At 39.5% G+C, this 70,809-nt stretch overlaps 1 protein-coding gene across 1 annotated transcript; it reads right to left on the reverse strand.

The window, feature by feature from the left end:
- Positions 1-12,729: 12,729 nt before the first annotated feature.
- LOC142099982 (cytochrome P450 4B1-like) lies at positions 12,730-48,393 on the reverse strand. Its single transcript, XM_075183990.1, has 13 exons — positions 48,322-48,393; positions 46,045-46,197; positions 33,733-33,877; positions 32,944-32,988; positions 31,675-31,802; positions 29,951-30,075; positions 26,664-26,815; positions 25,369-25,475; positions 22,184-22,374; positions 20,079-20,212; positions 18,064-18,128; positions 16,472-16,554; positions 12,730-13,010 (listed from the first exon to the last, which is right to left on the reverse strand). Exons 1-13 carry the CDS (start codon positions 48,391-48,393, stop codon positions 12,833-12,835), a joined length of 1,578 nt encoding a protein of 525 aa, XP_075040091.1. The 3' UTR covers positions 12,730-12,832.
- Positions 48,394-70,809: the final 22,416 nt, after the last annotated feature.

A 70,809-nucleotide genomic window follows, 5' to 3' on the forward strand; every position in this document is an offset into this window, starting at 1 on the left:
AGCAGCCAATTAACCTACCAGTATGTTTTTGGATATTCTTGATTTCTTTGATAGTTCAAAGTGGTGTCATATGTAATATTTATATAATACATGGAACACAGCACTGCTCCAAAACGGAGGACAGGGAGTGAAACAACAATGGTAATGATTAATATCGGTATCATGTGTATGTGCTCTCTTGCTTCAACCCAAAGCTGCCCCCCCCCCATGCCCATGGCAGCTGCCAGGATATGGAGATTATATTAAATAAAAATATATTATATATATATATATATATATATATATATATATATATATATATATATTATTTTTCCCCCACTCTTTCCTCAATATTTGCTTTGAGACATAGAGCCCAATATCCTTGTCAATTTTACCAACAACTGGGAAAAAAAGAAAGTAGCCTAGTTTTCATATTACAGTGGATATAAAAGGTCTACACACCCTTATTGAATCTGCAGGTGTCGGTAATGTTCAGTCTGAAATCAAGATTAATCATGGGAAGCACGGTGGCTCAGTGGTTAGCACTTCTGCCTCTCAGCACTGGGGTCATGAGTTAGATTCCCGACCATGGCCTTATCTGTGTGGAGTTTGTATGTTCTCCCCGTGCTTGCGTTGGTTTCCTCCCACACTCCAAAAACATACTAGTAGGTTAATTGGCTGCTATCAAATTGACCCTAACCTCCAATGGGTCAGGGACTGATGTGTGTGTGAGTTCTCTGTACAGCTCTGCGGAATTGGTGGCGCTATATAAATTGATGATGCCAGGCCTTTTTCCAACTTTAATGTGACCTTGCAAACAACAAAATTGTGAAAGACAGACAGACACTCTTGTAGGTTTTAGATTTTCACTTCTTTTCCTACAATACTCCAATGGCATTAGTGTGAACACCCTATCATAATATGGCCATAGCTATGTTCAGAGTTAACCAATCAAATTCAAAATTTTGTTCCCTGGTAATTAGCATATGCCTGCCAGCAGTGAAAGGGATTGTGGTTAACCTGAAATAAAGATCAGCTAATCCTGTAGTACTTCCTTGCAGTTTTCTTGGTTGCATGCTATCAGGATAGCCATGGTCTGCAAGGAACTTTCAAACCCTACCTATGTGCAGAATTCCTTACTTGTTAACCCCATCTGGTCTGTCCATAGTGCCTTGTATTAAATTACAAATAAAATGAACTAAGTTAAAAAAGTATACAGTAATTGATGCATTAAATATAAATTGTAAGCTTGTATTACCCAGTATTGTTTTATTACTCTTAGTTTCCAATTGTAAATCACTACGGAGTATGTTGGCACTATATAAATACAGTATATATGCTGGTGTTGTATAAATTGATGATAGTTTGTATCAAATTCATAAAACAGATGACACAAGTAGCATAGGAAATGTATTATTCATAGTTACAAATAAGCAAGTGTCCAGCATTAATTATTACATTTTAATTACCCATCTGTAATTAATGCATAAAAGAAACATGCAAAATTAAATTCTAGTAGTTGTTTTTATATATATATATATATAATATTCCAGAAAACATTACCCAAATACACAAAAGCATTTTGCCTGTTTTAAGAATGATTTACAAGTTAAAATAACTGTTTAGGGTAATGTAAATGGAAACGACATCTCAATTGGTAAGGATAAATTTAGGTAACCATAAACAAAATTGTTATCTGCAATTTGCAGAAAAGTATATATTTTATGTTAGACATTTACAAGATATGTTACTTATATTTATATACATATATGGTATATGTCAGTTAGCAGAAACAAAAATAAATACTTTGGCTGGAGACAGGAACACATAATATCGCTCTTTATTCGTGAGCAGCACAAATGAGACTAGGTGCTGGGAAAGGTATGTCAGATGGCATGACTTGGGTAGGTAGTGGCCTTGAACCAGTGTCTCCCCATATTCTGCCAGACCTGAAACATGTCTGAAAAAGAGTAGCCAACCGTATGGAAGTCATAGTGCAGGTAAGTGGAACGCCAAATGCAGAAGTCCTTAGGAAAGAGTAGTGGATGGTCAAACAAGCCAAGGACCAACCCCAGGAGCCAGACAGAATGGTCAGATAGCAGGCCGTAGATTAGGGCAGGTAACAGACCAACAAATTCAGGAAGAAAAGCTAAGGTCATGGACCAGCGAGAGAAGCGAAGTCAGATCCAAGCCAGAGTGAATACATGACATTGTAACGCCAGAAGGTGCCAACCACAACTGAAACATCTATAACAAAATTGTCATATAATCACCTTATTGTAATAACACTTTAGTCCTATATTTACTACTCCAGAGGATGCTACCATCGACCATTCACAAATTATTCAACATGCACACGAAAAAGGAAAAGAAGATTGTAAACATATAGATGTGCTCTGCAGCTTGACAATGTTTTAACATGTAAGTTTTATGTCAACTCTGTAAAACTAATGATTTCTGTAAATCTCTAAAAATAAATAGCGAAGAAATAGAATAAATAAAATGTTGACTTGAAATAGGAATAGAACAATCTGATTAACATTGTGATGTGTGGGTGTTTTGTTTCTTGTACTTATTAAGTGATTACATAACTACTATATTTGTTCGTAATCTTAGGTGACAATTCCAACTGTAAATATTGTTGGAATGTATCTTGTATAGATCACATTACATTCTCAGGGGTGTCTCAAGCATATAAGTATAGATTAAACAGTGTTCTCTAATCTGACCTTCTGTTAACTCCTTTATCACATAGCAATCTTATTGCAAAAACCGATATCTGCTTTTAGGAATACTTCATCAGTTGTATAGTTCTTAATTATCCTTTCTCCAGATTATATTTCTATATTATTATTCTTTATATCTCCAAATATAATATTTCTGATCATTGTTATGGGCCACGGCTGTTTGATAAGCTTCTAGAACCAGACTGGTAGAGATCTTCACCTATAGCAGCCGCCGTTCCCGTAGAACTAGTACGTTCAGAGGTACTCGGATGCCTCTAGGACTTGGCTCTATAGTAGTAGAAGCTTATCAGAACAAACGGTAACGCCAGGTAGATGCTAACCAGAGTACTGAAGGTGAGCTGTACAGTCGGGAGACAGGCCAAAGATCTGGGCAGGTAGCGAAGACGGGTTAGGTCAAAGGGCACAGGAGTTCAAGCAGAATCTGTAATCAAGCCAAAGGGTCACAACAGGGAATCAGTCCTTGAAGCAAGGGATACCCAGGAACTGGAGAGCAGGTCAGCAATTTGTATTTAGGCACAGGAACACTATAATCGACAGGGAGGCTAAGCCCTCCCTGCCTTAAATAATCAGACTGTCCAATCAGGGGCCTTGTAGTTTATAAACCCCAGAAGGCCGCTTAATTAACTAACCTAAAACAATAAATATATACAGGAACGGCGCTAGACACTGGAAGGTAAGTAAATCGAGATAATTGTGAAAATAATTTCTCTTATTAGTAGAGATGGGCGGGTCCGGTTCTCCGAGAACCGAACCCACCCGAACTTTGGGTATCCGAGTACCGAGCTGAGCAGCTCGGTACTCTCCCGCCAATTCCGAATCCAAATCGAGGCCGAACGTCATTGTGACGTCGTCGGATCTCGGGACTCGGTTCTCGCGATACTTCAACTTTATAAATACACGCCTCCACAGCAATCCATCGCCATTTGACAGAGGGAGAGAGCAGGGTGTAGTCATAGGCTAATTAGAGCAGGGACAGAGAAAGAATACAATATTGTTCTTGCAATTGCTCTAACCAAAATCGCTAGTGCAGAGAGGAGGATAGAGGTTTATTATTTTTTCTTCATATTTGGCACTCCCCAGCGCTTTTGGGTTGTCCCCCATAATTGTGCATTAATATTTCTGGCTGTCAAAAGTCATATCTGTCAGCAGTATCTACTCAATAAATGTTAGCACTCCTCAGTGTTTTTGGGGTGTCCTCTCTAATTGTGCATTAATATTTCTGGCTGTCAAAAGTCATATCTGTCAGCAGTATCTACTCAATAATTTTAAGCACTCCTCAGTGTTTTTGGGGTGTCCTCTCTAATTGTGCATTAATATTTCTGGCTGTCAAAAGTCATATCTGTCAGCAGTATCTACTCAATAATTTTAAGCACTCCTCAGTGTTTTTGGGGTGTCCTCTCTAATTGTGCATTAATATTTCTGGCTGTCAAAAGTCATATCTGTCAGCAGTATCTACTCAATAAATTTTAGCACTCCTCTGTGTTTTTGGGGTGTCCTCCCTAATTGTGCATTAATATTTCTGGCTGTCAAAAGTCATATCTGTCAGCAGTATCTACTCAATAATTTTAAGCACTCCTCAGTGTTTTTGGGGTGTCCTCTCTAATTGTGCATTAATATTTCTGGCTGTCAAAAGTCATATCTGTCAGCAGTATCTACTCAATAAATTTTAGCACTCCTCTGTGTTTTTGGGGTGTCCTCCCTAATTGTGCATTAATATTTCTGGCTGTCAAAAGTCATATCTGTCAGCAGTATCTACTCAATAAATGTTAGCACTCCTCAGTGTTTTTGGGGTGTCCTCTCTAATTGTGCATTAATATTTCTGGCTGTCAAAAGTCATATCTGTCAGCAGTATCTACTCAATAATTTTAAGCACTCCTCAGTGTTTTTGGGGTGTCCTCTCTAATTGTGCATTAATATTTCTGGCTGTCAAAAGTCATATCTGTCAGCAGTATCTACTCAATAAATTTTAGCACTCCTCTGTGTTTTTGGGGTGTCCTCCCTAATTGTGCATTAATATTTCTGGCTGTCAAAAGTCATATCTGTCAGCAGTATCTACTCAATAAATGTTAGCACTCCTCAGTGTTTTTGGGGTGTCCTCTCTAATTGTGCATTAATATTTCTGGCTGTCAAAAGTCATATCTGTCAGCAGTATCTACTCAATAATTTTAAGCACTCCTCAGTGTTTTTGGGGTGTCCTCTCTAATTGTGCATTAATATTTCTGGCTGTCAAAAGTCATATCTGTCAGCAGTATCTACTCAATAATTTTAAGCACTCCTCAGTGTTTTTGGGGTGTCCTCTCTAATTGTGCATTAATATTTCTGGCTGTCAAAAGTCATATCTGTCAGCAGTATCTACTCAATAAATTTTAGCACTCCTCTGTGTTTTTGGGGTGTCCTCCCTAATTGTGCATTAATATTTCTGGCTGTCAAAAGTCATATCTGTCAGCAGTATCTACTCAATAATTTTAAGCACTCCTCAGTGTTTTTGGGGTGTCCTCTCTAATTGTGCATTAATATTTCTGGCTGTCAAAAGTCATATCTGTCAGCAGTATCTACTCAATAAATTTTAGCACTCCTCTGTGTTTTTGGGGTGTCCTCCCTAATTGTGCATTAATATTTCTGGCTGTCAAAAGTCATATCTGTCAGCAGTATCTACTCAATAAATGTTAGCACTCCTCAGTGTTTTTGGGGTGTCCTCTCTAATTGTGCATTAATATTTCTGGCTGTCAAAAGTCATATCTGTCAGCAGTATCTACTCAATAATTTTAAGCACTCCTCAGTGTTTTTGGGGTGTCCTCTCTAATTGTGCATTAATATTTCTGGCTGTCAAAAGTCATATCTGTCAGCAGTATCTACTCAATAAATTTTAGCACTCCTCTGTGTTTTTGGGGTGTCCTCCCTAATTGTGCATTAATATTTCTGGCTGTCAAAAGTCATATCTGTCAGCAGTATCTACTCAATAATTTTAAGCACTCCTCAGTGTTTTTGGGGTGTCCTCTCTAATTGTGCATTAATATTTCTGGCTGTCAAAAGTCATATCTGTCAGCAGTATCTACTCAATAAATTTTAGCACTCCTCTGTGTTTTTGGGGTGTCCTCCCTAATTGTGCATTAATATTTCTGGCTGTCAAAAGTCATATCTGTCAGCAGTATCTACGCAATGGATTCAAAGCAGTCCACATATGATCTAAATGAGCAACCAGGTTCTGTCACCAGTCCTGATGTTAGTGTTCCCAGTACGTCATCTGGCCAAGGCGATGTCAAACAACAGAGTGTTTTCAAATTAGTGCAAAAAACAAAAACCAAAAAAAAATTTACTGTATTGAAGCGAAAACGAAGTGTAACTGAGCAAAAGTTAAGTGACGATAAAAAAAAAATTGCAAGCATGCCATTCTACACACGCAGTGGCAAAGAGAGAATGAGGCCTTCACCTTTGGCTATTAGTGGCAGATCCCAAAAAGTTACCCAGCCTACAATTGGTGCACAACTACTGTTACGCGTCAAAGCTGAGCTGCAAGATACCAGTGAGGCATTACAGGAGAATATTTGCTCTGATTCACAAATGACAACAATCCCTGTGGAGAGTCCATCCAACAGTGGGATGTCTAATCGTGAGCATTCTGCTGATGTGTGCCTTAATAGCCCGAGTGTAGCCGGTGATACCCAAATTGAGGATGCCACTTTGGAATTAGAAGAGGATGAGGGGGAGATTTGTGTAGGCGACGAGGGCGCTAATGAGGATGTTGATGAGGATGAGGTTGTTTGTGTAAGTCCTGCACCAGTGGCAGCAGTTCTGGCACGTGACAAGAAAAAGGCCATTGTCATGCCTGGGCATAAAACAAAAAAATCCACTTCTTATGTGTGGAATTATTTCTACCCAAATCCAGACAACAATTGTATAGCCATTTGTAGTGTATGTGAAGCCACAGTCAGTCGAGGGAGGGACCTTAACCATCTTGGAACCTCGTCTATGTTACGCCATTTAACGAGAGTTCATGGCAAAGTGTTGGGAAAAGCTGAAAGTTCTTCCCAAAAGAATACAAGCACTCCCTCATCAGCTAAGACCCTCCGCTCACCGACATACCGACGGCCACAAAATACACCCACCACACCATCCTCATCAATATCCTCAGTAGCGCTCGGAGTTAGCCCGGCATCCCACTTAAGGCTGGATGACTCCGGCACTATTATTGATTCCTCTGAAGAAAGCGTTAGTCCTGCTGCTGCTGTTGCTGCTGCTGGGGGTGAATCGTCATCCCAGAGGCAGGTGAATAAAATGAGCAGTCCTACATTTCAGCAATTAACTGTGAAACAATCCTTTGCGAGGGGAAGCAAATATGACAGCAGTCACCCAGTCGCCAAGCGAATCACAGACGCCATGGCTGCAATGTTAGTGTTAGATCTGCGTCCAATCTCCACCATAAACGCAGCTGGTTTTTCACAGTTAATTGAGGTTTTGTGTCCGCGTTACAGAATTCCATCGCGACACCATTTCTCCCGTAAAGCTATTCCACAACTATACCAAAAAGTGTGTAAAAATGTAGAGATTGCGCTGAAAAATGCCATTCTGCCCACTGTTCACTTAACCACAGATATGTGGACAAGTGGAAGTGGCCAAACCAAAGACTATATGACTGTGACAGCCCACTGGGTTGGTCATTCACCTTCACCAGCAGGAACAGCAGCAGCATGTACACCACTACGTAACATTTGTCACAGGCAGGCCACTCTTTGTATCACCGGCTTCACTAACAGGCATACGGCTGACAATTTGTTACGCAAACTGAGAGATGTGATTGATGCATGGCTTATACCACTCGGACTCTCCCCAGGGTATGTCATTTCAGATAACGCCAACAATATAGTGCGAGCATTACAGCTGGGTGATTTCCAACATATTCCCTGTTTTGCTCACACCATCAACTTGGTGGTGCAGAGCTTCCTACGAAACAACCGTGAGGTGCAGGAGATGCTTTCGGTGGCCCGTAAAATTTCAGGCCATTTCAGGCATTCAGCCACAGCATGTAGGAGATTACAGCAGCTCCAAGAGCAGTTTAACTTGCCCTGCCACCAACTTAAGCAAGAGGTGGTAACTCGGTGGAATTCCACCCTGTACATGCTTCAGAGGATGGAGGAACAGCGCAAAGCCATCCAAGCATATTGCACAAGTCATGACATTGGGAAAGGAGGGGGGATGTATTTCACTCTTGCACAGTGGGGAATCCTTTCAGTGCTGTGCAAGGTGCTGAAACCATTTGAAGTTGTGACATGTGAGGTCAGTGCAGACTCTGCTAGTTTGAGCCAAGTCATTCCTTTAATTAGACTATTGGAAAAGCAGCTTGAGAAAATGAAGGAGGAGCTGAAAGCAAGCAATTCAGCAAAGTATGTTGGCCTTGTCGATCAAGTACTTAATTCGCTTCACAATGATCCTCGAGTTATTAAGATCTTGAACTCGGATCAGTACGTTTTGGCCACTGTGCTTGATCCAAGGTTTAAAACCTACATTGAGTCTTTACTTGTAAATGAGCGAGATGTGAACTTTTGCAAGGAGCTATTGCTCAGCAAGTTGGCCGCTGAACTGGGCCTCGGCTTGACGACGTGTCCTCCTTCACTTTCTCAAGCTGTTGCTCGTAAAAAATTAAATTTCCAAAAAAGAAGCAGGGAAGACACAGGGGGCAGACGAGAACAATTTAACATCTGGGCTGGTTTGAAGGATTTTTCAAAAAAAAGTGTCACTTTGCCCATAAGTCCATCCAATATGAGTATAAACATGCAAAGGATGGTGGAGGATTACTTTCAAGAGGTAGTTGATATGGAAATGTCAGACAGTCCCTTTCCTTACTGGGAAGAAAAGCAAGCTATTTGGAAACCCATGTACAAACTTGCTTTGCAATACCTAAGCTGCCCACCCTCCAGTGTGTACTCTGAACGAGTGTTCAGCACAGCAGGGAACTTAGTCAGTGATCGCCGTAGAAGGTTACTTCCCAAAAATGTGGAGAAAATGATGTTTATAAAAATGAACTACATCTTCCACGAGGAAGGCCTTCACCATCCAAGACATGCAAGCACTGACTGTTCTCTAATGGCGGATTCAAGCGGCGATGAATTGATAGTCTGTGATGATGACGATAACACTGATGAGGGTGAGGATGAAGCTGAAGATGATGCCGATAACATCTTTTTAAAACTTTCTATGTAAGTGTAGGGTGCAATCTACCCCCAAAGAGGAAAGGGACTTGTGGCATTTCCATATCACATACCATCTTGAAAGGCTGCTGTTAGGGCAATTTATCCTTAAGGGTAGGGTGTCATAGACAGAGTGACCCTAAACTGGCTTTGTCCATTTTTCATAATATTGTACAGTCTATAATGGCTGAATTTTTTAGTATTTTATACAAGTGGAGGGGGGCCTAGAGAGACAGAAACCAAACTGGCTTTCTCCATGTCAATTAATATTGTACAGTCTATAATGGCTGAATTTTTTAGTATTTTATACAAGTGGAGGGGGGCCTAGAGAGACAGAAACCAAACTGTCTTTCTCCATGTCAATTAATATTGTACAGTCTATAATGGCTGAATTTTTTAGTATTTTATACAAGTGGAGGGGGGCCTAGAGAGACAGAAACCAAACTGGCTTTCTCCATGTCAATTAATATTGTACAGTCTATAATGGCTGAATTTTTTAGTATTTTATACAAGTGGAGGGGGGCCTAGAGAGACAGAAACCAAACTGGCTTTCTCCATGTCAATTAATATTGTACAGTCTATAATGGCTGAATTTTTTAGTATTTTATACAAGTGGAGGGGGGCCTAGAGAGACAGAAACCAAACTGGCTTTCTCCATGTCAATTAATATTGTACAGTCTATAATGGCTGAATTTTTTAGTATTTTATACAAGTGGAGGGGGGCCTAGAGAGACAGAAACCAAACTGGCTTTCTCCATGTCAATTAATATTGTACAGTCTATAATGGCTGAATTTTTGGGTATTTTATACAAGTGGAGGGGGGCCTTGAGAGACAGAAACCAAACTGGCTTTCTCCATGTCAATTAATATTGTACAGTCTATAATGGCTGAATTTTTTGGTATTTTATACAAGTGGAGGGGGGCCTTGAGAGACAGAAACCAAACTGGCTTTTTCCATTTCTTTACATATTTAACTATAAGTGTAGGGTGTAATATACATTCAAAGACGATGGCTGCATTGCCAATATGCATAGATGGAGAGGAAGACAATCTGTTTTGTGTGTAGAATAGGCCTACCAACGAAGAATTAAACTGTTTTTTGGGATGATTTATTACCTCAACAATTAGATTACTTGTCTCTAAAACAGTTGGAGCACTAAATTGGGTTAATTTAGGCCCAAAAACATGGATTTTCCCAAAAAATAGCAAAACAAAACCAAACAAAACCAAAACCAAAACCAAAACACGCAATGGAGGTTTTGCAAAACCAAAACCAAAACCAAAACACGACGGTAATCCAGATCCAAAACCGAATCCAAAACCAAAACACGGGGGTCAGTGACCATCTCTACTTATTAGGGAAAAAGAGTCAAAAAATATGGTATGTCCTCTTTCTGTGATTTTCCCCATACAAATAGTCATAAATCAAATGGAAAGATGATCTATTCCTCTTACAAAATGTTCCGGCTTTAGCCTGTACCGTTCACGATAGTGACTTATTCCTTAGGTAGCAGTATGTATCATAGATTCGGGGTTCATGAAAGAAAAAGGATAAGACATCATAGTGCACACTATATATATCTATATTTTGTGGTAATCTGAATATAGGTGTCTTAATTAAGCATTCAGCACCAAAACTGATGTGTTATCCCCCACCTTAGTGGAGAGAACCCCCCTCAAGGATGTACACTTACAAACTGGTAGATGTCAAATGCCAACAGTGAACATTTCCTTGACCAAAATCTCTCCACAGACACAACTTTTATGACCTAAATGCAGCAACAATATGAGTGTCACCAGATTTAGGGCGTCTCCCCGAGTTTGCGTGGGTTTCCTCCAGGTGCTCCGGTTTCCTCCCACACTCCAAAAGCATACTGGTAGATTAATGGACTTCTGACACAATGCATCCTAGTATATGTATTCATATCAGTGTTTCGTGCTTCCAGTAAAGTTTATTTTGTATAATAAGTGTGTTTATTTCAAAATATGGGAGACGAGTCACAGCATATACTAAATAGTAAAGCCTTATTTATTAAATAGCAATGGTTCCCCAAGTGTAAACCTGACATTGTTTTCTCAATCATAAATTTCCCTTATTGTAATATCAAATTACGCAAATAGTTATTTTTGCTATTTAACAGCTGATTTCCTGGTATCCGGTAATAAAATTAAATAAAAAAAAAACATGAGAAAAGTCATGTTTTCCCAAATCGTATGTTTAAGAACTACAAGTATCAACATGTCCTGTCAACCTGATTGATGTACTTGTAGTTCCAAAATAAATAAAATAGAAGTGCAACAAATTACCAAACCATATGTATGATCACAAAAACTTCACTAGGTGGAGCTCAGGACACATGCAAACATCTGTCCTATCATCATCAGATGCTGCAATCCTATTGTAACACACTTCCAAATTATTGTAGTTCAGCTTCCCATAGGCCTTTGGAAATACATGTGATTTGCACATTTCCTCATGTCCCGAACTTCAGCTTCCGTGACTTTGGGTGTTTATGAGGTTACACACGATTCCAGTTATTGACCTGCTGAATCCCCCCCACAACAGTGCTCTCGAAACCCCCACACACTTCAGGTTTGCCACCACCTATTGAATAAGGGCAATAGGACCCAGATATACTGTCCCACACTGGCACACAAGGCTTCTGACTACCCACAGATTAGCAAGGCCTACACCAGTAATCAAAGGGTTAACTCTTCAACACTTTTTTTTAACCGACTTCGTATCTGACCCAGGGTCCACTCCTGCCCTAGGATTCTCCTCAATCCTATCACAAGAAGGATATAAATTTTCATTTTGATTTCTCGATGGTCACTGTCAATCTCTTGTTTGCAGACTGTGCAGTTTTTTGGTTTGATTGCTGACCATTGTTCATAATGTTCACTGTTTGTCTCAGGCATTAAACTTGTAGAAATTTCTGTGATCATTACTGGTTCAGGAAGCTCATTATTTTTCCTGCAGGAACAACAATCAAGTGTCAGTAATTTCTTAATCAGCCATAAAACAATTTTCACTACCACATATACGATCAATGGGATTGCCAAACCCTTTTGTTACTGAGCACTCCTTCCCCTTCTGTTTCTCACACCTAGTCTAGCCCAAGCTCTTTTCTCAGTTTCTATTGCTTACTTTTGCATAGCTTGGAGTATGGTTTGGTCATACTTGGGGTCTGGGGCTACCACGTAGGCAACTTTCCCTTCTTGGATTGACGTTACAGCAGCTTCTCGAGCAGCTTGGTCTACCATTTTATTTCCCTCTGCCTCTGCAGTTGTTTCCTTGGTGTGTGCTTTCACCTTAATCACTGACAGTTTGGCAGGCATCTGAAAGGCAGTAAACAATTCTCTTATGTGGACAATGGTTAGATACACAAGGGTAAGTGCATAGGCAAACAGAGGGGGGGGGGTTCCTAGTGCCTGGAAACCCCCTCCAAGCCTGGGACACTGTATAATTGAGGTGGCTGGACCCTGCTCCCGCTTCACACGGCTCTACTTGAAAAGGGAGAGACAGTAGTGCACGCAGCATTGCCCGTGTATATTATGGGGATAGGAAGAGTTGGAGAGTAGCCAAGTACTGTCTAATATTATAGTCACGCCCCAATGCATGCTGGTCACGCCCCCTGGCGGCGTGGTGTGGAAACCCCCCTCTACAAATCCTGAAGTGCTTCATCATATTGCATATTTGTCCACCTAGAATGCAAAGGTTACAAAGTACAGCTTTGGAGCCAAGCTGCATTATGTGTATTGCATAAATATTACATATGGAGCAGCTTTAAACAAGGAAAGACATCAAGCTTCAGATAATTAGTCAATTCCTATTTATTTATTTATTTCTCTTCAAAAAGTTTACAGTGTAATATGTATACAAATTTAAAATACCAACACACAAACGACAGTGTTCTATTTTCATGCTTTTTGTTGTATTTTCTTCAGATTCACGTGAACGCCATTCAAGGAACGTAGGACTAGCTGAGGAATTTTTAATGGTTCTTTGCCTAGGACTGGACTCAGTTCAAATCTCTGTAATGTCAGAGCGACGCCAACTTTCATCTCATTCATAGCAAAGTTCTGTCCAATGCAGTTTCTGGGAAGTGGGATACAAAGGTTACACTTTATTGTATCTAATTATTTACACATTTCACCAAGTAAACAGCACTTGTCACAGACACTTAATGGAGGCAGCCATTTTGAGAGCTGAACCTATATACCACCTCATGGCATTTGGTAATGATATCATGATATTGCTTCAGTAATGTCACTGGTGTGACACAATCTGATTTCTTTTCATAAATGCCCTCGATTATATGCAGTAACCCATAAAGACCAATGAGATATTTGCTTTAATTTTTTTAATTTTCATTAGGCCAAACAAAGCTCATTTCTGGTTGGTCGCTATTATGGCCTTATGCACATTGGTACCATTACTAAATAAGCCGAGACAACGTGCAAAGTTCTCTTTGATGGTGGTGTGAGCTTAGACTTTATGTAAATGCACCTACTTTTCCGCCAAAGTGTAAGCAGTAGGAGTCAGGTGGCGGGAGGGTATTTCTTAATTAATTTGTAATAGTCCTCCCATTATTGAATTAAGAAATAATAATGGCCCCATTTACTAAATAAATAGATAAATAAATACATAAATAAAAGATGCAGTTCTAATTTTCTCTCAACCACATGATTAAGTTAAGTCAAAAGTAAAACTAAATTAAGCAGTATTTTTGGAGAAAAATTGAAAAAATCTGTTTCTAATGTGATAGGAGGTTAAACTTTGATGCGGCACTTACAGTTTTGCGCAGTGCGCTTCTTGAAATTTTAATTTTTATCTCTGCACACCTGGGAGTACTTCTAGTTTGCAGAGGAGAAATCCGAGACTGTAGAGTAGGTGTGCGCATTGAGGGCGTGGTGTAGATTCAGACACAAGTTCAACTGAATGGTGCAAAAAGCACTTTTAGCCAAGGATCCGTCGCAGTTTGCTCTCAGACTGAGACAGATCTCCCTCTTGCATCTCTCTGCGCTTACAGAGGTGTAATGGGGAAGGTAGCGAGTGAGCCTAGCAATATAAAGGTGTGTTCACGCACACGTTACATGCTATGTTGAGTTGAAAGCAGCCGCAGATAGGTCTCTAGGAGAAGTATTTTTTGTGGGTGCTTTCTGCTGGTGCAACAGACCTTGCTGTGTTGAAAAGAATTTAAAAAAATGATTAAGTAAAAAAAAGGGTGTACACCCCCTCCCAAACAGCATAACCAACCCTAGTGCTCTTTGGGGGGTGGAGAGCAACAATTTTTTTTTGCATTAATTTATTTATTCAGTAATCTGCTTTACAGGGCTGCTCTGACTGATGCACTTAAGTGTATCATGCACACCGGCCCATAAGGCAGATAAAGAGGTGTGGAAACCAATACAATAAACAATGACACTCAATTTAGAGTTATATACAAATATAAGTAATAGTTCATTCAAACCAAAACACTTCTTCAATATAAGAAGGCAACCTTCCTTCAAAACTTCAGTTGGTAATGCCGATAAACATAAAATCTGGGAAACAAAAAAGAACGACACAAGGGTGCCTAAGTGTAGTATTTTAAGGATTATATTCCAAAAAACAAATAGGTGTAAGTAAAAAGCGTTTTACTAGGTACTACTAGGTCACAAGGTCTTCTTAATTATGTTTTTTTATTATGTGCTTTAACATATATAGGTGGCATTATATTAATAAAGGATTCATTGTAATTATACCCATCCTTAATATGGGGTTATTCCCATTATTGCTAATGACTGGGTAGAATTTGCCCAAAACAAAGATGGCCACTGTTTGTTTAAAGAACAGGGTATGCTATATAAATACTTGTTTAGCATCCCTAAACATGCGTCAAGTATCTTTAAATCTATATATAGAGTTTACGTGTCCAAACAATTTACCATGTACAATAAAATACACATGCGCAGCCTCGCGTAGGGATTATCGCATAGTGCGCCTATGCAAGATGGCCGCCACACTTACTATAAATCAATGAAAAATATCATGTGTTACATGGTCCTCCTGGGGAAATCTCATGAGACAAAACGCGTTGAGGGAGAGGAGCACTTACTAGCACCCTCAGTTGCCAATCTCTGTATCCACTTCTTCTACTAGCAGAGTTTATCCTGACATCTTATTCACAGGAGTGGATACTAAGGACTCTCTTTGGCTTACAGATAAGCACTATTGTTTTTATATATTGTGAGCATGTATTTTAAATTTTCTTGTCAATAAATTGTTAACCGGGCAAGATATTGTACAGATAAGCGAAATATATTTATTTCTCTGGTACGCATATATAAAGGTGACTGGGTCTATGTAGAACTCACTACTGGTGAGAAAATACTACACTATAATGGTTATTCCTTTCTCCCTTCTTATGAGCATACAAGGCTGGAGTGGATACACATGTCCTAAGTGAACTAACCCAGAATTCTTGTATTGATGAGCACTTGAGACTTATAAATCTAGTATGCCTCTTACTTACACCTATTTGTTTTTTAGATTCTAATCCTTAAAATTGTACACTTTCTTTTTTATTTCCCAGATGTGTTTGTACAATTTGCATAGTATTAAGAGTCAAACTGATCTAAAGATCAGTTTGACTTGGAATACTGTGTAAATTACGGGATGCAACTTACACTTACGAGTTAAGTATAAATTGCGACTCTACATCAGGCCCTGATTGAGCAAACTAGAGACAACCTTTATTATGATACACGTTCCCCTTGCTCCGTACAAGAGGCCTCAGTACTGTATATTTGTCACTGCATTGTATATTTATCACTAGAATAGGCTCTGCATGGAATACTGATCAGATGAGGCTGTGTTATAAGTGTGTATTGCTCTTTAAAATAAAAACATTTAAAAGTTTCAATGACTGTTTAAAGCCACTCCCACATATGAAAACCATGCCTTTAAGATGTCCCGGATTTTTATGCACCCCAGGATGTCATCTGAGACCCTATATTTTATTTAAAGGTTGTATTTGAGACAACTTAATCACACTGTAAAGCAGGGTAGGGATAATCCCTTTCTATTTACAGTTGCTTGAACCGGCTGTGTTTTGTTTCTCAAACTGCTTTAATGAATCAATACAAAAATTCACTGGAATTTCTTTAAAATTCTGCAGTAATAGAGGGTGAGGCTCTGCCAAATCTCTCCATCAGAACTGACCCCCATGGACCCGGCCCCCATGGAACAGTCCATATTTTCAATGGTGAAAATAAGTGTGGGATGCTGGTTTGGGAAAGTCACCACTGGTAAATGGGGCATAACTGAGCAGATAGGGGAGACGGGAGTAACCTATTTCCTGCAGATTTGGAATTGAGGATGCAGCGGTCTACAGAGGAAGAGATGGAAATTGGGTGATAGATGATGAACCTCCAATATTTTGTGGAATAATTAATTTTCATTCTACTTTTTATTAAGTCAGTGTTACATGTCTCATCACATATTTTCCGGCAGATATTTGAATATGTGCCTATCATAATACATGTTGAACATTAGCTTTGTAGAATAAATTATACCTTGGTCCAGCTGAGAAGGGAAGGAAGCTGTAGGCATTTCGATTGGATGATTTATCAGGTGAAAATCTCAGTGGGTCAAAAACCTGAAAATAACATAACATAAATATCAATTTGAACTCATAAAATAGTTTGCAAATTCCTTTATACTATAAACCCACTAACAATTAAGCGTATGACTTGTGTTTATACTAGTGTCTTAGGGGCCTGTTTATGAACCTCCAAAGAGGATTTTATCAAGGTAAATCCCCAAATAACTATCGGAGCCGCTGTCCCAGCGAATTCATTTCAATAAATTGCCACATTAATTAATTTCTTATCATTGCGATAAGAATTGATAATTAAAGTGAGCAATATGCGATGGCTCATAAATAAGAGATGATTATATATGTTTTTAAATGCGGAAAATGAACAGAAATAGAACAAGCAGTGTTCAATATCATGTGTAAACTGCATTATTCAAATGCCAGCGGGTAGGTAGCCTTCCAAATTTATATTGTAACTGTCAGAATGGCCAATGATCTTAGAACAGATTAGGGGCTAGATTTACTAAGCTGCGGGTTTGAAAAAGTGGGGATGTTGCCTATAGCAACCAATCAGATTCTAGTTTTCATTTTGTGGAAAGTACTCAATAAATGAAAGCTAGAATCTGATTGGTTGCTATAGGCAACATCCCCACTTTTTCAAACTCGCAGCTTAGTAAATCTAGCACTAGGTATCTTGAGGCTTCTCCGTTGTTGTGGAATTTAAATCCATGGGTTAATATCAGGCTGCAAATGTTCACTACATGTCACATACATTATTGACTTAGCTGTCATTTTTTGTCCATCTTATTCAACAAATCCTAGGTGATAGGTGCACTTTGAGTACTTTTCTGTTAACTAAATGTATTTTACAGCAAAAAATTACATTAATATAATATATTAATATATATATATATATATATATATATATATATATACACACAAATATATATATATATATATATACACAAATATATATATATATATATATATATATATATATAAATTAATATGAATTCTATCTTTAGAATCAGTGAGGTCATGACAAATATACTGATCAGGGTTCTCTTTAGAAAAGTCTGTATATTATAAGGAACATAGCTGCTCAATGACATCTATATTTTTTTTGTAACCCAAGTGTGTGCTTCCCCCTAACTAGCACTATGGTAAGGTACTATTGCTGAATAAGTCACATAAGAAGTTTTGGCGGGGAGGTGTGTCTCAGCTTAGCCCCCTGATTTGATAGCCGCGAATCCCTCCAGTCGTGGACCACACTGAAAGAAATTTCCTGTCCACAAGAGCTGCTGTGAAGCTTGTGTGAAACTTGTTCAACAGCATTAACTGGTGGCTGTATGGAGGTACCGATGAGGGCCCCAAGAGTAGACCTCTAACTAAGTTCGCTAAAACACAACAACCCTTTCACAGTGCTGCAAATTCATCCTGCTTTTACTCATGTCTTGCAATTAAAGTATCACATTTGGAATTAAAATGCCCCCTGCCCCCCTCTAAGAACCAAGAAATAAAAAAAAATAAAAAAGGAATGACAATGCCTAAAATAGACGACCACATTACCTCTGGGTTATCCCACATGCTGGGGTGTCTATTAATGCAATATATGCTCAGAAAAATATTCGTATCTGTGATATAAAAAAAAAATTAAAGTTTTCAAAATGTTTAACAAAGTTTGACAAACACAGCACTATCACAGCTAAGGGCAATTATGTAAATTATGATTGTTACTAAATATTTTGAATACACAGATGCAAAAACCATACAATTCGAATATTCTAAGAAACCATGCACTGGTTTCCCATATCAGAATATTTAATAACAATACCAATATGAATAGACAAATAAAAACTTGTTGCATGCCATTTGTAGGTTTACTTTTATCTCAACATGTATCAAATCTCTAAATTTATATCATTTTGTAGATTTTGAAATGAGTTTTGTTAGAAATTCAAATTCTTCTATTTTAAAACATATGTGCGTTTGCAGTCATGGCCAAAAGTTTTGAGAATGACACAAATATTATTTTTCACAAAGTCTGCTGCCTCAGTTTTTACGATGGCAATTTACATATACTCCAGGATGTCATGAAGTGTGATCACATGAATTGCAATAAATTTCAAATTCCCTCTTTGCCATGACAATGAACTTTATCCCAAAAGCAAGATTTCCACTGAGTTTCAGCCCTGCCACAAAAGGACCATCTGACAGCAGGTCAGTGATTCTCTTGTTAACACAGGTGAGAGTGTTGCCGAGGACAAGGCTGGAGATCACTCTGTCATGCTGATTGAGTTAGAATAACAGACTGGAAGCTTTAAAAGGAGGGTGGTGCTTGAAATCATTGTTCTTCCTCTGCTAACCATGGTTAGCTGCAAGGAAGCATGTGCAGTCATCATTGCTTTGCACAAAAAGGGCTTCACAGGCAAGGATATTGGTGCTAGTAAGATTGCACCTAAATCAAACATTTATCGGATCATCAAGAACTTCAAGGAGAGAGGTTCAATAGTTGTGAATAAGGTTTTAGGGCGCCCAAGAACGTCCAGCAAGTGCCAGGACCAGATTGAGCAAATAATACAACGGATGTGGCATTAGCAAAGGTTTCGGCATCCTCCAGTTTATTCATTAATACTTGATTAACCTGTTAGGCCTTGAATTAAGTCCTGTGAATACAGTTCCATAGATGAATAAATATTTGCCTGTTATAAAGCAGGGTAAGGCTGTAAAAAGGAATATAAACACTTTGGGCTTTGAATTTTCTCCGTCAGAAACATTGAGAGATTGGAGCTAAAGGGAACTGGTGACGTCAAGGCAAGGTTAGGAAGATCCAGAAAATCTCAGGCAGAACGTTACATAAAGTTGTTAGGTATGAAGAACAAAAGCCGACATCACTGCACCTGGGGACAGGTTTACCTGACACTGGAATAGTGGTCAGTAGAGTGTTACTTACATAAAAATTATCTGCATTAAAAATGTGTTAGAAAGACACCTTTCCTACAACCTCATCTGATGCCAATGTCTGAAGTATACAAAAACAATACTTTGGTAAGCCAGAAACTTTTTGAAATCAAGAACTGATCTCTGAGGAAAGAAACATTTTCCCTTTTTCCCACAACCTCAAAATATAAATATGAAGAAAAACAGGCGACACATTTAAAGAAAAAACACTTAAACAACTAATAAGAATGTTGGTGGATCTATTATGCTTTGGGGTTGTGGCAGCCAGCTGACAAGAAATAATGTCTGGGTGCAGAAACAATGGATTCAGCCAAATATTAATATAACCTAGAAGCTAATATTCCAGACTCAGTAAAGAAATTGGAGCTTAAGAGCAGTTGGATATTTCTGCAAGACAACGATCCAAAATGAAATACAGACGTATGCATATGTATTTTTGGTACATATGCAGAAAACTAGATGTACATTCACTCCTAAATGAACCCCTTAAAACTTCTAGTCACAATTAAAGGTACCAGAAGTGCAGTCATGATTAGTCTACAACTAGTGCTTAAAATCCTGTATATAGGATAGAAGTGTAGATTGAATGTATATAGCATATTCAGATAGATGCACTGACTGACCTTTGGGCAGGCTCCGCCCATCACAGAATGTGATTGGCTGGCTGAGCTGACGACCCACTCCTGGTACAGGGGGATAGAGCCGCATACTCTCCTTAATACACATAGTGGTGTAAGGCATCTTACTCAGATCTTCCCTGGTGACACAAAAATGATAAATAACATTAAATACAACATATAGAGTGAAATAGCCATTAGTGTTTTTTCCTAAAAATACCTTTATGCGATTGTAATGTATGGAAGGACCTGAAGCAGAAAGTAACTACTATACTATACCTGTTAAATTGCTTTGCACCAGTTTCTGTAGGAAGTTTACCAGTGTGAATGACACTTAAAGAAACACCAATGTTATTTCCCATCACCTAGGTGCAGAGTACCACGATGTGGGCTGACTGGCCGTGGGTCAGTACAATTCTTTCCCATGTACCCCCACACATTACAAATGCCTGCAGTCTGTCATGTCTCTGTTTTTGCAGTGTTTTCAGTACACTCATTCCCGTAGCTTTTGTTACTTTTTTGTAATTTGTTTTCCATTTTTCGGATGTGCACTTCCTCTGAGTCCATTGTGAAATTAAATTACCCATAATTTACACCCCTCAGTCTCACCTTTCCTGTGGATCATGCTGCCTTGCTGTGCAACATTGCATAACAGGTCCTTGCAGGATCCTGACCTCCCATATGATTCTTCACTTTCTTCATATCCACCTGCCCTGACCTCGGCAAGTCCTGACTACATTTCCCTGCTGTCTGCCCTGACATTGGGCTTATCTTTTATTGGTTTTCTTGTTAGTTGTTGCTTTGCTAGTCAACGGCTATAACCGTCCAGATCACAGAGAAAAGCTGGACACTGTGATGACTATGTAAATCTTGGTGCATTGGCTACCTTGACAAGATTATTCTTATCTGCAATTGGACTTCCGCCCTCTACAGTCCAGTGAGACTTTCCCCACTAAAGCTGGGTACACACTACATGGTTTTCGTCCAATAATCGGCTCAACCAGCCGATATACAACTGGTTGTTCGAAAGTCCGGTCAGTGTGTGTAGTAACACGATGGTCGAAAGTCTGCCTAAATGGACGATTGTCGCCTCATTTGGTTGGTCGTAACGTTTAATATTTTCCTTCCAATCTCGTTTCCGTTGTGTAGTGTGTATAAACTTCCGACCGATCCACAACAGTGAGTACGAAATTACAGTCATTGCTCATGACAACATGGCTGTAAAAAGTCGCTAAAGGGACGTACGCTCTTCCCTTTATCGTCCTAAACAAGGCTAGTGTGTATGCAGTCCATGGACCAAACGATGGACCATCGATCGCATGTAAAATCACTCGGCATAAAAAGTTGGTTGAACCTTCTGTAGTGTGTACCCAGCTTAAGGAGCCACTGCCAGTTACCAGAGAGTCCACTTCCTCACACAGATCTGCTCACATTCTATTAGTAACCTTTATTTAGCACCAACATATCACACAGTGCTTTACACTGCCTAGTAAATGGATATGTTGATGTGGCTTACAAGCCAGCCCTTGCTAGATATAAGCCCCGAAACCTTAGAGTTGAGACCGTCTGATTCTAACAGCATATTTTTTGGGGTTTGAAGCATATAGGCCAGTGTAGGATCTGCATACAATTAGGTACCCTTGACGCTGGGATGCAGGCTTAAATACTTTGATCAAAATATGAACCAATATCTCAAGTTTTCATTTTGCTAGATACACACATATGGAATGCTAAGGACAAGTGCTGACAGTTTTTGTTTTGTATACATATAGGGCAATTCATATTGCCTTGCAGCCAGTATAATGTATAATATAGGCTTATCCGAGCATGAGCTTATTTCTTCTCTGTCTTTACAGATAATGTTTAATGATTTACATCAGTCACTGTCCTGGTAGAGCTTATAGTCTAAATTTTTTAACACACAAACACACACACACTAATATCAACCTACCAGTATGTTTATGGACTATGGGAGGAAACAGGAGCACCAGTAGGAACCCACGCGAACACAGGTAGAACATAGAAACTTCATACAGATTAGTGCCCCGGTCAGAATAGAAGCCATAGCCCAACCCTTTAAAGACTATCTTTGAAAAATAAAGATTTCTCACCACTCTACTGTGTTCTGCTCCCCCAGGACCTCTCTGATCTCCTCCCGGCATTTCTCCTGGTGCTCGGGGTACTTGGCCATACAGTATAATATCCAGGAGATCCCGCTGGTTGTCGTATCATGTCCCTCAAACATGAATGTGTCTACCTCTGCCCGCAGATCCTCATCTGACAGACCCTGACCGTTTTCATCCTGGTAAATTATAGAAAACATGTACAGTGGACAGGGCTCCTAAGAATCCCTGAAGTTCAACTTAAAACACAATGTAAATATGCAGATACAAGCTACGCTTTAAGCGACAGGAGCAAAGATACGTCAGCCATCATCACCAACATGATGATCATGACAGCTGTCTAAGTTAAAATAAAAAAATGAAATAAAAAGGGCTTTTAACCTTGTCTGGTTACTAGTAATTCAGGGGAATAAAGAACATGGGGTCTCCCCAGAATAAACGGCATCCAGCATCAGGTATGCCAGGCTGGGCTGGTCACAATTTGAGCGGGTTATTTTCCTTTTTGTATTGCTACAGGACTGAGGAGAAGATTTACTATAGATTTAGGAATAAAATAAAAAATAATGGATTTGGTTGAGTTTTTATTGTAAATACAGTATTACGAAACTCAGTGTATTTATATACTATTAAGAAGGTTTGTGGAATTATATGTTAAAACGGGCCGTGTCTGGCAGGCATTTGTAGTTCTCCAGGCACCAGCATGCTTAGGAGACTCTGGGAATGCTGACACTAGCTGCTAAAGGCTGCTATGGTGTTTTGGGACTTGTAGTTCTCAAAGTTAGCTTTTATCCATTACCCTGGCAACAATATCTCACGATTGCCAGGAAAGCCCTTTAGCTGTTCAGCACGGGTACTGGTTTGCTCTGGGAATGGGGAAACACTTTTTGTAGACTCGATTTCCCTAGAGAACTTCGTACTGTGCTTACCAGGCTGGAGCTAGTGCCCATTATGATAGGGGCACCCCATCCTCTCTGTGCCCCACAATAGCAGTAGCCAGCCAAGGTTATAAATTCTGGAGGTAGTTACACTTTTGGGGGAAAGGTGGAGCATTTATGAGGTCAGGCACTGATGTTGGAGGAGAAGGCCTAGCTCGCATTCTCTGTTCCAGTTCATCCCAAAGGTGTTCGATGGGGTTGAGGTCAGGGCTCTGTGCGACCAGTAAAGTTCTTCCACACTGAACTCATCAAACTATGTCTTTGTAGTCCTTGCTTTGTTCCCCAAAATGTTGCCACAAAGTTGGAAGCATAGCATTGTCCAAAATGACTTGGTATACTGAAGCATTAAAATTGCCCTTCCCCGGAGATAAGGGGTCTAGTCCAAACCCTGAAGAACAGACCCATACCATTATCCCTCCTCCACCAAACTTCACAGTTGGCATAATCCAGTCAAGCAGGAAAAGTTCTTCTTGCATACGCCAACACAAGACTCGCCCATCTGACTGCCAAACAGAGATACTTGATTCATCACTCTACAGTGCACGTTTTCACTGCTTCACAGTCCAGTATTGGTGTGTTTTACACCACTCCATCTGATGCTTGGCATTGGTCTTAGTAATGTGAGTCTTGCATACAGCTGCTCAGCCATAGAAACCCATTCCATTAAGATCCCGCCGCACAGTTTTTGTGCTTACATTAATTCCAGTGGAATTTCGGAACTCTTCAGCTATGGAATCAGCAGAGTGTTGGTGACTTTTACGCACCATGCGCCTTAGCAGTCGTTGACCCTGTTCTGTGATTGTACATGGTCTTCCACTTCGTGCCTATATTGCTGTTGTTCCTAAGTGCTTACACTTTCTAATAATATCACTTACAGTTGACCGAGAAATATCCAGCAGGGATAAAATTTCACGAACCGTCTTAATGCAAAGGTCACAGTACCATGCTAGTCACTGAGCTCTTCAGAATGACACATTTTGTATCACAAATGTTTGCAAATGGAGACTGCATGGTTAGCTGCTTGATTTTATGAACCTCTGGCAATGGGTCAGATTGAAACACCTCAATTCAATAATTAACAGGTGTGGCCAAATACTTTTATTCATATAGTGTAGGGATAGAGTTCATACCCCTGAACACATATATGGCTTTGGCAAAATGTCAGTGCACATGATTCCCAAGTGGAAGCAAGATAATGGAGTGGATTTATCAAACCTTCTAAAATGGATAAGTGTGGGTGTTGCTCATAGCAACTAATCAGATCCTAGCTATATTTTCTAGATGTACTAGATAAATTATAGCTACAATCGGATTGGTTGCTATGGGCAACACCTCCACATATTCTTTTTAGAAGGTTTGATAAATCTACCCCATGGACTTTATGAGCTGAGCAACCACTATTAAGCCAAGTGTCAAAGGCAGTAACGGTGAATCACCATTCAATGTAGATTCGCCAGTTGTCTCAATCGTCTATTGCATATAGAGAAGGCAGAACCCTGTGTAATTTCCGTTATGGAAATATTATCATTAAGCTGTTGGGCCGTTGCTCACTCAGGGCTGAAGGAAGGCTGTCCAACTGGAGTCTTAGAGACAGAGTAACACACAAGGTTTGCCCAGACTATCTGCTTTCTCTGTACGATACTTTAGCTCCATTGTGACAGTAAAGGTATGTTTCCTGAGAGACAGCGGTTCTCCATTCATTCCTATGGTGGCTATGAGATCACACACTTTGCTTCTTCTGTATTGCAATACCCTATAATCTTCTGTTTCAACAAAATGTGGAACTAATTCTTCCCAAACCTATAATAGGAGTGACTACTCTGTGTATGAAAGCTTGAAAGAGTTCATTGTGAATGTCATTTAAAAAGTGAAAAAAGATCACTTTAGCAAAATATTCTTGAATACTATACAGAAAGAAAAGATTGAATAATGGTATTATTCAAAGATTTGCTTGACCACACAGCATCTGAATAAAAGTAACTTGACATTTATCTAGCCTACAGCATGGCAGAAATTACAATATAGATGATGCTAACGATGACAGCCCTCTATCATTATGACTCAAAACTTATTATTTTATGATTTATAATGATACAATAGCTATATAAATCTTTTTGTTGCAGCATACAGATGACCCCATCCCTCAGACCAAACACTTTTCATAACATGAATGGTGCCATCTTGTGGTTCATTGTATTAGTGCAGAGGTAAGAGAATTGAAAGGCTTGAGCTCAGTACCTTGGCAAACAAAAGAATGTCCAGAAAATCCAAGTGTCGCTTCTGCTTGACCTTCTCAAGTTCAGTCTCATGTTTAAGAGATGCTTTTCTTTGTTTAATTACGTTATCTATTAATGAAACAATGTGATGTAGTTATTACCTTAAGTAAGAATATAAAATGACAGTACTGTGCAGTGGCAGAACTACTACTACTGCAGGGGATGTGGCTACTAAGCTGGGCTTGGCAATACCAGATCACCATCCAGAGACCTCTAATTATGCTCCATGCACCGAACCTGCACACGCTCACGAGGCCCCATATCCGCTCCTCTAAGGGGACCTGGGAGGTTCAAACAGAAACACCAGGGCTTCCGCCAGATTTTGCTATGGGGCCCATCCATGCTGCATTCCACCCTTGGTTCTGTATATGCAAAATATGTACATGATTTGAAACCCAGCCAGATTTCATTCCTGCCCTGAGGGAAATTCATAACGTTGCGTTTGCTCCTATTTTTTGGCTAAAATTATCTTTGGAAAACTCAGGACAAGTTTCCACTCCCCTGATACTGTCCAGCCATGTCACCACACCACCCAATTTACCCAGACCAGCCCATATGCTGCCCAGACAACACATAATTCACTCAGACAACGGGGTACATGTATCAAACATTCTAAAAAGGAAAAGTGGAGGTGTTGTCCATAGCAACCAATCAGATTCTAGGGCCTGATTCATTAAGGATCTTAACTTGAGAAACTTCTTATTTCAGTCTCCTGGACAAAACCATGTAACAATGCAATGGGTGAAAATTAGGATTTTGTTTTGCACATAAGTTAAATACTGACTGTTTTTTCATGCAGCACACAAATACTTGATAGCTTATTTGTACACTGAAATTTAAAGTTGATATTTGTGTGCTACATGAAAAAACAGTCAGTATTTAACTTATGTGCAAAACAAAATCCTAATTTGCACCCCTTGCATTGTTACATGGTTTTGTCCAGGAGACTGAAATAAGAAGTATCTCAAGTTAAGATCCTTAGTGAATCAGGCCCCTAGTTATCATTTATCCAGCACATTCTAGAACATGATATCTAGAATCTGATTGGTTGCTACACCTCCACTTTTCCTTTTTAGAAGGTTTGATACATTTACCCCCACATCTCATTTTTCTTAGGGTGTCACAAGAAGTGGACTGCACAGTAAGAATGCATAAGCTTATTATTAATTTCTAAGCTAAGTAGAATGTCGTGACCCCTACAGTCCTCCCTAGCGAATTAAAAAGTGGGGGAAAAAACAATTTTAGCTTTATACTCACCCGTGTGTTGATGCACTATTGTCAATACTCTCCGAAAGCGGAATCCATGGGGGCTTAGGTAGTAGATGAAGTCATTATGATATGGGAAAAATCGGGCCCTGAGATCTATCATGCAGGTGAGCTTATAAACAGCTTTAATGTAGTCATTTTCACTGCAAATGGAGAAAAAGGAAATAAAATCCAAGTGTTTGATGAGACTTTTTCATGGAGCAAAGATCTATGGAGAACTGAAATTAGTAATTAAAATTTTTTCTGGATAGCAACAACAAGACCACAAATAAAATTCAGTTATTTTGAGAACATACTGTTGTTATAGTTTAAAAATAATGCAAACAAATTTAGCGATAGTTTTTAAAAGTTGTCATCATCATCATTTATTTATAAGGCGCCACAAAAATCTGCAGCAGCAGACAGTCATAGGACATGGATATGGATAGTCATGGACACCCATACTATTGTCATCAGTTGCAGTATTTCCTGTTATCAGAGGTAAACCAGGGTGGAGCCTCTCTGCAGCTCACCTCTAGGCTGGAACTGCCTCATTTTTACAAGATCGAGACGGATTATCAGTAAGTACATTGATGAAGATCAATACACCCAATACACCACTATATATATATATATATATATATATATATATATACAAGTTAACCCATGCATGATACTCATGCATTCTAGTCAAATCAAGCTACTTAAGGTGTTAAAAAGGATCTTGTCATGCATTTGGGCCTAGCCCAGGCCTCCTCAGGGGAAGAGCGTTACTTCCCGACGCAAGCGCCCTTTTTTAACGTGGTTTTGTCCACATGTCACCACCTCATCATGCTTCTCCATCACCTCATCCTTCATTTTCATCGCCACATCTATCCAGATGTCTATCCAGACACAGGGATCTCTCTCAGCGGTCCTGAGTATCACACTCCTCTTGCTCTGTCACCCCCGGCAACCACCAACCACTCCCCACTGTCACCCCCGGCAACCAACCACTCCCAACTGTCACTTCTCCTTCAAGAAATATATATATATTTTTTTAAATCTTTATAAACACTTTTAACAATTAACAAATTAAATTAACAAATTAAAAACATCTTAGTATACCAAATTTCAGCCCTTTCTGAATTTTTTTCCCCACACACACTAAGAATTTAGTAGGTCAGTGTATAATTCCGCCCAGCAGGTGGCGCTGCAGCTTGGTTTTATTTTTTCCACACACAGACAGACTAACACACGCCACTAGACATTTATATTTTATATATATATATATATATATATATATATATATATATATAGCGAGAGAGAGAGGGGGAGAGAGGCAAGAATACCAATTTAAAAGGACATTACGCAGGAAAACAGTGTGATCAGCCTCGGACTGGCCTGCCGGGCAGCCGGGCTATCCACTTAGAAGTTAGAACTTCTGCCTCACAGCTCTGGGGCCATGAGTTCAATTCCCGACCATGGCCTTATCTGTGTGGAGTTTGTATGTTCTCCCCGTGTTTGCGTGGGTTTCTTCCCACACTCCAAAAACTTGCTGGTAGGTTAATCGACTGCTATTAAAATTCACTTTATTCTCTCTCGGGCTGTGGGTATAGGGAATTTAGACTGTAAGCTCCAATGGGGCAGGGACTGATGTGATGAGTTCTCTGTACAGCGCTGTGGATTCAGTGGCGTCTATATAAATAAATGGTGATGATGATGATGATGCACAGACTGCATAGACTGTCTGGTCTACACCCCACCGCATCTGTTGGTCACAGGATACAGCAGTCAATAGGCCTCAGGCAGAATCTTCAAGCAGTGATGTTTTATTGCTCAAGAGTCCTGACAAGGACCTTTATACACTATTTGGAGGTACTAGTGATCATCCAGAAGTACAAATGGAATACTACAGTTAGAAACAGTATATAAGAACTGTATTTTGTATTTTGACACACATGTTGGCAGGTGGTAAACCAGCCTCCTTCCTAGCAGGCACCGCAATGTGTGATATATTACATCAGATATTTAGCTTCATGATGTAATATATTCTTTAATCTTGGACTTAACAAAATTCACATCAGTCTGTGATTTCCTAAATTACTTATTGCTTGCATTATTCTTCTAGCTCATCTATCTTTTTAACAAGACAGGATAAAAGGTAACGACCACCTGCTGGGCATTCGGGCTAAATGATGTGTTCGTCACTCACAAATGAAAAGGCCTCATTAGCATGGGGACTTCCTTTAGAAAAATTACAAAAACACGAATTTCTTCCAAGATCACTACATTTCCAATACAAAAATACAACACAATATAAAAAAACAGTACATTTGCAATGATATACAGTTGCTCACTGAGCTACTAATTGAAATAAATTTCTACAATAAGTTATTTCCTTGTGATCCAGCCACAGTTGTGAAGGAGGAGGTGGCAGAAACGTTCAAGAGACTGGATGTGGGGAGAAAAGCTGAGACTGAGTCAAAGATAACGCCTAGGCAGCTGCCATGGATGACTGAAAAATATGATATTTTCAATGGTGAGGGAGACTAGAGGGGCAGTTGTGACACTGGGAGAAGAGAAGATGATGAGCTCAGCTTTGGACATGTTGAGCACTAGGTAACCTTGGGACATCCAAGTGGACATGGAGGAGAAGCAGTATGAATAAAGGGAAGAAAAAAGAAGGAGAGAGGTCAGATGATGAGTCACAGATTTGGGCGTTGTCTGCAAAGATATGGTAGTGGAGACTGAATTAGTTCACTGAGAGAAGTGGTATAAAGGGAGAACAGCAGAGCGCCAAGAACAGAGGCTTGAGCGTCCCCAAATAATAAAGGGGTGGAGAAGAGGATGTTCCTGAATGAGAGATAATGAAATAGCATTCAGAAAGGTAAGAGGTGAAGAAGGAGAGAACAGTGCATTGAAGACCAAAGGAATGAAGGGTGTGAAGGAAAAGAGGGTGGTTGACCGTACTGAAAGTGGCAGAAAGTTCAAGGAGGATGAAAAGTGACCCTTCTACTTACCTGTGAGCAGATCATTTGTCACCTTAGTGGGGGAAGTCTCACTGGACTGTAGAGGGCCGAAGCCCAATTGCAGATAACAATAATTTTGTCAAGCTAGCCAATGCATCAAGATTTACATATAGTAATCACCGTGTCCAGCTTTTCTCTGTGATCTTGACGGTTATGGTTCTAAACTAAGAGGTCCCACACCTGTGCTCTAGACTGTTTTTTTCTGCTGACATGTGATTGGTGCAGACCCTAGACCACCATCATTCTGATAGAACATTGAGGACCACTAAGGGCTCACCAAGTACCAACCTGTTATTTTGGCAGTTGCTATGGTAACTAAAGGCACATTTCATAATGGTGTCCAGGGCCATGAGGCTGACATATTGGAAAAGCTCCACTGATTTCTGATCTGGGACCAGCTTCTCCCATTTGTCCTAAACAAGATGCAATATTAATCAAAATATTAAATTACATTTGTAGGAACCTAGAAATCTGGCTAACAGTACAACAACACACAGACGAAAATATACTATATATTAAAACAACAGCTGAAATGAATAACTGAACATCAACTGAGAGTGATCATTTTCATTATGTATGTGCCACAAACACAACACTTAGCATGAATATCTGCCATGATGGCACAGTAAGTAAGACTGAAACATTCATGGATTTATTTAGTCTGTTTTTGGGTGGAATTTGTGCATGTGGTGATGATTTCATTGGATGTCTGCAGTACAGGGGAAGGTGTTTCATATGGTTGGTCCTGATCTTCTGGCCTGTGTCCAGTGAGGTGCCCAGAGTAAAGTGGTGATACATGTCTCTGGGTTCTGGTCGTGGAAGTTTATCAAGTGTAAGGAAAAGAGGGAGAAAAGGCAAAGTGGTAAGAATGGCGTAATTGAATAGAGAAAAGGAAAATGAGCACACAATTTAATAGTTCAGGAATTTAATACCATAGACATATGACTGTGAAGTAGTATCTTGGGGTGTAGGTGGTGAAAATGTGAATTGTTAAGGTGAGAGTGATGATACTAAAGTTTTATAATAAACAGTAATAATAGTAATAACAAAGAAGTACAGGGTGTAGAATTAAAAAAAAAAATGAAATTACAGTAAAATATAAGAAAACACATGGATAAAATAATTATTAAATAAATCAGTAAAATATTATAATTAATATAGTATCATACTGTGATGTTGCAGTGCTTGTTGTATCCTAATACAAAGTTTTGACTTCTGAACCCACTGAATAAATCACCAAATTACGAAACGCATTTGAAACTCCTAGCACTGCAGCGCCACAATGTGAACCATAATATATTTATCATTTATTATTATTTTTTTTATAAAATATTTATTAATTGATTGACTCGTGTTTTCTAGTATTTCTATTTTGTTTATTTTGCTTGAGTATACCTTATTGATAGTTTATTCTCTTTAGTTCTATACCCTTTCATTTCTGTTAGCCCAATTATTGCTAGTATTCCCTGTAACACTGTAATATTGTTTTATATTATGACTTTTCACTTTCTCCCTCTTTCTCTTGCATTATTATAATCACACCATTTGATTTATTGTCTTTTATTACTGACCTACTCTAATGTTTAATTCAACGATCACAACTGGAGCCCAAGGACCAGTCCTTACCTATTTGCTCTGGACAAAAGGATCAAAACCCACCATTCTAGATTCCCCCAACCTCCCTCTATGCAGACATCCAACCTAAGGAACACAACATGCATGAATTCCACCTAGCGCTCCACAGCAACAAGCTCTGTATCACCTCTTACTCCATTCTAGGTGGAGGACCATCGTGTTTGTAGTACACACACCATTTCCCATTAACAAAGCGCAAAGGTCTATCACAATACTGTATGTTTATTAATGAATTTATGTAATTTGTTTTTTTTTTGTTTTAATTTAATTTGCAGTAGTACCTATTATAGTCAATATATCAAGAAAACCCAGCTATTAAATAGCCACCATCAAATTATAGTCAATCCATTAATCTTCCAAAATAATTTGTCCCTTACCAGCATGGTATTAGCACAATCTGACATCAGTCTTGTATACGGCTTCAGAACATCGTAATGGAATGCTGGAGTCAGCAGCTTCCGGTGCTGGAACCATTTCTGGCCAGATAACACCAGCAACCCTTTCCCTGAGTAGCACAAACATAGTATTTAGGTCTAAGCAGTTGATATATATAAAAACCAGAGCATGAGTTTAATAAGGTTTAGGGCTTGGTATAGAGTTGTACAAAAGTTAATTGCACATTAAAAAAAAAGTGCTTTGCCACACCGCACATGCACAAAATATGACTCGCCCAAACACCAGTGCTGTAGCTTGGGTTGGTTATCATTAAAGCAGGAGGACAATGAGCATAGTCCTTCTGAAAAAGTGACACCCATACTTTGCCAGGCTGGGCTGTTCACACTACAACAGGGAGAACCTCAGCGTGGGGACCCCTGTAACGCTTCCCTCCAGATACTTGAGAATTGGTGTCCAAGTTTACTCATAAATCAATGGTATGGGGAATGGGGAGACTCTTGGAGGTGGGAGGAGCCCTTGTCACTAGGCTGGTTACATTGTTGCCTAATGCCTCTACAGTGGGCAAGAAGAGGAGGCAGGTCAAGGCTGGGGTCATTTCTCAGCCCCAGCCGCAAACTGTTCCAAGAGGGGCTGGGAAGAACCACGTCCACTCAAAATGACAAAGGAGTATTTGCTAGTGTTCTGCTTCAGATGAGTCCATGAACATCTTGCCCCCTCAGATGTGGAATATGTATTTTATTAAACCCTGGTCCCCAAACTGTACCAGATAAGATATGTATTAGCTATTTGTACATCCTGCCTCCCAATTTATCAGAAGTGAGATCTTCTACATTTTATGCAGCTTCTGGGATAGCTATAACATCAATCCCAACACTCCCATAAGAAATAATAAATGGAAAATTGAAGCGTTTAATGCAGTAACATTGAGCTTAAAATAGCATATATCTTGCTACCAGTGTCACAAACGATCACTGGTCATTGCATCAATGCAAACATAGAGGAATTGGACAACTCACTCTTAATAATTGTTGAGAAGCTGGAAACTTGAGGGATATTGACTTTGATAACACACCTGCAAATATTCACAAATTGAAAATCAGGACAAATTTAAACTCAGCTTGATGCAACTGAATATTATACAATTGTCCATTTCTCTTTTGGGCACTGAAAATCTGGGCTATGGGCAGTTAGATCACCAAGCTCTGAGGAGTTTAGTGTAAAATATTTATAATGAGTCCCATGTTACATACCTATCCATGGTGTTATGAAGTAATAACCAAAGTTATCCTTTGGATCTGTAAGGAAACAGTTTTATGTTTTAAGAACTATGCATGGTACACGACAAGTATAACAGGGTTATATATACAATTTTTTTATGTAATAATATTTAATTGCTTGTCTCATTGAACAATAGAACAGGTCAAAGGTAATAATAGTTTCTTGAATCTTAAGGCGTCTGTCAGGATCACCCTGGATTAAAGAAAAACTGCAGCTACACATAAAAACATATTGGGGTATATTTACTAAGCTGCGGGTTTGAAAAAGAGGGGATGTTGCCTATAGCAACCAATCAGATTCTAGCTTTCATTTATTTAGCACCTTCTACAAAATGAAAGCTAGAATCTGATTGGTTGCTGTAGGCAACATCCCCACTTTTTCAAAACCGCAGCTTAGTAAATCTAGCCCATTATCTCATCCCCTCTCTCCAGCGAGCAGAACAGAGAATGTCTGGCTTCCAGGACCTATTCTGTTCATGAGATGCTCACCTCGCTCCAAGCAATTAATTATTGGACTGGTCATTGTGTTTCAAATCTATGGGCTCTTGACATCTCACTGAGCTCTTGTGTTGACCGCATGGCGTTTATACATTGGAAATGTTTCAGTGACTTAGAGGTGATGGAAACGTCTGTGAAGCACGTTAGTGGTAAATTTGTAAAAATCCTTTTGAAATGTGATGAAAACCAGGAAAAACATGAATCATAACGTCGTCTCCAAAATACATATAGAAAACATCCAGCAGAATCAATGTTAATTCTTACCCTGCCTGGACACAATGGCCTTTGCATAGTCTGGGTGACAGACAATGAGGGAAGCAAATAACTTTCCAAACCATACAGGGAACGCGTATCCATATTGGTTGGCATATCCAGCCACAATGTCCAAATCATTCCCGTCATGTTTAAACTGTTAAAATACAAAAAAAAGAGACAGATATAAGCACAAATATGTCTATTGCTCCCAATATACCATACTGTCACAAACATAGTTTAGGCACCCCGAATCCTATCCTGGAAAGTTGGAGGAGCCAATGTGGCTGCTATGGATTCATTGAAGCTGGTCCGTCTGCTACGGAGGGTCCCACTTTGCTTTTCTGAGAGTTCTCCCTTGCCTGGCTTCCATTGTTTTGCATCCCTAAGCCACTTTTGGTGTCACCACTCTCCCCTCATAGCTGGAGTGGTCAATGCACCACTGATGACCACGTTTTATCTATGTAAAATAAATAATTAAATGCTGCCAGTAATTAAAGACAGATATGTATTTTCCAGTACAAATACATATAAAATTAGAAATAAAATAAAAAAATTATATTGTATTATATGGTGAGACTTTAGTAGGCTGGCTGCCATTCTACATCCGGGACTCCGTGGCCTTCCCACAAATCCAGGCCAGCCAGAAAGCATGGTTTGTGTCCGATATTAAGTTAATCCCTACAAGGTTACTGATAAAGAAATAACATAGAACACGTAAAGGTATATTTATACACCTGCCGTTGGTGTAAGGGGTTCTATTTAATTTTTGTTTTCTATGAAGTTCTATGACATTTTTAATTACCTTGTCCGACGCTGGTACAAACAGCATTATCATAGGTGTGCAAGAACATGACTATAACATATACACTAAAATACTTCTACTGGTAACAGCAGGAGTACAGTTTTAACTCTCCATATTTCCTATGTAGAGGTAGAACAGCCGCAGAAATTCCTATTATTAGGAAAACCTGTTGCAGCTGCCCCCCCACCCGGTGCAAGATCTGTGCTGATAGAAATAATTGATTTTAAGAGTATCTTACTGTAATGTAAGCAATTTGAGTACTATGTAGAGTCGAACATAACTTAAGATACGGCCCCCAGTACTTTGTACCTGCCCCAATCCCCCTCTTGGCACCCCAGGGTCCACAAACTGTTTCTTCACTCTACCCCTGACACTCCAGTCCCAGGTCTTGTTTTGCCATTGAAAGTCATCTGCTAATTGCAGGATTTTTGCGCACAGTGAGCTCTTCCTTGGGTACATTAGTATGTGCTTTTCAGAGAAATTGTCAACCTTGTTTAGCTGCCATGCAGTTATGAGAATATTTTGTATTTGCCATTTCATCTCTCCATCTTCATAAATCTACACGGGTAGGGGCCATGTGTCGTATACTACTAGAAAGCTAGAAAGCCTCTGTTAGCTTTCACTATTTTTACATCACCACAAGTACAGGGTGATTCAAAAGTCGCAGTACACCCTTTTATTTCAAAAACTCTACAGGAATTGGGCCGATTGGCCGATTTCAAGATGGCGCCCATGTTTGGTACATACCGTAAAAGATAGACCACGTCACCCATACCTTACTGGAGTATTCAGGTTTCCCAATTTCCTGTAGAGTTTTTGAAATAAAAGGGTGTAATGCGACTTTTGAATCACCCTGTATTATGATATTATTAAAGTTAGTATACAATTAGTATAAATTAGTATAAAATGTAAACTATAAAATGAGTATAAAATGTACATATCTAGAATAAACATCTGGATTGGTCCATAGATATTTCCACTATATCTATAACATTACCTGGAGTTACAGTTCTCCTGGGACACAAAGGTTATGCTGATGTACTAGAAATTATTGTGAATAATAAACATATTACCTATTACCCACTTGTCCAGTTCAATAAACTTCACCCAGACTTGTTTTCTATCAACTACCAACTTCATATATCATTATCAGTAAAATGATAACAGCTAAGTAACCGGTCTACTCACGTGAGTCTCTAATCTTCTGCATTACAGAGAGCAAATCAGTTCAGTGCACAGAGCAGAGGGACAACACCTCCAGAACTGCAACCTTACAGCAAACAGCAGTAACTGGTTTTAAGAAACCCCAGCAGAAAGAGCAGATGTTTTTATCTGAAATGTACACAGATGTCGTGTTATGTAGTCAAATGTTGTAGTAAATCAACTACAAGTTTTTATTTTCTACTCCCTGTATGTGAGTGCTTTCTAATTATTTACAGTTTGGCTATGAATTATAGTATTACTTGCTTAGTTCAGTCAGAAGCAGGTTGTAAACATACATAAGCAGCAGAAAGACAAGTTGTTTTGGAATACACAGTAAAGCAGAAAAATGAAAAGACCTCGCAGACAGTCAGCCTTGCATAACACTTTTTTTCAGGTTCAGATCTAAGCATGGACAATCCCTTCCTCATCTCCCTTCTAGGTTCCCCCAATGTCCCCTTCTCTTTAGCATTATGTATAATTAATTTCAAAATGTCTCAAAAGGGCAAGAAGATATTCCAGGAAGACACTGCCCAATTCTTTAAAAAGAAATCCCAACTTCCATAGCGGAGCCCAGACCTGCCAAATTCTGCCAAAAGTCCATCTCTTTATCACTAACCTAGTGTTATGTCCGTAACTATCGTTTAAGATTGGCCGATGCATTTGCTGTGGTTTCAAAGCACATAAGTTTTATTCGCAAAGTATATTAAAAGGCAAAGTTTGGTATACATATGTGTGCGACAGGTCATACTAACTTGAGCTTGAATTAGAACGCTCTGGGAACCAAAGCCAGTGCTCAACAATTTATACGCTGTACAGTTGTAAAACAACTTAAAAAAAGCAGTAGAACTCTGTCACTCTCTGTCAATTGTTGAAAGGGAACTCTGACAATCTAATCAGAGTTAGAGACACTTTGGGGGAGATTCAATTCTGAGTGAAGTACTGCCAGAGCCTCGCGTGTTGAGTCTCTGTGGCAATGTCTAGTCTGAATTCTCTGCACTTTTTAGCTCACACCTCATAGAGTTGCATGCAAAAATGAGCTGGGATTCCTCTACCGCACTGACCGAAAGTGCACAGAGGAGCACATCACGCAAGACTCCAGCAGCAGTTCACAGTTAATTGAATTCTACTCTCGAAGAGAAACAAGATCTGGAAAAGAGATCATAAAGAAATACATATTAGATCTTAGCGCTTCCAAAAATCATTAGAAATGCCAACCTTGTCAACTTTCCACACCTTCCACCGGTCATCAAAACCCAAGTGATATAATGAGACTGCCCTACTACAAAACAAAGGAAACATTAATCTTGGCTTTTGGGAACTATCTACATGTAGCTTACCAAGACCTACAGATACAAATATTTCAGGACCTCTCATTCTCCACAAAACAAAACAAAAGGGCCGGGAGGTGCAAGAAATCACCAAAATGTTATGAAACCACAACTATTGATATAGATTGTGTTTTCTTTTCCAGCTACAAGTCTTTTTGGAAATCTCGCTATATGCCAAAACTCTCAAAACTGCCATCTTCCGAAACTGGGGATCCTACCGGAGCCAGGCCTGATGGACTCTTGATTTCCTCCTGCACCATTATCATCGGAGTGGCAGGGAGTTCCTCCCAAGAAGCCATCACTTCATGACTAGATTCCTGCTGACCTACCTATGATAGACATTCCAGAGCAGAGACAACATCTGTATTTATGATCAGACCCGCATTATCAGGCAACACTTGTTACTTTTTGCTAATTCAGTAGGACTCCAGCAGAAACATTGCATTCAGAACGATTACTTTATGTCATCTGAAGCCCAGTATTACTGGCTTGGTTTGGCATATCAGACTCTCGTCTGGTACTGCTTGGACTTTACACTCTTTAGGTCTGGTGCTCAGTTACAGGAAACTAAACATTATTTGAAATGATTGGACAAGCTGAGCAGGGTTCTTAAGTCCCAGATTCATTTGTTTTGTTATATGTTAGATTTTATATTGTAATTGTGTACTTCAGCTCTTTGCAGATCATAGTTTATGTACCTCAAAGCTAGATGCTGGAAGTTAATGTGTCCAATGCTATTAATTTACGATGGTGGTCTGGTTTGCCCCCACTAATTGCTCAGTGGCAGTGTCTGGTAATCATCACAATGTTAAAGTCTTTGGCAATGATGTACTTTTGAGTGGGCACATTGCTATGTTTGACTGAGAACCAGATGATCTTTCCAGTAATCTTGGCTTCCATTGTTTTGGAGTCTTTGGTCAGATGTGGTTGATGGGACGAGGCTTCTCTTTCTCATAATTATATGTTGCAGCAGTCCTGGATCAAAGCCGTGGAGGGGATTTCTTAATTTTAAATTAGCAGTATGCAAGTCACATAGTCTACTGGTTAGTGTTTTGGTTAAAATTGCTTTTAGTTATTATGCAATTCATGTATTTTCTCAGTACTTATTACGTGATACATTTATCCATTCCTTCTTCCTCCTTCCCATTTTCCTCTTCCTTCCCCCTTGACACTAGGAGCTAGCTTATTTCTGTATACTTTCAATGTTCATGATCTACCTTGGGTCCCAGAATGATCTTTGCACAACCACTTCCCCTTGCATGATTTCAACTTGCAAAGTGTGAAGCATACTTACTATATGTACATCAAACATTAAACATTGTGTACATTTTGTTAAAAGCAACCTCTTTTTAATTACAACCACCATTGTAATAAATTGCACTGTAAAGGTGCTGATATTTATTAAAAACAGCTAACAACACGCTAGTAATAATATTAAAGCATAACAGCTTAATTTATGAAAATTTTACGGACTTAAACCAAGCGTACGCTTACATAAGGGACAAATAGGAAATCCACACAAACATGGGAAGGATATATAAACTCCAGAGAGATAAGGGTGTTCGTGAGGATTCGAACTCAGGCTTCCACTGATGAGAAGTGGATTGTCTAACCACTAATCCAACGTGCAAGTGGAAACAGTATGTCCATGAATTAGACTAGAAGGAAAAGCTGAGCATCAAGGTCTCTCATAACAAACAAATTTACATTAATAATTTTAATTAATGTAACAATCAATCAATTATATTATTATCATCAATTCTACAAAGAAATATTGGCGCCCTAAATCCTTGGTACATGCACTGTTTAAATATTTGGATATGGAAATCCCCAACACAACACATGCATTACTGAAGGTTTAAGGATAAACAATAAAGAATTACACACACATTCTCTTGTTCTCCATCAAGAAAATGTGTCATAGGTAATTTAAAAATGTAAATAAACGTGGATGTGGATATAACGTCTAATAATTCGCAATCATAAATATGTACGATGTTCTAAAACCATATACTAGCGTACTCTTCTATAAGTGACACATTGGAGTAAATGCACAGTAACATGGGGATATACAAAGTCAACACAGAAACAGGAATGATTCTGGATTCGGACTCATGAAGCTGTTGTTGGCAGTTCATGTCTCTAACCAGTAAGGCATACTTCAGATTGAAACAAGCATACAACACAACACAGGCAATAGTGGCATCCTAAAGTGTTAATGATTATAATTAAATGAACAGTTGCATACACCTTCTTAGTAACAGACCTAAAAGATCATGTTTTGTTTTATAAAAATTAAAATAAGAAAGTCTATGCTAATGCATATCAGAATAATTCGCAATCAGAAATAAATGCAAACATTTTTAAATCAGTATAAAAGGAAACAACAGATTTTCTTAACCTGCGTTGCATAGACCCAGCATCAGATCTCATCATTTGATACCTCTGTTGGCCAATACACTTGCATATACTTGTCTCATTACAATCCAATATAAAAGACTGCTTCATGCACACTTGAAATTGGTTAGGGCTCTATAGTGTGGTTTTCTGCTATGGATTTGTATAGTGGTCTTTTATTTGTATTGAAAGTTAGATTTTAGTTTACTCTTTTATAGACACCTTAAATGTTTGTAAGATATTCCATGTTACACAATAACAGTGCATCTCGATTTTCATATGTAATGTGCATTTTAATGTGTGTGTCTTATAAATTGTAGCCCGAGGGGGGGGGTGTTGTGAAACTTTTCAATCTAATATCTATTAATATAATTCTTATGTGGTTTTGAAATTTTCAATGTTGCATGTTTATCCAAAAGATCCCCAGCCCTCCAGAAACTGTGGAGGCAGGATCCTTCAGGTTCAACATTGATTTGCAATGTAGATTATTTTTTTCAAATATGGTTTATATCACACTTTTTGAATTCTCTGGCATCCTAAAAAACAACTGTATTGTGATGAAAGTAAAGGCCTGTTTCATTTTTATAAACATATACAAATGCAGGCACCAGATAGTTTGGACTTAAACAAAAGAGTACCTTTGAATTCTTCAAAATTGAAATTGTGCTGTAAGGCCTGCCTTTGCCCCTGCTGAGATTATCATATGTTACTTTTATAGCCATAGCACTTAGAAAAATAATGACGAAGCTTGATTGGTAGAGTTTTGTTTAAAATAGACCAAACTAAAGGATTTCCTTTATGTACTACCAGGCCTTAGCTGGGACATGTCTGCCTCACCTGAAAAATATTCAATAATCAAGAAGGATTGGCAAGTTTCATTTCATGCAGAAAGATCAAGACATGGAGGCGTTGCCTTTTGCAGCATGTAAATATCTAGTTGTTGTTCCTTTTAGGATATTGGGGGACCTGTGTTACAGTTAAGGCAACAAATTATAGATTTTACTGCTTGAAAGTACAGGTGTGTAGTAAGTACACAGCCAACTCATTTTTGTATTTCAAAATGGCCTAAGGTTGATTGTTTTTTCTCTTATATTTTAAACAGAGAAAGAAGACAGGCATTATGGGTTCCAGCATGACCTGCCTTGCAACCCTTCTAACCAATGGGATGAAACCAACACGCATGTGTTTATAATTTGTAGTTTACAAAGGAGTTGGGTATTTTCAGTTTTCATGATTCATTTGATTACTGTAATTGTGTCTATAAATAAATATTAATATTTTATTTTTGCAATACTCATTCTCCTGTAACTCTCTGCTGCTTTGGACACTGTTTAACACCCTCTTCTCATACACATCCTTCACTCCATTTTCCATCTAGACACAGTTCATTCCTGGGTCCCTTCCTACCTCTCTAACTGCTCCTGTAGTGTACCCACCTCTGGCACATTCTCCCTTCCGCTCTCACTCACCCTCTATTGAGGTGTCACAAGGCTCCTTTTAGTGCTAAATTGTGTACTTTAATATTGTACATCTTTTGTCTTGGGTACTAATTTGGTCATTTGCCCTCCAATACCACCTCTATGATGAGGACACCCAAATGTACATTGCTTTCCCTGACCTATTTCTTTCTGCATTGTCTGTTGAAAAACTGTCTTTCTGCATTCACCCCATGGATGTCATAATGATAGCTAAAGAAAATCATGTTCTAGACAGAGCTCATAATTATTCCCCAATGCCCATAGTTGGCCTTAAATGATTTACACACATTAGCAAGTCAAACACAAATACCTCCTGTAGTATATGTCCCTAATTAGTCAGTAATTATTTGGCTGATTTAATTATGATGGACCCTCCCCCAAAAAATTAACAAATAAAAATTACACTCTAAAACTGAGATTTTAACATTCGTAAATCTAAAGTAGACATTGTTCCAGGCCATGAGAAAAGAGGTGTGTGTCTGTCATGTTTATATCCTTTTTGTAAAGATTATCTTTAGCTGTGTTGCAAAATAAATGTTTGTATGTCTGATCACATTATTATCTGACTACATCTATATAATTGTTAACATATACACTTATATGTTATATTTATTCTAACAGACCGTAGACATTGTGTCAGACGGCTGAAGGCGAAGGAGGAGGAGGTGGTGCCGGTGGTGGAGGCAGAGGAGGAGGTGGCGCCAGTGGTGGATACAGAAGAGAATGAGGAGGTTGTGGCAGTGGTGGAGGAGGTAGAAGAGGCACCAGAGGAGGTGGCAGAGGCAGCAGCGTTGGAGGTGGTGGGGGAGGACCTGGAGGAGGTGCCTGCCACACAGGGAGTGCTGGAGGGGGCGAGGGGTGAATGTAAGTATGGAAATTAAACACTTTTCCAAAATGTATTCCTTTTGAGTCACATTGTTGTTGAGCAAAAATCATTATTAACTGCATGCCCTTTTCCAAATAGCTAGTTAGCCATTCCACAGTTTTCAACCATGATGGCCATAAGAATAACTTTTGTGGTGTCAAGTACACCCCAGCCACCACACAAATATGTATCTATAAATACATCTGCCACCCAAAAGTAGTAATCCTCTGCCTAGTACTGTGTTTAGCATACAATTTCCAATAATGTAAAGTTATGTAACACTTCATGTCTCTGGTGAACCCAGCAAATGAGACAAACAAATTACACCCTTTTGAAGTAATATATGTTTGAACAATTAGCTAAGCATGTTTGTTTTTGTTTTTTTTAATCAACAGCTCAAGAAGACACCCAGGCTGTGGCTGAAAACCCTCAAACGAGGGCATCATCCACGATATACTAAAATATAGAAGAAAAATAAAAAAATATTTAATTGTTAAAAAAAATAAATTAATCTTTTGGCCAAAATTTATAGTTAATTCAAATATTTCTACTGTTTTTTTTTTTTAAATTACCGTTTTAAAAATTTGTTGGAAAAAAAAATTTGTGTGTGTGTTTTGTAATTTAATTACAAGAAATGTGTTGAGGTTATTTTAGCCAATAATAGCTGGACATTTAGAACATACCTTAATATTTAGTTTACATTGGTCCCTTTGCACTACATCTTACTTTATCTCATCTTTTATTTATTTATGATGGAACCAGCAACTCTGAGGCGCTGTACAGAGAACACAGTCCCTGAGACAACAGAGCTTACAGTCTAACACAACACACACACACACACACACACACACTTTGATTGATGAAGGCAAATGGAGTTGAGGGAGGACATTAAAAAAAACATGGGAGGAACACTAACTCCACACAGATAAGGCATACAAGTAGGAGTTGAAGAAAACAAGGTATGGTTGTCAGATGCTAATTTCATTTCACAACAACCCCCCCACCTCCAAAAGGGAGTCCATTCATAGTGATATCATACACATAAGGTGCCCTTGGGCCCAGAATCATTAAGGAAGGTATATGCCAAATGACAAACCAAATTAACAACTTCTCAAAACCATCTGGCATTGAAGAGGTATGTAAATGCTAAATATGAGTTCAGATTAAAATTTGACAAAAACATAGCGTACATCAACTTCAAATGTCAAAGGAAACCCACACAAACATGGAAGAGAACATACAAAGTCCACATATATAAGGGAATGGTTGTGAATTGAACTCATGACCCCAGTGCAGGTATTAGTCTGAGCGACTAAACCACCGTGCTGCTCGACTGTGATCTGCATTGATATTTTGTGATGCTGAGTACATAACATAACACATACAAGCCGTATAATGGAGAAAAAAACAAGGATTCAAGACAATGTTGCATTTGACTCCAAGAAAGAGCCATAACTATCAACCCGCACCCTCTGAGTCTTAGGCCATTCATATGGATGTACATAATAAGGTGAATGTGACCTGTGGGGCATCTTCCATTTTGAAAGTAAAACATTGTAATAAAATCAAAATGCACCTTGGCCTAACAAAGTTGCATTGGAGGGTGAGATACATTTAAAATAGGAGGACAGATTTCTCATTGTGGTAGAGCATGTAGTAGATCATATTTGAACGAAAGAATAAAAATCAAGCTAACAAGTGTTTGTGTGATAACTAAAAACAAACCATTACTTTATCGAAATAGTATCCTAATTGGGCACCTTGCAATTTTTTTTTTTTTTAAAAAAACCTGGTTGGTCCAACGCTCCTGTTGCCTGTTGCGCTCGTTTCCTTAATGATTCACAGCTGCGAGCTGCACACAGACGCTAAGGCCATGTTTGGTATTTGAACTCATGACGCCAGTGTGGTGAGACCAAAGTGCAAATTATTATGAGATTAATCTGCATCCACCTTCTTAGTTTTAATCAAACTCTTTACACGATCTTTCATGTAGATGATTAAGAAGGTGTGTTAAGTTAGCTCATTTAAAACAATTCAAAATGATTTCTCCCAGGTGCTATAAACATGTAAGTGTTACAACTAATAATTAGATTACAACTGTGCTGCATAATACACTCCCAAGTGTGTTTTTACATTTGTAAACAAACTCTTAGAACCTTCCACATTTGCCGTTACGTAACACTTTCTTATCTTAAATTAAGAAGCAGAAGTTAAGAAGATGCTTAATATTCTTTGCTTCTTATATTCCATTGAGAAAAGGACTGAAGGCGGCGTGTTTTTGAACTTTCCATTCCTTAGTAAATTACGAACTTCTTATCTCCCCGTTTGTTCTTAAAATACTAATCGCAATCTAAGCACAAGCTCCGATCGCTACTGAATCAGGCCCAGAGTGGTAAGAGGGCTCGCAAGCCTACAATCTATGGGACAATGGAAGTTTGAAACACAAGGGCATGTGCTACATCATATTGCACATTGGACCAGCTAGAATGCAAAGGTAAAAAGTATTGAGTGGGCTGTGTGATCAGTCACACAGCAATGTTGGTCAGAGGGTTGTTGTCTTGTATTAGTTGTGTAGATGGTGGTAATAGGGTAACCTATGAAAATTAAAATGCTGGTTGAGGAATATCATAAGCTTGTCTGAAGAGGTGGGTTTTCAGAGAACACTTGAAGGTCTGAAGACTAGAGGAAAGTCATATTGTGCGAGGCAGGGAATTCCACAAAGAGTGTGCAGCCCGAAAAAAGTCCTGTAACTGGGAATTCGAAGGATGCGATGAGAGTGGAAGAGAGACCCAGCTCTTGTGCAGAACGGAGGTGTCGAGTTGGGAGATATTTTGAGACAAGTGAGGAGATGTATGTCGGTGCAATTTTGTTGGCGGCCTTGTATGTTAGTAGAAGAAATTTATATTGGATTTCTTGAAAACCAGGCAACCAAAGTAGAGACTGACAGAGTGGCTCGCAGAGTAAGAACGGTTTGCAAGGAGAATCATTCTAGCCGCGGCGCGCAAAATAGATTATAGAGGTTCAAGTCTGATTTTGGGAAGACCAGTAAGAAGGGAATTGCAATAGTCGATGCGTGAGATGATGAGTGTATGAATTTAGGTTATGGCAGTGTCTTGTGTGAGATATGTGCGTATTCTGGAAATGTTCATTAGATGTATGTAACATGATTTAGATATAGAGTCAATGTGGGGAACAAAGGATTGCTGTGAGTGTAAGATCACACCTAGGCAGCAAACTTGTTGGGTTCGATTTATGGTCATGTTGTCAACAGAAATGGAAATGTCAGACGGGAACCTTCTGTTTTTGGGTGGGAATATTATTATTTCAGGTTTTGAAAGACTGCGTTTGAGTTGGCGAGAAGACATTTAAGTGTTTTTCTCTAACTTATACTCCCTGATCCAACTTGTTATAAAGTAATCAGTCAAAATAATTGAAATAATAAACAATGGTGCCTTAAAAAGTGTGAATTCAGCAGCAGGTACTAATGAGATGTGATGTCACAATCCTGTGCCAAATACAAAAAAATTGAAGTACAATCTCATACAGATACATGAAAGGTATTAAAAAGTTAGTGCTACCCACAATAAATAGGAAATATTATTGTCCAAAATAGTACAGTAAAAAAGTTGCCTTAAATAAAATAGTAAAACAATTCTAATTGCTAGGTCCCAAATATTAACAATGATCAACAATACATTGTTAAATATGTTGTACTATTAAAATGAAGGGACAGGTGCTAGGAGAAAATATGAAAACAGGCACAGTAGGTCAAATGCAAGGAGGTACTACATCTATAACGCTTATATACACTTACAATTGTGCTAAATTAAGACTTTGGGCATTTTAGCAGTCCCCTCATCTCTTCAGGTACTGTGTCCCCCTATACTGAATTCAGGATATAATTGTGCAAGATAAAGCAAGCTCTTGGCACTTTGACAGTCCCCTGTCCTGGTTGCAGAATAGTTGTAAGAACCAGCAATATATATATATATATAAAGTAGGAAATACTTTATTATAGATAATAAACACTAATCTATGTACTTAAAATTTTTTGCAGATATTGACTACTTTGGTGCTTATGATAGCTGTCATGATTGTGGCCTAATCAGCAATTAGGAAAATAATATATTAATGCAGTCCTGATCCCTCCCAAAAAAATGATGAGTTGTATTTACATTTTGAATCACTGTGCGTAAGTAAACCAGGTGTTATTGTTGAATTCTACTTCAGAGAACTGCTTTGTGTCACCTCGCTGGAATGTTTATACAGAGATGACTGGGTGTTTAGAAGACTAGTCAACTGGGATTTAAAGCGCAGCCCCACAGATTCTGGAATATTGTGAATTCCTTTGTAAGTCAAAAGTATAATAGCAGTGATCCCTCCAAGGGCATTCTGTATCTCCTGTAGGAAAAATACATCAGAACAATACTTCATATATGAGTGGACCTTAGTACAGATTTCTAAAAAGTGAAATTAGCCTAATAAAATGAGCCATACTTAAATACCCGCCTAAAAGGAAGAGAGATAAAATATCTTTCCAATCTATATATGTGAAAAATCATACTCTGTTTATTGGGCTTATAATTATATCCAGTTATTTTCCAGAAGAAAGGAATCCTAGTTATAGAAGGCATTACTAGGAGTAAGTATTTGAATAGTAAGGGCAATGAAGGCAGTTGTAAAACAGATTAGCATACCCACACACTCCTGCAAAGATCGCATAAGTAAAGGGGATTTGGGCAAAGTAGAGAATGTTTACAATCAAGGAAAATTGCTAGAAGTTGTCAGTTCTTGAGGCTAAATCTTTCTACTGAATTGTCCAGCCCGTCTAGCCTTCCCAAAGCAACAGAGTATGTGATTGTGATATGTCAGTTTGTTATCCATTTATTCAATAAGCATTGTGACTTTTTATGTCATATTAAACTCTGGTTAATACTGTTCTGTCTTTGTGTTCTTGGGTTTTTATAATCCTACATTTGAGGCATGGAATGAAGACATTGAGTTTATAGTAACTGTGATTATATTAAGTTGTGATTGCATTTTGATATATTTTAGGGAGTAACTGAAGATTTCGTAAGGGTGTTAGCTCTTGAATTAAATCTTAGGTTTAACAGAGCTGGATGGTTAATAGTGAGTGGGAGATATAACTTTGTGGCATATTATTAATTTTAAGATCAGGTGGTTATGTTTTGATTAACCAATTCACACCAACATGTCACACATTAGTCAGGTGTCAGATGAAGCTTGTGGTGACAATAGCCCAGAACCATGTAGAAAACAGATGCAACATATTTTGAAGTGTAATACTTATTCCTCAGGCATCAGATGCATATACTAACCATCTCAATTGTTGTCTTTAAATATGCGCTGTCTAGTCAGCTTAAATTTCTAGGCATTGTGCACAGCCATTTGTCCTTTTGTACATTATGACACTAATTGAAACCACTTTGTTTAAAATAAGTAAATTGGTTACATAATTATTTAATTAAGAACAAATGCAGTTAATCAAAATACTTTAGGCTCTAATCTTTTTCTAATTTATTCAGTCAATTCTGATATGTTTGTGAGTCATCTGGAGACTCATTATACTAATCTTTGATTGACATAATAGTATGGAGATTTATCAACAATAACTGCCAAATGTATTGCCTAAATAACTAGCAGTGATGGGAGCATCCTGGAGAATTAAATAAAAACTTTGATTGTAAACTTTCTGTGATTACCTGTTAACACTCAATAAATTTTTGCATATGTAAATTAATTAACTTATTATTTAAGATTATATTAATATTTTTATATTTAGATTGCATATCCACTGTAGTGGTTTATAATTAATGCATTAACCCTTGGAGGACAAGTTAAAAAACCTTATGAAGTTTTAAACATATACTTTATGTTTGTATATGACAATCTGGAAAAAATCCTAAATATTTTAAACACTTGGATTAAAAAGCCTTGGAAAACTGCTGGGGTATTGTACAATGAAAATACAATCAACAGCATCATATACTGATGTCTTGAAAACACAACGACGAGAGTTAGAGACAATGACGGATCTGCAGTGAAGAAGAGGGGCTGCGCATCTGTATGCTGGAAAGTTTATTTATATATCGTTACTAGCTGAAGTACCTGGCATTGCCCAGGTTTAAATCTTCAAAGTATTAAGTTATCAATGAGTTGGATGTAACTGTCAATCTTTTAAAACTAATAAGCAGCTTGCAGTTACTGTTAAAAAAAATAATAGGGGGGCCTGGCCTGGCAGCCATCTGAGTTGGAAAGATTGTTGAGGAGATCCGTCCCTGACTCGGCTAAACATTAGTCTGCGGGCACATGCGCATTAAGGTTTTTTTTATTAGGCAGCATCTGAGGGTCATTAGGTTGTTGCTTGAGCCTGGCTCCTGATTGGTCACTTTAGGTATTTAAGGCAGGGAGGGCTTAGCCTCTCAGCCGGTTACAGCGTCCGTCTTCTGCATTACCGGTGACCAGCTCTGTCCTCTGTTCTACTGTGGACACTCTGCTTCTCACCAGATTCCTGTTGTGCTCTTTGGCTTTGACCTTGACCCTGCTTGAATGCTGATTGCCCTTGACCTTTGTCATGTTAGATGTGTCTCCTCCCCATTTTTTTTTCTTTCCCTGCTGCCTTCCCTTGTCTGGTTTCTGTATTTCCCTCTAGGCTGTAATGTTGTTGATTTTATTTTCTTTATTCTGCTATGTACAAAAGATTTAATACAAATTTATTTAATTTTAAGTTGATATAAAAATGATGGCCGATACAATCAGCTTCTGTGCTAGCCAGAATGACTGAACTACATGATCATTAATAACTAGCTTCTTTGTTGAGTTGTGAGCAGGTAGTTAATAACAGGCCACAAGAAAAAAAAGTTTATAGTCTCACACATTCTGAACTTGTTTTTTCTTCAGTAATAACTTCTCTAGAAATCATTTTGTTGTTGTACAAGTCCAAGGCAGATATATAAACAGGACGCCAAATACAATATCTAAGTAATAGCCTGAAGTCTACAGATTGGTGTGGTCTGTAATTTGTGGTATCTTATTGCTTATTTCTGTTTATATGTGATTAAAGTTCAGTACAGGATATGCAATCATGTTTTCTACACCTTGTTTATGGAGGGGAGGGTAAAAGGTAATGTGATCACCTGTATGTCTCCAGTCACAATCCAAGCATGCAGTTTTTGCACATTATACATGGCATTACAGATGAAAATTACATAGAGCAGTAGATTATTTTATTGCTATACAATCTTAAAGCAGATACATAAACATGACAGCAAATGCTGAGACCATGAGTCTGATACCTGACTTGGGTCTGTGTGGAGTTTGTATGTTCTCCTCGTGTTTGTGTGAGTCTCCTCCAGGTGCTTTGGTTTCCTCCCACATTCCCAAAAACAAACTATAAGGTTAATTGGCTGCTGGCAATATTAACACTAGTCTGTGTGTGATTGTCTGTGAGTGTATTAGAAAATTTAAATGTAATCTCCAATGGGGCAGGGATTTATGTGAATGACAAATATTCTATGAACAGTACTGTGGAATTGGTGGAGCTATATAAATAAGTGATGATTGTCACAGAGACCAGACTCTGCCGGCTTCCTTGATCTTATAACTTATCAAATAATCAAACAGTCATACAATATATCACCTTTTTTTTGTCAGGAAACCGCTCCAGACCACCTTTACCTATCACTCACCGCACAATGAACACTTGTGACTTGGAAGTTTACTGTAAGGAGACACGCAGGATTCCAGCGCTCAGTCTTGCACTTACCTATCCCTAAGGTTACAGATCTAACTGGTCCCTTCCCCAACCTCTTCTAAACAGGCTGTGAATTTGTTTAGAGCAATAACACTTACTAAATTTTAGATTTAATACACAAAAAAAAAGTACAATGCTTACAGCCAAGGGAAATTGACTTGGAAGATGGACAGCTTATAATTGTAGATTGATTTCCCAAAAATCTGACAATACCGTATAAGTTGTCTCATCTTTAAAAGACACTTTGTCATCTTTCCCCATCTACAGGGGTTGGTCTCCAGGAGAGGCCTGTGATACAATTTCACAACCACAATTTACATCTTCCCTGTTTAATCCCCAATGTTAGAATGTAACATATCTTTTCTGGGGAGTGTTACACAGACTCAAGTTATTATTATTAATAAAGCCAATACAAATTTACCAATCTTCTGGTACCAAACAGGGATAGGGCAAGTGGATTAGTTGAGCTGATAATAATTTCCACTCATTTCCTGCACGACATACAGTTTTATTTGACGTATGGGGTGCCCTTCATCATACTATTTATGATAATGTGGTTGATCAATAATTATATTGATTGAAAGTTGTGTTTTGGAAATGGAATTATTTTTTGTTTATATAAAATATAGCAAGCCATCATGTGGCCACAGAGCCCATGTCTCTTTGTGTAAGACTCCCTCCTGGGACGAATTTGTGCTGAAAACCACTCCTGGGGTGCTGAAAACCACTCCTATACCAGGACGTAGCTCATCTCATGAGGTCTTTGAAGCTTTTTATTTCCCACTAAAGGTATGTTATCCACAGAATAAACACTGCCCAGTATTTCAGGCCTCACAATTACACTTTGAGTTAGGTCATTAACCCTGTTGGAGCAGGGCTTTGCTTTGAAGTCATTTGCATTACACCATAGCTTACAGAGAAAAACAAATACAATCTGCAGAGAAAGGTTGTAAATAGAATTACACATTTGTACAGTAGTGCACCTAAGTTAAAGAGATACATGTGGAGGATGTATGTGTGACAAAATATTTGTAAACAGTCTGATTTAACTTACATATTTTGACATGGTTTAAATATATCTTTCCACAGCTAGCAGCCAGCTGACAGGGTGTGTCTGCAATTAACAGAGCACCTGCAAAGAACTCCCTTTCAAGGAAAGGTGGGAGTGTCATTTGTCCATCAAGTTAGGGCTGTGAGAGGAGTGTAAACTATTTTAACCTGTCTTTTTGATTTATGCAATGTGAACGATGCCAGACAGTGACCGGTGTCTAGGGAGCTGGTCTCTGCTACTTTAGCGATAGGATCACAAGAAAAGTGTGTGCAACTTTGTTATGAATTACTTTGCCATCCTGATAATTAAAAGCAACGTAAAAGCAAGAAGATGTTCATGTGAGCATCACCTGCAGTGTGCCCGTGTCACTATATATATATATAATTTATGTAATGTGAAGTTATGTGTAGTTGAATGGTCCACCTTAATAAATTAGCACAAGTAGAGCGCATTCCGTAACCAATACCAACCAATCAGATATTAGATTCCATTGGTCTAGCTACACCAGACTTTTAAAAATAATTATGTGATTTGTTGATATGTGATACAGCACAACATTGATTTTTTGCATTATTATTGCGTAGGCTGCAATGGGAATTTTTCTTTATAACAAAGTCACACTTGCTAACTCTCCCGAAATGTCCGGGAGACTCCCAGGCAACTCTTCTGCATCCCGCTACTGCCTTCCCAAAATGACGCGATTCTTGTTGAATCGGGCAAAATGACGCGTATGGCCCCCTCCCGCCCTCCAGTCACGTCCCTCTCCCGGACAGAACTTGCCAAAAGCAGACAAGTATGAACAAAGTGTAAATCTGTGCTTGCACACTTGCACTGGTCCAGCTCTACTTCAGTTACATAAGATTGCTGATTAGATGTTATAGGCTGCACAATTGCAATGTTAGCAAATAACCCCCAATGTTTTATATTAACAAGAACAAGAAAACAGGCAAATCATCTCTGCTAACACCGCCGTAAAGCCATCCTTGATTTCTGTCCTCTTAATAAGTTAACAATCCCCAGAATCCATAACTCAGCCAGTCCCTTACCTCATGAGCATTGCCATACAGCCAGTGACGCTTAGGGCCAGGGAAAGCAGAGAACGCTCTCTCCAGCTCCCTCCATCTCAGATACAGTTTAGAGACTTTGAACAGCAAACACAGGAAACAGAGCCAGGCTGCCCAGTGACAGAGCTCAGGGACACTCAGAGAGAAGAGCCCTGGAAGCACAAAGGATGCCATGTCTGGGATATACTATTCTCTATTCTACACATCCAGTGATATAAATGTTAGTGACGGAAGGAGGGAACTTCCTAGGGATACAAACGAGAAGAGTAGGAGGAGAGAAAAGCAGCAGGAGGGTGTGCACACAAGCAAATAATCACAGCAGCAAGAAAAGAGTGACTAATATAGTACTGTAGAGGCCACTTCGAGTGCTAATGTTTTTGTGTCTGTAAATATTTGAACCAATGTTAGCCCAAGCAGGTTTGCATAAAGATTATTGTGAACACCAAACTTTAACCATAATAATGTTTGCTGTTTGAATTCAAAATGTATTAATAATACTTTATTAGTACTTTATTATATAATTTATGCAGTGAATCTCTATTGTGAGCCACAAACTAGGAACTGCAAAACTAAATCAGCGTATATCGAAGATTGTAAAGCGAATATGTTGAAGACCCTCAAACCAATGAAACTCGATCAAATCAAATTTCACTAGTTTCAAGATTTTGCAGCATCTTTATAGCTGAAACTTAACATTCAGTAGTGAAAATATATACATCAATGAGAACCAATGTTAAATATTAAACAGAAATCTTTCTCATATACACATATATCTTTGCTAACATAACAAATATGGGTGCATATTCTATGAACTCTTGCTCTTTCTAGCTTTTAGTCTTAGTGATCGATTTAATAAACATTCTGATTGGGGGCAGATTTAAACCGCTGCACATTGCCAGCCCCCCTGCACATAGGGATGCCTGGGTAAACGCTAAGTAGCACTGGGCGATGTGTATCAGGGACAAATAATGAAAAAAAGTGCCCCCTTTTCTTCTAATATTAAAACTAGTGTGCCCAGTTCTTACTGTAAATACATTTCTCCCGCTCTACTTAGCATTGGCCTGGTCATCCCTAGGTGTGGGGCCTCGAACAAAAGTTGGGGCCCCGCTAGAGGATCGGGCAGATGTTAAGTGGCACGGCCCGTGCTTTAAGGGGAGGAAGGGCTGTCTTGCCCGCGGCTTAGTAAATCTGGCCGTCTGTATTTTGACAATTGCGAAAATTGGGATGGCGATCTGTAAAGTGGTGGCTTTTAAAACTGTGGCTTTTATTTGTTTTACTGGTGGTTTGGCCTCTCGTATATGTGGTGGTTTTGAAACCGCTGGGAAAACCACTAACGTCTGACGGTTTAAACAAACCGCTCTTTAGTAAATCTAGCACTTAGTCTTTAGTCTTTTTTCATCATTTTAATGTTTAAAGGACAATTTTTGGTAGCTGTAGAACACAAGGGATAAAAGGTGCTCTCAATTAGTTAGTGTTATGCACCACCTAATAAATCAAAATAAATACAACAATAATCAGAGGGCACAATAGCTCAAGAATAAAACTGTTATAGTATACTAAAATAGAAGCAATAAGGCAGATACTAAATAAATAAACACAGACATAGTATTAAATATAAGCACAATGATCATAGCTCTTTTGATGACCATGTGTGCATCGATAGGTACACAAGGTAATGGCCACAATATAAGGAACAGAGATAGCTGATCTTACCCTACATGGCCCTACTCGATTGTCCCGGGCCTCCTTTAGGTCTTGTTAGATCCAAACAGCAGTCCACGCTTGTGTTATGTCAGTGTTCTACCGCATATGAAATGTGGAAGTTGTCAATGGAACGCAAAGGTGTGGTGGCTGTGGAGTGTCAAAGCCAAACGCGTTTCATCCGTTAATTTGGACTTTGTCAAGCATGAACTCCTATATGCAAGTGGGACTATAAAAACATAGTCACCACTCCTGATTGGTCAAAAAGTCTTTATTGATAAAATTATAAAAGTTGTAAATCGTAGTTTAAACTATTAAAAATGCCAATATTGTGCCTTTAAAGTGTTAGTGCTGCGTTGTCTTATAAAAATTAAGAAAATAAGATAAAAATTACATAGGCAAAAAGCAATTAAAACATTCCAATGTCGTCATTATTTATCCAGATTGTACTTACAGTATATTGTCAAGAAAGAGCCTTAGTTAAAAACTATATTAAGACCGTATTACATAGATCCATTTGGCTTCGATTGAAATATTTTCTAGATAGTTTCCACCGCACCAGAATTTTTCCACATGCCGGATCCCTATAAATTTAAACTTTTTTGGATCACAATTGTGAGTATTTAGGAAATGGTCTGGGACACTATGGGGCATATTCAATTCCGATCCCAAACCGCGGGATCGTGCCGGAACAGGCCGCAAACTTAATCCACGGTACCGCAATAACGTGGATTTTCGTTCACAGCCTATAGGGCTGCGTACAAAAATCTGCATTATTGCGGTACCGTATTACCAGCAGTAGTGCGCATTTTCTGCGGTAACGCGCGTTACCGTGGATCGGGATCGGAATTGAATATGCCCCTATGTGTCTTTAAACCTTTCTTAATATTGGTGATGTGCTCCACAACTCTTATTTTTAAAGTGCGTTTTGTTCGGGCTATATATTATAGTCCACAGGCACGCTCTAGCATATATATTACACGCTCTGTGTTACAGCTAATGGCCTATTTTATATTGAATTCTCTTCCGTTGGAATTGGATTTAAATTTCGTAACAGGTCTTGAAGTTCTCAAGCCATAGTTTCTGCAAGTTTTGCAATGCAGACAATACTGGAACCCAGATGAACTACTGATATCGGTCTTTGTCTTGGGTAATGGTACATAGCTTTTTGTCAACATATTTTGTAGATTATTGGCTTTTTTGCATATAATCCTCAGTTTGTTAAGGAGAATCTTCTTTACCTCCTCGTCCAACTCTAGGATATGCCAGTGTTTCGCAATAATATCCACCAGCGCTTTAGTATTACTATTGAATTGTGTTCTAAAAGTGATTTCTGAAACAAATTGATCGTGGGTCTTTTTTTTCTATACTTAAAAGTTGTTTCCTCTCAATCTGTTTCACATTCACCAGCTGAACATACTATTTCTTCATCATAATTCCTCTTAAGAAATTTAGATTTCATCTCATTTCCTTGTGTCTCAAAGGTATCAGAATCAGTGCAATTCCACATTATATATATATATATATATATATATATATATATATATATATATATATATATATATATATATATATATCTACTATATAATTGGCTAGTGGCGTGTGTGAAAAAAAAAAACCAAGCTGCAGCGCCACCTGCTGGGCAGAGTTATACACTGACCTATATATTTATTGAAGGAGAAGTGACAGTTGGGAGTGGTTTGTGGTTGCCGGGGGTGGCAGTGGGGAGTTTTTAACACCTTAAGTAGCTTGATGAAGGATGTGGCGATGAAGATGAAGGATGAGGTGATGGAGAAAAATGATGAGGTGGTGACATGTGGACAAAACCACGTTAAAAAAGGGCACTTGCGTCAGGAAGTAACGCTCTTCCCCTGAGGAGGCCTGGGCTAGGCCCAAATGCATGACAAGAACCTTTTTAACACCTTAAGTAGCTTGATTTGACTAGAATGCATGAGTATCATGCACGAGTTAACTTGTATATATATATATATATATATATATATATATATATATATATATATATATAGTGACCATGTCAGGGAAATAGGTGCCATCTCCTGGGGTAGATGGCGACGAACAAAACATGAATAAAAAACCTGTCCAGCACTTACTGAAACATTTGTGGAGACCCTCTCTCCTGTGCAGGACCTTGTGTCCCACACACAAATCATAAACCTTAACAAAGTTGCTCACCACAGCAGTGTCTCTCAGGAGGCATCCAACCTCTAGCCTCCTCTCCAGGACTGAGACAGAGACTGAGGCAGAGCTGCAGCCTTTTACAGCCATCACTCACCTGCAGGTCCTAATTAGTCTGCTGTGAGCTTGTAACCAGAAGATCCGTAGTCGGCATTTTGCATAGAACACACCCTGCTGTCTCCATGCAAACACCAGGGACCCTTACCAGTTTTCCTGAAGCCGAACATACTCTTTTGGATGATACTTCCTATTCACAGCATTTTCCCTGGGTTTAAGATCATATAAGGGAGACAGCCTGGGTCATGGATACCTGCCATTCTGTATCAACCTAGTGACTCTGTCACAAATCCCCCTCCCCTGTTTCAACCTACGGGAGGAACACTCGTAACCCCTAAAACTCTCATGGTAGATCCGTTCTGACTTGGAGAAGATTTTCTCTACCACTGTATCAGTGACTTTACTGCTTTCACTGGTGCAGTACTTACACAAACAACATCATCGTCATCAACATCCTCATTAGCGCCGTCGTCAGCTACACAATTATCCCCCTCATCCTGTTGCAATTGCAAAGTGGCATCCTCAATTGGTGTATCACCGGCTACACTTGGGCTGCTCATCCACACATCTGCAGAAATGCTGAAAGGAGGCTTCTTTATGAGTACAGTATCAAAAGGTCAGGCTTTTGTATCTTGACTTGAAGTTGCTGTATTTCACGATCCAGTTTCTCTGTAAGTTGGGTAATTGTTTTTGTAGTTACCAGAGCTTTTTTCACGCTCTGTATTCAAACCCTCTTGTAGCTTATTTATTTCTCTCCCCATGTGCTCTGTATGCTGCTGGTATCTTAAATATTCCACTTATGCAGCTTCAAATCTTGTTGCAGCAATTTATTTTTCTTGTCTCACACATCTGAGCATTTCTACGACTTGATCCTAAGACCTTTCTTTTTCAGTGAAAGAGACATTGAAAAGAGCTCACCATTTTACAGTGGGCTTCAAGTTCATGTTGCTGTTGCCTCCATAACTCCTCAAGGGCTAACTGTTGTTGCCTCCGGCTCTCCTCAAGGGTTAACTGCTGCACCCTAGTGGCTTCAGTCATAGCCGCAACATCTTGCAACAACTGTTGGCTGTCTGCTGGACCATAACAGTTTGTAGCCAGTTTTTAAGCATGTCCTCGTTCTCAGGGCACTGCAACAAAGTCTTTTTTCTGAGTCCAGACAAATGTGCATCTGGCCCTTTATCAGACATAGCCACGGTATCTTGTAACAAGTTTTTTTTATCAGAAACACCATTATTTTTTAACATAGTACAATGTAAAGGGTCATAAACCATCAGCACATCAGCATGCTCCAAGTCCTGATTTTTGTCTCTCTCCATATTGGCATTTTAACACACCTGTATGCATTCTTTCTGGTTTGACACAATAGCCTTCTGCTTTTTCTTGCCCATTGACTTGAAAAGCAGTCAATTTTATCTTTATACAAACAAATCGCTTACTTTATAGGAGAAGCACCTCGCTTGACTTAGGCGGTGTGCCACTACAACACCCGGCATATGTCTCAATAAACTTTTCTCTTTAAAGTCTCTTACAATTTGGTTTTGCACAGAACCTGGTGATGTACGTCTAGTTGCTATCCAATAACGATTGTCCACTTCCAGTGATGTGGTTCCAAAGCACAATGTGATTTAATAGCCAAAAGTAGCAGAACAACAATTCAGAATAAAATAAGTACAGCCGTTACTTTTAGCAGGCGCCCTGGATCCAGTGTACAGTCATTCAGGTCTGAAGGCTGTGGTCAAGTAGACTGAACACTGGTTCCAGAGTCCCCGCTTATATACTGTGAGTGATACAGTGAAAACAATATAGATGATGTGACTTGCTTCCATAGGTTCAGGCTTCAGGAAGGTCCAGTGTAATGCAGGTCATTGGCCAGTTCAAACGATGCCATCCAGGGGTGGGCATAGCTTCTTCAGAAGATGCATACTTAATTTTCCCGCCAAGAACTGGTTCAAACTGATTTATTAGCATTACACAGACAATATCATTCTAATCATTTATTCCCTATCATCCATAACTAGCATACGCAATGTGCGATCCTTTCGGCAAATGAACCGGACGTCTGCGGATAAATAGGGGATTAGAAAGATACCAAACATGACATGTTTCCCGTGACCCGAACCTTTGATCTCACCAACGTGTATATAACGTTATAATATTTTACCATAAACTCTGCTACATTTCAGTACAAATAACTATGTGTTGCAACTACTTTTAATATGAGCTATTTACAAGTGTATGTGTGTTCGTGTAAATGTGTCTGCCACGTGTTGTGGTTGATTACGCTCCTCCACGCGCGTAGCATGCTATACACATAATTTCAGACAAAGACAATCAAGTTGTTAGATATTAATTGAAATGATGTTATCCAATTATCTGACTTTGATACACCCAACTTGTGCTTTGCAGATTCATACACCTTCGTATCAGTAATTAACAAAACTCAGTCCATGAAAACACTTGGGGCTAGATTTACTAAACTGCAGATTCTAGCTTTCATTTATTTAGTGCATTCTACAAAATGACAGTTAGAATCTGATTGGTTGCTATAGGCAACATCTCCACTTTTTCAAACCCGCAGTTTAGTAAATATACCCCTTGATTTCTTTGCAGAGCAGAAAATGTTTTCCTTTAAACTTTAAACACATTTGTTCACTTCTGTTGCTCCAACACAGAAATAGCCACTTCACACTGACAAAGTTTAACTCCTCTCAAATCTTCACATATGCAACAAGTTTGTTTAACATTATTTCACAGCAGCATTTATCACTCCCATCCACATGGTTCTCTGTTTTCCACTGTTGCAGTGCACAAACACTCCAATATTTAGCTGCTGGTATCCACAAAACATGCAGAAACATTTAAACACAAGTCTTTCGTCACTGTATCTGTCATTTTAAATTTTTCAATACACACAGACCCAGAGCTGATTCCTGCAAGTTTCTCAAACTGCTGTTATTCTTAGCATGCACAGATCTTTGCAAGCCAATTCTCCACCAAGTTGTGACCATGTGAAGGGAATAGGTACCATCTACTGGGGTATATGAAGACAAACAGCAGCAATAATCCCTTGAATACAGGGTTTACAGTTTAACTGACCTCAGACAGTTCTATTTGCACAAAAATTAAATCTATTCACAGCAATTTCCCTGGGTTCATAAAAGGAAGACAGCCTGGGTCATGGAAACGTGCCATTCTGTATCAACCCAGTGACTCTGTCACAATAGATATATTTAATATGTGGATTTTATTATTTGTATTTTTATGTATTTATGGTTTGTCCATATTACTTTTGTGTTGCATAATTCTATGATGTATCACGTTCTACTTTTTGTGTCTTAATTACATGCATGATTGCTTTTGAGCAGTATTAGTAATAATGAGAGTGGCACACCCAGGAATGTCCATATTTAGGAGAGGTTTGTGCCAAATTCTATGCTGATTGTGAAGAAAGCATTTTCACTTTGCTGGCTGTGACTTGCTATGCACAAAGTCCATCTGCTGTCACACAGTGAAAGTATTACCGTATATATACTTGAGTATAAGCCGACCCGAATATAAGCCGAGGCACCTAATTTTACCACAAGCAACTGGGAAAACTTATTGACTCGAGTATAAGCCGAGGAGGGGCTTTTTCAGCATAAAAAAATGTGCTGAAAAACTCGGCTTATACATGAGTATATACAGTATATTGTTATATTTATGAGAATGTAACCTATTGATTCACTATGAACCAGTGACAACATTGACTAACTTTCTGGTTTTAAAGGTGTCATGCCAGATCCGTAACTATATCTATAATCCTTACCTACACGAAGGACAGTTGAATTGTTTCTATAGAATAGAGATGCTCACTGACCCCCGTGTTTTGGTTTTGGTTTTGGATCTGGATTACCTTCGGGTTTTGGTTTTGCCAAAACTGCCCTCGTGTGTTTTGGTTTTGCTTTTGTCTTGCTTTTTTTTTTAAAAATGCCAATTTTTGGCCAAAAATCACATAATTTAGCTATTATTTTGTACCTACATTATTATTAACCTCAATAACACTAATTTCCACTCATTTCCAGTCAATGTTTAGCACCTCACAGGTCACAATATGATTTTCATATACTTTTGCCCAAAAGACTGTGCCATAGCTCACCCCCAAATAGTTGTCAGTGTTCAGTGCTTCAACGGAAGTAATCGGCCTTGAATTTATTTTTCAAAGTCTACACTAACATTGTATTGTGCCATAGCATTATTAATAGGCCTGGCAGTGTTCTTTAAAGTGTAGTGACATTGTACTGTGCCATCGATATGGATTGACATCAGTCGAGAACAGACCAGGAGCACCAAGCAGCTGCTGGCACCAGTCCTGATGATAGGAATGCCTGTACGTCATCTGCTAAAGCCTATGTTAAAGACTGAGGTGCATAGTGTTTTTAAAGTGAGGGAAACAAAAATGTAAAAAAACACAATTTTCCTTGGTAAATTAAAAAACAACTGTAATCAAGGCAAAGTTAACTGCAGAAAAAACATTAATTTAAAAATGAAATTGCCAACATGCCATTACACACACAGTGGCAAGGAAAGAGTCAGGCTTTTCTGTATGAGTACTAGTTCTGCAACTTTTCTTGAGGCATCTTCTTGTAAGTTCAGTCATGACGATGCAAGACCTTGCAGCATGGTGCCTTAGCGGTGTTCTTCCACAGTCCTAAAACATATTAGTTGGTTAACTGGCTGCGTTTGTCAGGTCAGTCAATGAGACAGCAATATTGGCAAAATAACCTTCTGGGAATAAACCTTCTATAATACCCGCTGATTCCCAGGAAAGCCCTAACTTGCTTCTTGTTCAGAGGTCTTGGCCAGTTTTGTATTGCCTCAATTTTATTAAGTTGGGGCTTTATCAGACCTCTGACAATGGTATACCCCAGATATTTCCCCTCCTCCATTCCTAAATAACACTTTTTTTGGGTTAGCTGTTTCACTCTCTGATCATCTCCCGTTTGGACTACTGCAACCTCCTCCTCATTGGCCTCCCCCAATCTCGTCTTGCTCCCCTTCGATCTGTTCTTAACGCAGCTGCTGGCTTATCTTCCTTTTCTCGCCGCTCCTCGTCTGTCTCGCCCCTCTACCAATCCCTTCACTGGCTCCCCTTCCCCTACAGAATCCTCTTCAAGCTCCACACTCTTACATACAAGGCCCTCGCCAACTCCACTGCACCCTACATCTCCACCCTCCTCTCTATTCATGCTCCATCCCGCCATCTCCGTTCTGCCAATGACCGTCGCCTCTCTACCCCCTGATCACCTCCTCCCACGCGCGTATCCAAGACTTCGCCCGCGCTACCCCCCTCCACTGGAACAAGCTCCCTCCCTCCATTAGAACTTCCCCTAATCTGTCGAGTTTCAAACGGGCTTTAAAAACCCACCTTTTTCTTAAAGCCTTCCAGTCTCCCACTTAATTACCTACCTTTCTTATGCCTCTTCATTCCCCTTCCCTTATCCTCCGTTCCTCCTTCTCTCCCCTGTGTCTCTTTGTCTGCCTACCCCACCCCTTAGATTGTATGCTCCTTTGAGCAGGGTCACCCTCTCCTCCTGTCTTCACCACTTTTAACTCTGCTCTCCAGCTACCTTTCCCTCCTCCTCTTGGACTCTCTTCCCCCCCCCTGTGCCCTCTCACTTCCTCCTCTCCCCCCTGGGGGTCTCCCTGTCATCTGTGTCTTCCTTCTTGGGCTCCGTCATATGCGGACCTTCCCCTCTCCCCTCCCCCTAGCTGTGCTTTGAGCTCTCAGAGTTATTGTGCTTATTGTTTACTGTACTGTGCTGTCTCTCCTCGTATTGTAATTTCGTTTGTCCCTGTACGGCGCTACGGACACTAAGTAGTGCCCTATAAATAAAAATTAATAATAATAATAAAAACATGCCTCCCGTAGAGAGTCCAACACTTCTTGAACCCTGACAGATGGGATAGCCAATCTGGACTATGGATAACTACATCATCAAGGTAGGCTGCATCATAATGTCTATGGGGCCTTAGTATCTTATCCATCATTCTCTGAAATGTGGCTGGCGCCCCATGTAACCCAAATGGTAACCTCTTATACTGGAAGAGACCTTCTGGGGCAGAAAAAGCTGTCTTATCTTTGGCTCTGTCTGTCAACGGTACCTGGCAGTACCCTTTGGTTAGGTCTAAAGTGGTTAAATAACGTGCGGTACCCAACTTTTCAATAAGCTCGTCCACCCGAGGCATTCAAATTTAGACACCTTATTTAATTTACGAAAGTCATTGCAGAAGTATAAACTACCGTCAGGCTTCGGAATGAGCACGATAGGACTTGACCATTCACTATGTGATTCTTCAATTACATACAATTCTAACATATTCTTAATTTCCTTCGACACTAACTCCCGTTGAGCCTCTGGTATTCTATAGGCTTTCATATTGACCTTTACCCCCGGTTCAGTGACTATATCATGTTTAATGATTGTTGTTTTACAAGAATACATCCACATCCACAAATAAGTACATCCACAAATAAGTTTTGGTTTCTTATGAGAAACTCTTTAGCATCACCCCATTGGGCAACTGAGAGGGTGTTAGCTACTACTACTTCCGGAACCAACGGTACAGCAGATTCCGGGGAAACTGGGGTAGCTGACAGGGCTACTCTTTCTTTCCAAGGTTTTATAAGGTTTTATAAGGTTTACATGGTAAATTTGTTCTGGTTTTGTTCTCCCTAGCTGATATACCTTGTAGTTAACTTCCCCCACTCTTTCCATTATTTCAAAGGGTCCTTGCCATTTAGCCAACAATTTACTTTCTACAGTAGACACTAAAACAAGCACTCTGTCCCCAGGAGCAAATGTGCGTACTTGGGCATTAAGGTTATACACCCGTTGTTGTGCCAGTTGGGCTTCCTTGGTATTCTTTCTTGCATCTGAGAAACATGTTCAATCACTGATTTATAGGGATTAGTTTGCCCTTCCCACGTCTCCTTGGCGATATCCAGTAGCCCCCTAGGGTGTCTCCCATACAACAAATCAAAAGGTAAGAACCCCGTGGAGGACTGGGGTACCTCTCTAACTGACAGTAACAAGTAAGGTAATAAATAGTCCCAATTTTTCCCATCTTTGTCCACTACCTTCTTTAGCATATGCTTTAACGTTTTATTAAACCTCTCTACTAACCCATCAGTCTGTGGGTGATACACAGAGGTCCTTAGTTGAGTGACCTTAAACAAGCGGCACAGCTCTTTCATAATTCTGGACATAAAAGGAGTACCCTGGTCAGTGAGGATTTCTTTAGGTATCCCCACTCTGCTAATGACATGTACGAGTTCCGTAGCAATAGCCTTTGTCGATGTATTGCGCAATGGGATCGCCTATGGGTACCTTGTAGCATAATCTAATATCACCAGAATATATTGATGCCCCCGGGCAGACTTTAGTAATGGACCCACCAAATCCATAGCTATCCTCTCAAATGGTACTTCAATAATGGGTAACGGGACAAGCAGACTTTTAAAGTGTGACCTATGAGCATGGTATTGACACTCTGGGCAGGATGTGCAGTAATCAGATACATCTTTATGGATCCCTGGCCAGATTAACTGCTGCAATATTCTCTCTGAGGTTTTTTCTACCCCTAGATGCCTGCAGTTATATGACCATGAGCCTAAGTCCAAGACCGTTCTCCTATACGCCCTAGGTACAATTAGCTGCTCCATAATATCCTCACCCCTTTTGGACATTTGGTACAATAACCCTTGATTCATTGCCATGTAAGGGTACAACAATCTATTATCGAGCTCTAGGGGTTCTCAATTAACCATTTTAACCTTTTCCCTAGCCTTTAACAGAGTGGGGTCCTTTAACTGCTCTGAGGCAAATATATCTTTTCTCACTTCAAGTTCAGGCATACATCAACTGGTTCCACAACATTTCCTACTTCAGTAGGGGGTACACTCTCCTGTGCTCCATTACTGCCCTTGTCACTTTCTGTCTCGCCAAACATATTTGAGAAAGGAAACATTTCAGATTCTGGGAACACTACCGCATCTGTAACATTATTACCTGGGTTTGGGCTATTTACTTGTGCAACCAACTGGGTTCCCCACAGCTCCCAGAAGTGAGAGAAATCTCGCCCTAGTATTGCATGAAACCCCAAACGAGGAATTAATCAAACAGTAAACACCACGGAACCAAAGTGTGTAACTATGTTCACTGCAGCGGTAGCATAATGCCATGTATCCCCATGCATACAGGTTACCCCAACACTTTCCCCTTGTTTTACGGGGCTCACCAACTCGGTTTTTACAAGTGTCACCATGCTACCAGAATCTAGTAGAGCTTTTACACTTTTGCCTTCAATGGTAATTACACACATATGTCTATCTGACTCAGGGTGTCGGTCTGCAGTGCAGGCCAGCTGGGTAAATAAAGACACTCAGCGCCATACATAAGCAGTATCACACTGCATAGGCTCAGAGGTAAATGAACAATTAGCAGCAATATGGCCTAATTCACCAACTCTAAAACATCTTATCACATTTCTATCAAGTCTTCTGCGAGGCTGGGACCTTCTTGGCATGACTGGCCAATCTCCAGGTTCCCGACAGTCAGTCTTTGGATGTTTCAGCTCATTCCAGTGCCCAGCAACCTTTTCCCCTATAACAGGCTTACCAGAAGTCACTGGAGATCGGCATAGCGGAACTAAGGGCTGGTGGGGTATACTCGTTAGTTCCTTACCTGCCAGATACCTTTCGACCATCTCTACGAGCTGGTCTGCTGTTTTGGGGTCTCCATGGCTTGCCCACTTGCGAGTTGCAGGCAGGGCCTGTAGATAGCAATTCATCACGATCTTTTCCACAATTTGGGAGCCTGTCAAAGTCTCCGGTTGTAACCATTTTTTTGGGGGGGAATTAGATCATGCATCTGTTAGCGGGGAGGTTTATCCTCCTGGTATCCCCAATGATGTATTCTTTGCGCCCGGACAGACATTGTGACACTCAAACGGGTCAGAATTTTCGCCTTCAGTTTATCATAGTCCTTGACATCAATAATGCTTAGATCATAGTATGCCTTTTGCGACTCCCCAGATAGGAAGGGTGCCAACAGGCCGGCCCACTGAGCTTTAGGCCAATTTTCCCTTTCAGTCGTGCTCTCAAACATTGTTAAATAGGCCTCTACATCATCTCCCTTGGTCAACTTTTGAAGGAAATGAATAGCTGGTATAGAGCTGGAGCTATTTATGACCTCGCGGAAAGCCTTGCCAGACAGGGCCGCAAAAGACTGCACCACCTCTCTTAGGTCTTGGCGATGTTGCCTCTGGGATTCCTCAATGGCTGCTTGCAGTTGCCTCCGGGTCTCTTTAATGGCTAGCTGCTGTTGCCTGTGGGTCTCTTTAATGGCTAGCTGCTGTTGCCTGTGGGACTCTTCAATGGCTAGCTTCTGTAGCCTGTTAGTTTCCTGCTGTGCCCTAGTAGCTTCCTACTGGGCTGCATTAGATTGTACCAACACTTTGAACATATCTTCCATGTTGCCTCCTGGGTTAGGGTTCCTAAGACTCTGTCATATAGAGTACTTTCCCAAAATTGGGTGCCTAAATCTTTAAATTTTCACACAGCCTCTGTTTGGGTTGAGACAGTAGGCTTCTGCTTTTTCTTGGCCACTGTAGGTTGAGAAGCAGCCAATTTTATCTTTATGCGAACAAAGCACTATCTTTATAGAAGGAGCACCTCACTTGACTTAAGATGTGTGGCACTACAACACCCAAAATATGTCTCAAACTTTTCCTTTGCAGAGCAAAAAGTTTTTTTCCCCCTTTAAGTTCTGCTCAGTAGTTTTGCAAACACATTTGCATGCTTCTTGTTGTTTCAACACAGAAACATCCACTTTACACTGATAATGATTCTCAATAAACTTCTCTTTAAAGTCTCTTATTCTTTGCTTATGCACAGAACCAGGTCACACCCAACTTGTGCTTTGCAGAAACACACCTTTCCTAGAATTCAGAAACATATACTTGGGTTTTCTTCCCAGTCTTAATGACCACACCTGCTTTAGAGCAATTCAACTCAGTCCATGAAAACACTTGATTTCTTTGCCTTTGATGTTCATTGGTCTTTGCAAACACACAAATAGCCAGTTTCACGGACAACATTTAACTCATCTCAAATCATATATATGCAGTAACTCTGTTTAAACAGTCTTTCACAGTAGGATTTATTACTCACATTCATGTGGTTCTCTGTCTCCCACTGTTGCTGTGCCAAAAAAATTCCAATATTAGCTGCTTTTATCCATAGGACAAGACTTACATGTATGTCTCACAGAATGGAGCTGATTGGGGGAATTAGACAATTTGAAGAGCCAATCAAAGCTGCTCTTGTGATGACTCACACTTATTGCCAGGGCAGACCCAAGTTCAGTATGAATGGGGTTGACCTGGGAATTTCCTGGGTCTTAGGTGCAGTGCGAACAGGGTCTGACAAGCTGGGATGGTCAAAGACACGGTGTAGCAGGTTGCAAGATTACAATCATGAAATACTAGCACAAAGAAAGAATGATACACTCACAAACTATGCATAAGAAAAAAGATTTAATAATTAATATGACAATTAAAATACTTAGCTTCAATAGGTTGTTAGACACAAACGTAATTCCCTGGATTTACAGCATGGAGACCCCACATTTAACAAGCAGACCTGAAGTTGAATCATGCATCCTAGATTACTTTGATGGAGGAGATCTGGCACAGCCTTCCTGACTCACCAGCGAGGTCTAAAGAATGTCTGAACTATGCCATCTTATATAATCAATTTCCTTACACTTAAGTGAATGCTGGTGCAATATGGGCTGTTGATGACAGTATCATTCTGAGTAACTGTGCCTTTCTGCCCCCCCTACTTCATCTCACTGTGCTTTTCTGCCCCCCTTCTTCATCTCACTGTGCCTTTCTGCCCCCCCTTCTTCATCTCACTGTGCCTTTCTGCCCCCCCCCCTTCTTCATCTCACCACTGTGCCTTTCTGCCCCCCCTTCTTCATCTCACTGTGCCTTTCTGCTTCCCTCCCCTCGCCTCCGTTCCTGTACATACGTTTGTATTGGCTTCTTTCATAATTTTTTTCTCTTTTCTTGTCTTCTGTCTTCTTGCTTCTTCCTCTCTGCGCCGCTCCTTACTGAATGTCAAGCCGAAGAGGAACGAGGAATGACGGCGCCGCGATCATGTGAGTATTTGCATACTCGCATGATCACATGATCGCGGTGACAGCGCCACCTCCCCCTTCGCGCAAAAAAAAGTCAAAAAGGAAAGATAAAAAATTAGGATAAAAAAAGAAAAAATAGCTGGCACTGAGGGCCCGGGCCAGGTCCCCTGACATGCCCGACCACAGGTAATTAGTACCCATCCCCCCCCCCCCTCGGTGGCCCTGGTCACAACTACATCTAAGTAAATATATCAGAAATTTGTAATTACAATTAATAAAACTCTTAAGAGGGAATTTTTTCTTATTTACATTACAGTGAAAAATTGTTTTTCTGTTGACTACATTTTGACAGGTGACGCATAAGGTTTTAATGCACTCAAACATCCTAGGGTTTTCATAGGAATCTTTTGTGCTCCCTTTTCTGAATCACCAATTTGGTGAGATCTTCTCCTCAAATTAAGAAAATCTTTTATAATTTGCAAGATGAGGTTAACATTAAATAAAAATGCAAAATAGGGCCATTGTACAGTTTTTTTTGCTATATAACAAATATATCTAAAAAATGATCCCAAATTTTTTTCCTAAACACTACAACATAAATTACAAACAACAAAATCATAGAGGAATAGAAAACAAACATCACAAATTTAATCTGAGGATATACCCAAATGGTTGTTTCAAAAGCTGTCATGATAGTAGATTGTGTAGATTTATGTAGTGAGTTTATTTGGCCCCATTTATCGTGGAATTTAGCAATTCTCTTCTCAAAGTAGGAAAATTTACTATTGGAGGTCATTCTCCGGATATTCTTTGTTGCATTTTTAATTATAATTGTCTCCTTATTCAAGTTTAATTGGACATTTCTGTCTATCTCTCTCACTTCTTCAAAGGCCTGTTGTAATAAATGTTGAATGTATCATCTTTCTAAGAAACTTTTCATTATCACCCTGGCTTTTGTTATAAATGATGTAGAATAAATTGGTCAATCAGTGTCAATAAATGTGCGCTGTGGTAATGTAAGTAGTTATTGGCTTGTACCTTTTTCTGAAAATAATGGTAACAATTTTTGAGACCTGGACAATCCAGAAAGTTTGTGTACTTTATTGTATGTGTGAGTGAATAACAAATTGTGCTCAATGGTGTTCAAAACAGAAACAAACCATTGTGCTGAGTGTTCATCCCCATCTCAAATGAAAAATAAATCATCTGTGCATCTTTGGAGAACTAGTTGGGTGTCCCAGTGTCCATTCCAAAAAAATTGGGACTCAAGGTCACCCATATATACGTTGGCATAACTGGGCATGACCCTGGTTCCAATGGACATTCCCATAACCTGTAGAATAAGAATGATCAAACAAAAACAATTGTACATTAGTATGAAATAAATTTCATCAGTGATAAATTTACAGTGCCTCTCTGTGGTCCTACCTTCTAATCTCAACTGTTTCTCAATAACACTAGTTCCTGTACAGTGAGGGGCTGTATTAGTGTAAAGGGATTGCACAACTAAGATTAAAAAGCTGTAACCCATTTTTCCAGACCACATCCTTAATAATATTTAATACATGAGTGCAGAGGCGGAACTAGCAAGCTGTGGGCCCCGATGCAGGGAGGTGGGGAGAAGAGAACCAGGGCACCTGACCCTCTGCATCTGCCAGGCAGCAGGCCCCAGTAACTCCATGGGCCCAGTGCACTGCACCTGCTGCACCAGTGCTAGTTCCGCCACTGCATGGGTGTAGTTTCTAAGGTAGGTTCTCAGGGATGCAACATGTGGCTGTAGGTGAGAATCAATATACAATGACAAATTAGACATTGAAGAACCTATCCCAGAAATTATAGGTCAGGAGGTGCAGTGAGTGATTTATGGATCTTGGAATGTGATAGTATATAACAATGACAGGAAATGGAACATACATAAATCTACACTTGTCCTTTAAGATCATCCCATCAGGTTATCTAACAAACATTTAAATTGTTGTTGAAAAATACATGGGGCATTGGCAAAAAGTTTTTCATAAACTTTACTGTCATGTAACTGTCGTGTATCCTCACCTACATAATTTTGGGTGTTTCAAACAACCTCTCGTCCCTCTCAATTAACTGCTGTGATAATAATTGAAGTGCTGTCCCCCAGCTTTCTAAGTGCCACTCTTTTAGTCCTACAAAAAATCATATGTCTCTTTTTAGGTTTACTGCATAATAAGCTCAAGTCAGATAGCGTTGCTTTGTGAAAGCAATTATCATCATCATCATCTATTTATATAGCGCTACTAATTCCGCAGCGCTGTACAGAGAACTCACTCACATCCCTGCCCCATTGGAGCTTAAAGTCTAAATTCCCGAACATACACACACACACAGACAGAGACTAGGGTCAATTTGAAAGCAGTCAACTAACCTACCAGTATGTTGGAATGTGGGAGAAAACCAGAGCACCCGGAAGAAACCCACGCAAACACAGGATAAACATACAAACTCCACACAGATAAGGTCATGGTCGGGAATTGAACTCATGACCCCAGTGCTGTAAGGCAGAAGTGCTAACCACTAAGCCACCATGCTGCCCAATCTATAGCTGGACTCCATACTTGCTTGGGGAAAAACTCACCTTTGCTACCCTAGAAAATGCATTTAAATCTGTTATGTTAATGGTGTGGTGAAAGCTGACAGGCCAGCAGAAGGTGCACCTTAGTTTTTTGTTAAAGGGGATTGGTTGTATAGGGCAGGGGTTCTTCAGGGAAGAAATGTTGAACAACTGTTAATACTGCAGGTACACGTACCTTTAGTTTTGAAAGGCGTACACACACAACGTTGTGGGGGTCATTTGGGAGAGGATAACACTCTGAAAAGAGTACTATTATGGTTTTACTGGCCAGGAATATGCATGGCAGTACAAATATATTGGCTATCCTGCCTGGTATGTCAGAAAACCTCTCCAAACCTGATTACAGGGCCCCATTAATGTATGAAAGCATGAGACAAATAGGTGCTCCAGGGTAGCAACATGTAGAGGATGCCCAGGAGTGTCAGAAAAGACATTATGACACTTTGGCAGTAATTCGTGTTTTCAACCCGGGCGACAAACTTTTAGCTCTTGTCCCCACTAAGGAAGGTAAGACCTTTGCACACTGTTAGGGATCTTATGAGGTCATAAAGGCAGTTGGCCCAGTAAACTATAGAGTCTGCCAGTTGGGTAGAAGGTGAAAATAGCAAATGTAACACGTCAATTTACTAAAACCTTAGTGTGAGAAAAGTTCTCTGTCTTTGTTGGTAGCTGTTAAAACAGAAGGCTGTAATGTACCTGTTGAAACCTGCTTGACACCACCTCAAAGGCAAAGGTGGTAGAGTTAGTGACCCGAAGCAAGGACACCTTCTCTCCTATTGTTGAGCATACCGCTCTGAGAGGGTATAGACCAGGAGCTAGACATAAAAATGTGGATGTTCACTCCCATAAATATGCGCTCCCCGCAGCATCCGCTTCGTCTGGGTTGGCCAAAGCTAAGGGGAGGGGTATGTGGCAATAGGGGCAGTACAATAGCTAGAGTTACAAGGGATCCAGGAACACTTAGACACCTGAACAGAAACCTGAGATAAACACTCTGAATGGTGCACAGAGCGAGTTTATATAGTGTAGGGAGATGAAAGGGGTGTGGCAGGGGCGCAAATCGCTGACCGAAGTTATAAAATTCTGGTGTGCACGCACGCCAATGTGTGCACACCGGAGTCCTGGACCTAGAGCAGCCGCCACTGGGCGGAAGAAGACCTAGCAGCGCCGTGAAGAAGAAAAAGAAAAATGCACTGGACCGAAGGTGAGTATGGCGCAAGACAAATAGGTATGACATGAGACTGCTAATATGTAACTGGTAATAGAGTGCTTGGAAAATAACTCAACAAATTAGAATGTGCGCTGACCCTTGTGGTTCAGTTTCAAAACCGATGTCGGTTCTAAACCAACACTGTGGTTTGGCTCCGATACCAGTTTTGCCAAAC

This window comes from Mixophyes fleayi, chromosome 8 (assembly GCF_038048845.1).
Source record: "Mixophyes fleayi isolate aMixFle1 chromosome 8, aMixFle1.hap1, whole genome shotgun sequence".
NCBI lineage: Eukaryota > Metazoa > Chordata > Amphibia > Anura > Limnodynastidae > Mixophyes > Mixophyes fleayi.

Coding starts and splice junctions, on each gene's coding strand:
- LOC142099982 (XM_075183990.1), bottom strand. CDS start 48,393: ATGACAAAGGTCAAGGGCAATCAGCATTCAAGCAGGGTCAAGGTCAAA. Junction 31,803..32,943: donor CTTCATAACACCATGGATAG/GTATGTAACATG, acceptor TGTGCTACTCAG/GGAAAGGGTTGCTGGTGTTA. Junction 26,816..29,950: donor AGCAACTGCCAAAATAACAG/GTTGGTACTTGG, acceptor CTCCATTTGCAG/TGAAAATGACTACATTAAAG.